Raw genomic sequence first — 72,089 nt, 5'->3', positions numbered from 1 at the left:
AACTTTATTCCCAACCCCACCTCTGGATTTATTTTACCCCAGATCTAAAACCAACTCAATTTTATCCTAAACTATTCCCAGTCCTACCTGGTATGGTTTCGAAACCCTGCTCTGAACTCAACCCCAAGAGTGTCTGCGAACCGAACTCACATTTTGCAACCCAGCCTCCAACCTGAAAGCCATACTTGATCGGAGTCCCCGCACGCCATATGTGAACGAATTGATAAATCGCGCAAAATTTTGGAACCTGGAAAAGCGGAGGGTGAAATGAGCACCGTTTGCTTCGAATAGGGCGAATTTCTTCCTTCATTTATCCCTTGAGTTGCAAATCCTTACGCTTCAGAGTCGTGGTCCGATGTCCCTTTCATCCTCATCTCAATATTCAGACACAGAAAGAAGCAGCGAATTGGAAAAGACGGATGAACAGGGAAATGAAAAAGCAATATCAATCCCGTTATCAATAGGACGACTCTCTTTCTCTCTCACTCTCTTTCTGATGTCTACTTCTCATTTTAAAAAAAATCACCCAGTACTGTTATCGCAGTACAAAGTTATATTTGTCCCTAATGAGCTGATATCACAGTGTCACCATCGCTTTCCAATTTTATATGAGTCTACAATATGCAATACTATTCGTTTTGTTTTCAGTTATTTCAAGCAATATCTCAGTATATATCCCTAAAAATTATTTATATTATCTATTAATTTAAAGGAAAAAATGAGTTATCACAGTTACTAATATCGAGTTATCAATCAAAAATTTCGAACTACTTCTGGTCCTGAACATTGTTATATTGGTTCCAACCATCTCGCTAAAATTATATCTCCAATACCAAGTCACAGCAATTCTCAGAAATTGTTAGATCGCTCCAGATATCTGGTTATTTTAATCAGTTAACTTCAGATTAATCAGACCCTAGTGTCTAATTACTGTTCCCATTTTGAATTTTATGGGTTTCTTATGTCTCATATGAGTTAATATTCAGCCATTTAAGCTCTTTTTAAACAATCAACCTCCAATAGTCCAATACTAGCTGTGAACGTCCAATGAGCACTGATCTTGTCAGAAATGTCCATATTTTGTAAATGAAGAAAAACAAAATCCAGTTAAGTCTTTCGCTTGTAACCGGAGTAAAAAAATCACAAACAACAGCAGTACATAATGATTAATATATTAGCCAATAACTAAATGAAAATATTGGGTTGAATTTATTCAAAAGATGCATTTATTATCTACAAATGTTAGTTACCTATTTCTAGCAGTGAGCTAAATTGTGTCTAATACATTGTCTTATCAGTCTCAATATCAGTTACAGTATAGCACATATTTGTTTGTAAAATCTATTTCAATGATTACTAATATCAGTGACAAAATCATATACATATGATTACATATATTTATTTTCAATAACTTTATTTATCTTCAGGTCCAGTTGCCAGTATTCAATATATCAGATCTAATATTTATTGATATCCATATCCCTCATTCTGTGTTTTTATATTCTATTATGTTGTTTATATTCTGTATTTTATGTTGCCCTGAAAGACACAATTAAATGCTTATTAATTCAATTATTATATTAATACCAAATATTCATCATGTTGTTAGTACACAACAGTTTTTAGTATTCAGGCATATTCTGATGAAAGGACTCTAACCCAAAATGCTAAACCTGTTTCTCTTTCCACAGATGCTGTTGGACTTGTTGAGTTTTCCCAGCATTTTCTGCTTTTGTTTCAGATTTTTGGCTTCTGCACTTTTTTTTAGAATTTGCATACTACCCCGATAACCAATTTATAATGTATCTGATATTGTGTGTGCTTGAATCAGTGGTCCAAAATGCATATATACAGTACCTGGTTTATCAAACTTGTAAAATTTGTTAATCCTCATTATCCAGTTTTATTATGTCCAATTACAACAGTCTCAACGTTCAGCAATATAACAGCTCAATATTCTGTCATTTTCAATGTTATTATGTATTTTATCCACTTAATACAACTGTCTTCAATCTGACAATAGGGAAGTGTCTCGGAATCCCCTGAACTCCAACTGTTATATCAACCCTGTCAGGAATAACATTCCTTACTGTTTTTTTCTGGCAGCACCCATATGTGGTTGCAGAGAGTTTGAGAAAAAATCCCTAGTTGTTTCCTTAGGTAGTTATGTGGGCCCCACACAGTCTTGCGTTGTCTGTAATCTTAGCAACAGGTGAAAGACGGAGTGTGAGCTGACCGCAAATCTAAAGCTGCCTCTGTTTCAAAAAACAGCAAAACCCAGACTCTGGTTTCAACACAGTTAATAAACCCAAGATCAAAGCGGAAGTTTCACTGTGACCTAAAATACGTACACGTACTTAAACTCATTAAAACTTCAATCGGCACGCACAGGTGCATTTGGGAGGAGAGATGCATCTCGGCAGTGTGAGTGGTTTGTTAATTATCAATGGGAGGGTATCAAGGGATGGGGGGGGGGTTGCATGTGAACATGAGAGCATAAGTGAACAGAAGCAGGAGTAGGCCACTCGGCCTCTCAAACTTGCCCCACCATTTAAAATGATCATGACTTATCTATCCCAGGCTTCAACTTTTCTTCTGCACTAGTTACAGCTGGCTCTCAATTCTTTGCTCTTTCAAACATTTATTTACTTTCTCATTAAATACATCCAATGATCTGGTCTCCGTGACCTTCTGTGGTGGATACTTCCACGGGTTCATCACTCTTTGTGGAAGGAGGGTCCTAACCTCGTGCACATTCAAGAGTTTTCCACTAGTGGAAACATTTCAACATCCACCTGTCCTGCACCCTCAGGACATTACATGTTTCAATAAGCTCTTCTGAACTGGAGAGAATATAGATCTCATTTCATTAGCCACTGTTGATAGGACAACACTTCCATTCCAGGAAAATCTAGTAGTGAACGCAGGGTGTGGAAAGGAGGCTGCCAAAGGAGAACCTCCCAAATTATTTCTCTTCCAGCCAGGGTGTAGCATAACATCACAGGAGAAAGGAGAAGGGAAAAAGTGGAAAAGGGGAAGAAAATCAAAAAAAGGAGACACAAAAAAGTGAGTAAAGTGTAATGAGAAAGTGATTGGAGAAAGTCAGAAGATAGGATAGACAGAATGTGTGAATGGGAGAAATTATATAGGAAAGGGGTTGCTTGCTGACACTGTAACCAAGTGATATTGTACCTTTCTTGTTTGATGGCAAAACAAAGATTTTAATTCTACAACTCATAAAGGAAGCAAATAAACTTTGGTGAATTTCATGGCAAAACTTTGTGATGAACAACAAGTTATCGGGAAAGTCTTTAACCAACATTCCCAATGAAATGAATTGTATCTGATATGATGGAGAGTCCGTCCAGCAGTCTAGGTGTGGGGCTGAACCTCACAAAGAAAGTCAGCTTCTCTTAGAGTCAGGTTTTGTAGTGCAGTAGTTAAGTTACTTGACTAACTGCTAGAATTCTGGACTATTAATCCAGGGACACAAATCCTAATACCATTATTGCAGCTAGGGAATTTAAATTTAAGCAATTAATTAATCTAGGATTTAATTAAAAAAACCCAGTTTCAGTATCTGTAACCTTGAAACAACTGGATTGCTGAAGAAAAGTTCATCTCTTTCTTTAATTATACTTTATGAAGAAAATCTGCTATCCTTATGCAGTCTGTCCTAGACTCTTAACTGTCTCCTCCATTCTGACTTGGGGTGTTGCGTAGACCATAAATACCATCATTGTGGACAATACTACATCCCGTGAATGTATGTAAAAACAGCTTCCCTTGAGGGAAAGAGTTTTTTCCTCTGAAACTTTTAAAAAGCAGTCTATTTGATGATCAATGAGGCATGACAATTAAAGAGACACTTGTGAAAAATTCACTCGGGCAAATCTTTTTACCAATATCCATCCCAATGTATTATTCCATGAATTCTGAGAGATGGAAGTATTCCAAGGCTCTTCCCATACAATTTAGGCAATGAGAAGGTTTCCCGAACACTATAGTGATTATTATAGCAGCTCTACATTGATTCACAATCCTAATTGTTAGGCTTAGCAAGTTGGTATTTTCTTGTTTAAGTGTCAGTGAGCCGAGAAATTTCATGCACTTGTGGACAAACAGATGTTCAGAATTGTTTTGGCCATAGTGGATGCTGGTTCCGTCCAGGACCTTTAATGCTGGATTCTCCAATAAGTATCATGGCAGATCTCAACGCAGCTGAGATTCACCAGTTTTAACATTGGCAATGGGGATTGAAGAGTTGTAATGAAGAAAGTCAAAGTGTAGATAATCCATTTATTGCAATTGTTTGAGCTTTTATTGATGTTTTTATTTTTTTGAGTATTTGGATAATTTTATTTTTTATCATTTCAGAAAAATCGAATTAAGTATTTAATTTCAAGAGTTTATAAATGGCTCTGAATAGCTGTCATTTAGAAATATCTGTAATTTTCATAGTTTTGACAGCCAGGAAAGCTGAAATATGGCTTTGCCAGCAGACAGTGGAGTTTTGGAGGCAATTCTCCTTCAATGCAGTGTTTGGCAGCTCTGTCATCATGTAGGAGATTCTTCTGGAGTCTGGGATGTTTCGGGTCATCAGGAAGAGTCCCTTCATATCTGGACCTGAGAAGTTTGGGAATTGGCGACATACAGGAAATAGTTGCAGCAGCTGCCTACATCAGCATCATTGAGCCCATGATAAACTATATTTTTGTTTAAAAGATAAGAATTTTATCCTGGCCCCTCCTGCAGTGCACACAGTAATTCACCTATCATTGTAGGTTAGGAGCTGAGAGCAGTGTGAGGGCGTAATTATTATTCATATACTAATTGATAAGAAACATTCCTTCAATTTGCCTGTCCTTAGAGGTAGAGCCAGTCCTTACTGAAATATTGTAGGGATGTTGTATAATTAGCCAGCATCTAGATAATGCCAAGTTGTGGGCCTATCTACACATGAGTTTGAGAAACAACTCAGAATGGCATTGAACTTTTGGTTACTTTGTATCTTTTTGATTATTCAGAATGTATGAAAAAGGGTTTTTGGATTGGACGGGGCAGTGGGAATCGGGAGCCATGTTATGTTGCTCTAAGAAAAAGTTCAAAGTGCAAAGTAAATTTTATTATCAGAATAAATACACATCACCACATATTCTTTTTCCTGCAGTTATACTCAGCAAATCAATAGATTGGTAACTATAAACAGGATCAATGAAAGAGTGAGTAGAACATAGTAGACTACAAAATGTGCAACTGCAAATATAAATAAATAACAATAAATAATGAGAGCATGAGATAACAAGATAAAGAGTCCTTAGTGTGAGATCATTCGTTGTGGGAACATCAATAGATGAATGTAGTTATCCTCTTCTGTTCAAGAGCCTGATGGTTGAGGGTAGTATGTGTTCTTGACCCTGGTGGTGCAATTCCTGAGGTTCCTGTACCTTCCACCTGATGGCAGCAGTGAGAAAAGATCTTTGATGATGGATGCAGCTTTCTTACAACAGTGATTCATGTAGATAGGAATGCATCCAACCAGAGTTAGTCAGCCCAATGAAGTCTGGAAATTTACCTACCTGTGTCAGCATGGAGCAGCCCAGTAAAAAGCATTCACTCAACTTCATCTCAACATAAGGAAGGTAAATTGGGGCAGGATATTCCCAATTTACCCAATACTGATTCCTACCCCACCTAGTGGCCAGCTGAAGTATTCTGGTATTGTGTACAATCCCCGACAGAGCTTGAAGGGAAAATTAGTTCAGCTTTGCAAAAACTTTTTCACCCAGAGAGTTGTGGGTCTGTGGAATGCTCTGCCTCAGAAAGCTGTGGAGGCCAATTCTCTGGATGCTTTCAAGAAAAAGTTAGGTAGAGCTCTTAAAGATAGTGGAGTCAAGGGATATGGGGAGAAGGCAGGAATGGGGAACTGATTGTGGATGATCAGCCATGATCACATTGAATGGCGGTGCTAGCTCGAAGGGCTGAATGGCCTCCTGCACCTATTGTCTATTTATTAAGTTCTGTCTTTGCCTTTGTGGCTGCAAAGGTGGAGGGCTGGGAGGAAGTTCAGTTAATCTTGTTTTGTACTTGTGATCTGGAACCAGCTCAATGGACAAATTCTCCCTTCCTTTTCCATCTGATCCATACAGACCCTTTTCCTTTATTGGTGTCAGGAAGATTAGTGCACCTAATCTCATCTGCTGGCTTGGAGTTGGTTATCCAGGAATGAGAAATCTGTATGAGTGGCCATCGGCTTAGTTGTGATGCCCCAAAGAACTGAAGGTTATCAGCCCCACATGAAGAATGGCCGTGGGACAAAGTGATTTATTGTAACAGCGTGTGACCATGGGTCAGCACGGACATTGCTGGCCTCAGGCCATGCAACTCTAGAGAGCATGCCTGGCTAATTTGCTACTGAACTTATGCTACATCTTCACGTGAACCTTCCAGTGGGCCGTCCAGACCGATGTATCTCTAGCTGAGGAACACTGGGAAGAATTGTATCCATCCTATTTCTTCAGCTGGGATCAGATGATTGATTCAGTGGAGGATAATTATATACATGACACTATTCTTAGTCTCCAAACCCTTTTTATTCACACAGATACAAATCATTCTTCTGTCAGTGACTTCAGAGTCTTGTGTGTTTAGTGGTGATGGCAGTGGAGGGGGGGGGGGCATGTGGAAGGGGAGATCATGACATATTGCCACTGAGGAACAGTGCAAAGCTGAACTTGAAGAACATGTTTGGACAATGAGGTAATTAAACAGGAATTAATCTTTCATTCTTCTTTTCATTGAACTTCAGTCTGATGTATAATTTATGTAGATTTTTAATAATTGGCTAGGATTACATTAGCTCAATCGTTTATAAAGCTGTGTGAGAATACCAGAATTGAGTCACATATCAGGAAAGAATAAATACGCTGGAATTCTTTTCTCTGCAGAAGGATGAGGACTGACCTGATTATGGTTGGGTTTCAATAGGTTAGACATATGGAGGATGTTTCCTTCAGCATGAAATTCCAGAATAACAAGAATGACAGTCCCTGCTAAACCCAATAAAGAAATCTGTAAGAACTCCTTTCCTTATTATCCCCAAAAGTGATGAGAATGTGAAACTCACTGAAGCAAAGTGAATTTCACAGCTGTGTTTTCGGAAGAGGGAAAAAGGACTCGAGACGATACAAGCAGGGTTTGAGAAAATAGAGTGAAAGGAGGTCACAGTAAAACCTAAACACTGTTATAAAATTGTAGGGACAACTGCCTATTTCTATGCCATAAAATATACGTAATTCTATCTGTTCAAACAGCCTAAGAAACGTTTGTATTGCCTCCTATTACATACAACCCAGAAAAAATTAGGAAGTTGACACATACTATTCAACTTCAAGAATTTCACTCTATGTATTAGCCAAGACAGTTCCAAATCTTGCTCAATAATTGTCCTATTGAGATCTTTCACCATTTAATTGAAATTTCTATCAACATAAATTGATATTTTGGTTTTGGTAATTTCTGTCAAAGCTAAGCATCATCGACATTTCTCAGTCATCTTTAAATATCGAACTGTTAATACAGGGACTCCTTTCTCCAACTGTTTCAATTTGTTACATTTATTTCTTCATTTGCAAAGGGCTTTTACAGTCAAACTATTATCTTTTCATTCTTTCCTGGAAAGAATGTTGCTTTTCTGGAAATGTAAACATTCATTCCTCATTCTTGTTTGTCCTGGGCCAGATGGTGATGAACTGCCTCAGTAATTCTACATTGCACAGTTGTCCAGCACTTCACCTGCTACTAATCTTGATATTTCCAAGTCAGAATGAATTGTAGAGATGATTTTGAAGGAGTGGCTTCCTCAAGCACCTCTTGTCTTTATTTTTTGGAGAAAATGGTAAGCTCAGGGTAGCATATCCTAAGAACATTGCTGAGCACCTCCAGTACATTTTTTGTATAAAAATATGCTGTAGCCATGGTGTGCCTGTGGAATGAATTGGTAGTTAAAGAGGTAGATGGACCGCCAGTCAAGTAGACTTTGTTTTCCATGATTGTGTTGTGCCTCTTGAATGTTTTTATTGGGGTTGCCCTCTTAAAGAGATTGGCTTTGTCACACGTACATTGAAGTGAAATGCGTTGTTTGTGTCAAATCAGATCAGTGCGGATTATGCTGGGTGACCCACAAGTGTTATCACAATCGTCACACTTCCAGCGCCAAACAACTTACTAGCCCTAGCTGTTCACTTACGGAAACTGGAGTGCCCAGGGAAAACTCACACAGTTACAGGGAGAGCATGCAAACTCCTCACAGACAGCAGCGGGAATTGAACCTCGATCTTACAGCTGGCTCTGTGAAGCCTTGCACTAATCGGGACCGCTCTTCTGCGGTACAACCCTGCTTCCAGGCTCTTGCCTTTTGAGATGAAGCATAGCGTAGAGCCGAGAGCAACAGTACGGGAGAAATGTTAAGTTACGGTGCGCCAAAGCTGACTTTTGTTTCCTGCAACTGGAAGTGGGGACTACAAATATGGCTGCCATCCAAGGCATTGAAATCTATTACCTTTTCCTAACCTATACCTCGCAAGTGATGGAAATGCTTTGAGGGGGATAGGAGATCCCACTCTCAGCAAGTCCCTTAGGCTTTGACCTGCTCCCATGGCCACTTATACTTACAATGTGTACATATAATGCCTAGTGCAGCAGAATGTTTAGTTAATAGTAATTCTGAGTAGTTGGTAGTAAGGGACTCAACAATGTCACTGCCACTGAAGGGAATGGGTCAAGAATATCATCAGCTTTCAGGAAAGGAGAGAACATAAATTACAATAAGTACTCCTGTTTGATTACTATTGGGGGGGGGAATGGCCTACATAGGGGAAGCAATACTGGATGAACCTCTGGCACTGAGTCTGACCCTGTGGCTCAGAAGGGTAGGGAAAGGAAGAAGGCAGCAGGGATAGGGGACTCTGCGGACCCCCTCTGTTAGGGGGTCAGACAGGCGATTCTGTGGAAACGTGGATGGTAGTTTGCCTCACAGGTGCCAGGGTCCAGGATGTTTCTGATCGTGTCCACGGCACCCTGAAGGTGAACAGCCAGAGGTCGTGGTACATATTGGTACCAACGACATAGGTAGGAAAAGGGAGGAGGTCCTGAAAACAGATTACAGGGAGTTAGGAAGGAAGTTGAGAAGCAGGACCTCAAAGGTAGTAATCTCAGGATTACTGCCTGTGCCACGCGACAGTGAGAATAGGAATAGAATGAGGTGGAGGATAAATGCGTGGCTGAGGGATTGGAGTAGGGGGAAGGGATTCAGATTTTTGGATCATTGGGACCTCTTTTGGGGTAGGCATGACCTGTACAAAAAGGATGGGTTGCACTTGAATCCAAGGGGGACCAATATCCTGGTGGGGAGGTTTGCTAAAGCTACTGGGGCGAGTTTAAACTCGAAATGCTGCAGGGTGGAAACTGAACTGAAGAGACGGAGGAAGGGGCAGTTGGCTCACAAATAGAGAAAGCTTGGAGACAGTACGAGAGGGAGGATAGGCAGGTGATAGAGAAGTGATATACTCAGACCAATAGTTTGAGATGTGTCTATTTTAATGCAAGAAGTATCATGAACAAAGCAGATGAGCTTAGAGCGTAGATCAGTACTTGGAGCTATAATGTTGTGGCCATTACAGAGACTTGGATGACTCAGGGACAGGAATGGTTACTTCAAGTGCTAGGCTTTAGATGTTTCAGAAAGGACAGGGAAGGAGGCAAAAGAGGTGGGGGAGTGGCACTGCTGATCAGAGATAGTGTCACGGCTGCAGAAAAGGAGGAAGTCATGGAGGGATTGTCTACAGAATCTCTGTGGGTGGAAGTTAGAAACAGGAAGGGGTCAATAACTCTACTGGGTGTTTTTTAAAAAAATATAGACCACCCAATAGTAACAGAGACACCGAAGAGTAGATAGGGAGACAGGTTCTGGAAAGGTGAAATAATAGCTAGGTTGCCGTGGTGGGAGATTTTAATTTCCCAAATATTGATTGGATCTCCCTAGAGTGAGGGATTTAGTTGGGGTGGTGTTTGGTGTGTTCAGGAAGATTTCTTGACACAATATGTAGATAAGCCTACAAGAGGAGAGGCTGTACTTGATCTGGTATTGGGAAATGAACCTGGTCAGGTGTCAGATCTCTCAGTGGGAGAGCATTTTGGAGATAGTGATCACAATTCTATCTCCTTTACCATAGCATTGGAGAGGGGTAGGAACAGACAAGTTAGGAAAAGTGTTTAATTGGAGTAAGGGAAATAATGAAGATATTAGGCAGGAACTTGGAAGCATAAATTGTGAACAGACGTTCTCAGGGAAATGTATGGCAGCAATGTGGCAAATTGTTCAGGGGATATTTGTGCGCCGGTCTGCATAGGTACAGGGAAAGGATGATAGGGTACAGGAACTGTGGTGTACAAAAGCTGTTAAAAATCTGGACAAGAAGAAAAGAAAAGCTTACAAAAAGTTCAAAAAACTACAAACGTTTGTAGGTATTGACAGAGATCTAGAAAATTATAAGGCAAGCAGGAAGGAGCTTAAGAATGAAGTTAGGAAAGTCAGAAGGGGCCGTGAGAAGGCCTTGGTGAGCAGGATTAAAGAAATCCCCAATCATAGGTTTCAATATGTGAAGAGCAAGAGGGTAAGACATGAGAGAATAGGGCCAATCAAGTGTGACAGTAGAAAAGTGCATATGGAACCGGAGGTGATAGCAGAGGTACTTATTGAATCCTTTGCTTCAGTACATTACAGAAAGGATCTTGGCGATTGTATGGATGACATACAGCGGACTGAAAAGCTTGAGCATATAGACATTAAGAAAGAGGATGTGCTGGAGCTTTTGGAAAGCATCAAGTTGAATAAATCTCTGGGGGCTGACGAGATGTACCCGAGGCTACTGTGGGAGGCGAGGGAGGAGATTGCTGAGCCTCTGGCGATGATCTTTGCATCATCAATGGGGACAGAAAAGATTCCGGAGGATTGATTGGAGGGTTGCGAATGTTGTTCCATTAGTCAAGAAAGTGAGTAGTGATAGCCAAGGAAATTATAGACAAGTGAGTCTTACTTCAGTGGTTGGTAAGTTGATGGAGAAGATCCTGAGAGACAGGATTTATGAACATTTGGAGAGGCATAATATGATTAGGAATAGTCAGCATTGCTTTGTCAAAGGCAGGTTGTGCCTTATGAGCCTGACTGAATTTTTTGAGGATGTGAGTAAACACATTGATGAAGGAAGAGCAGTAGATGCAGTGTATATGGATTTCAGCAAGGCATTTGATAAGGTATCCCATGCAAGACTTTTTGAGAAAGTAAGGAGGCATGGGATCCAAGGGGAGCTTGCTTTGTGGATCTAGAATTGGCTTGCCCACAGAAGGCAAAGAGTGGTTGTAGATCATAGGTGTCAAACTCAAGGCCCGCGAGATCATTTCAGATAGATCTATTATTTTAATTATTAATGGCCCGGCGATATGAAGCCTATGATTGTAAGTTAATACCAATCATAAAAATAATGCTTGCTCAGCAGTCTTCTTCATAAGAAACGGAATTTGTGAAGTGAAATACTTTGTAGTTATAGCAGAGACTGAGACACATGAGAACAGGCTGAAAAAACGGAGCCAATGAAAGCTGCGTTCGCACGCGCCCGACTGATCCGGCCCGCATGAAGCTGCATTTTGCCCAATCCGGCCCGTGACCTAAAATGAGTTTGACACCCCTGTTGTAGATGGTCATATTCTGTATGGAGGTCAGTGACCAGTGGTGTACCTCAGGGATCTGTTTTGGGACCCCTTCTCTTCATGATTTTTATAAATGACCTGGATGAGGAAGTGGAGGGATGGGTTAGTAAATTTGCTGATGACACAATGGTTGGGGGTGTTATGGATAGTGTGGAGGGTTGTCAGAGGTTACAGCAGGACATTGATGGGATGCAAACCTGGGCTGAGAAATGGCAGATGGAGTTTAACCCAGATAAGTGAGGTAGTTCATTTTGGTAGGTCAAATATGATGGCAGAATATAGTATTAATGGTAAGACTCTTAACAGTGTGGAGTATCAGAGGGATCCCAAGATCCATAGGAGACTCAAAGCTGCTGCACAGGTTGACTCAGTGGTTAAGGTGGCATTGACCTTCATCAACTGTGGGATTGAGTTTAATAGCTGAGAGGTAATGTTACAGCTATATAGGACCCTGGTCAGACCCCACTTGGAGTACTGTGCTCAGTTCTGGTCACCTCACTACAGGAAGGATGTGGAAACCATAGAAAGGGTGCAGAGGAGATTTACAAGGATGTTGCCTGGATTGGGGAGCATGCATTATGAGAATAGGTTGAGTGAACTCGGCCTTTTCTCCTTGGAGCGACAGAGGATGAGAGGTGACCTGATAGAGGTATACAAGATGATGAGAGGCATTGATCATGTGGATAGTCAGAGGCTTTTTCCCTCAGGGCTGAAATGACTGTCATGAGAGGGCACAGTTTTAAGGTGTTTGGAAGTAGGTACAGAGGAGCAGAGGAGATGTCATGGGTAAGTTTTTTTAAAAAATTAAACGCAGAGTGATGAGTGCGTGGAATGGGCTGCTGGCGATGGTGGTGGAGGCGGATACAATAGGGTATTTTAAGAGACTCCTGGATAGGTACATGGAACTTAGAAAAATCGAGGGCTATGGGTAACCCTAGGTAATTTCTAAAGTACGTGTTCAGCAGAACATTGTGGACTGAAGGGTCTGTATTGTGCTGTAGGTTTTCTGTGTTTCTATAAAATTATAACAGGATGAAGGAAACCCCAAGCAACATGCTTGGGTTTGCGAATGCATGCAGCATGGTGTAAATCCAAGTTAACGGGTGACTATAACTCGAGAGACTGAGTATATTGTGCTGGTTGCAGTCGTTAATGAAGGAACCAAACTGAGCTAAGGCAAAGGGCAAAGCTACAAGAGTGAGAGTCAATGCCAGGCTTTGAGAGTGATAAATTATGTTATTTTCTCAATGGGATTGGGGAGTTGAGGCACTTAAAAACACTAAGTTAAGGCAGAAGAATTGGACATGGGACTTTATGTCAAAGCTACTTCTATCACCACACTAGATAAATCTTAAATACGAGAAATCCTGCAGATGCTGGAAGTCTCAAAGCAACACACACACAGAATGCTGGAGGAACTCAGCAGGTCAGGCAGCATCCTAGGAGATGAACAAACAGTTGACATTTTGGGCCGAGACCCTTCTTCAGGGATTGAACCCGGGTCACTGGTACTGTTACAGTGTCGAGCTAACCTCCACACAATTTGCAAAAGAATTGCTCGTTTCCCAAATGGCAACTGTTTATTAAGTTCCATGGATACCGACTAGCCTGCTGTGTTCCTCCAGAATTTCTAAGTGTTGCACAGGATAAATCTATAGGCTTTGGAGGAACACAGATGTAGATACTGACATAACATTTGATGGGTCAAATTAGCACAATCTGCATAACTGTGGTCCCTTTGAGTGTAGGGTTGCGGTGTTTGACATGAAAGTATATGTGAGCATCGGAACTAAGTTAATCGGGAGTGAAATCAGAAAGATGTGCTTACACAAATCATGATGGAAGGCCAGAGCCTTCTCATAGAACTCCCAGAGATGTTTGGAAACAAACAGTACTTTGCAAATTGTGTGGAGGTTAGCGTAACACTATTACAGTGCCAGTGCCCCGAGTTCAATTCTGCTGCTGTCTGTAAGGAGTTTGTACGTTCTCCCTGTGACCGCATGGGTTTCCTCCAACATTCTAAAGATGTACAGGTCACTAGGCTAGTTGGTCACAGTGGGTGTAATTAGGTGGTTTGGGCTTGTTGGGCTGAAAGGGCTTGTTAATCTTTAAAACGAATTAAATAAATTAACAACTGTAAATAAAAGAACTGCAGATCCTGCAAATCTGAAATAAAATGCAGGAGCAGTAAGAAACCAAGTCAGTGGTCAAAAATGAAACAGGACCTGTTTCTCATTCCACAGATCTTTCTCTGCACCGAGTGAATCTTGTTGGCTGTGTGTTGTGGAAAAGGTACCAGGGTCAGGTAATTCAATCCAAGGTAAGTTTTGGTCATGATCTAATAGAACGGCAGAGCAGGCACAAGAGGCTAAAAGGCCTACCCAATTTATTCTATTTACAATTACGGAGCGTCTGCAATGGAGGAGTGTTTGGTGGACTGTGAACACACTTGGGAAGATGTTTGATAGATGTTCTATATTTGCCTGAGCCTTAGAGGAATTTCACAAAATTTCATTAAAAAAAATCATGAAAATGATTTAAGTGCTGGCCCTGAATGTGAAGAACAAATCTTGAAAATAGCTTTAACTGTTCAGAGGCCTCTGAAGGTGTAGCGAGTGCTCATGGGTTGAGGGTAGAATTGGTTGGGATGGAACAGTAATGGCTGCAGGTGTGACAGACAGATGGCGCTGTGGTCCCAGTGAGATCCAGTAAACAGAAAACTTACAGGGGAAAGGGTCCTGGTACAGGAAACCTGAGACCCATAAACCAATTCTATTTATAGTCACAGTTCCTTTGTATTCTTACAAAAACACGTTTCATTTTTTTTCTGATTGCTTTTGCAAGCTCACCACCACCACAAAATGCACCAACCTACCTTCTCCTACCTCTGCCTCAGCTATCATTCCCCACCCTCAGCCACAGCCCATACCGCCACCTTTCTCTGCCCCTGCCATTCCTGCCTCTTCTGAAAAGTGAATTCTGGGGTACGGGGTCATCTAGTGATGAGATAAACTGTAAGGATGGAAAAATGTATAAAACACTGCAATTTAAAAGTGCAAGACCATCTCAAAGCCCATAGCCCATAAATAACATCTCTTTACCAATTTATGAACATGCTTCCAAGAGGGAGAAAATTGCACAGAATTGTGTGAGAGCTTTTTTGTGTATGTTTACTTTGATATGTAATTATTAAAGTTGCAGAATGTGGGAATGCTAGTTTATTGTGCTTGAGAGTCTGTCACCAAATCTTCATCCAGAAATAACCCTTTCCTATTCACCCCCAATAAACTTTCCATAATATTACACATGGAAATCTTTCAGATTCCCTAGCTTCACTGCACTTTCCCATCCTGGGCACCGTCTGTGGCTTTAATTTTCTTTCTAGTATTAAGATCTCCAACCTCCAACGTCTTTACTGAGGCTCAAGCAGTGTTGCAGTTTCATTTCAAAGTTCAAAATATATTTATTATCAAAGTAAGTATATGTCACCATATACTACTCAGATTCATTTTCTTGCAGTAGAATGTAAAAGTATAAGATAATCAGTGAAAAAAAAATCACACGCAAAGACTGACAAACGACCAATGTGCAAAATGCGCAAAAAAGTAAGTAAGGAAATAAACAAACAAATAAATAAATAGTATTGAGAACATGAGTTGCAGAGTCCACAGGCTGTGTTCAGTGATCAGATCAGTGATGAGTTGAATGAAGTGATCCACGCTGATTCAGGAGCCTTACTTCTCTGACTGTGGTGTCTAAAAAGAGGATGCTGTCCAAGTTGCATGCCATCTTGGACAATGACTCCCATCCACTCCATAATGTACTGGTTAGGCACAGGAGTACGTTCAGCCAGAGACTCATTCCACCGAGATGTAACACTGAGCGTCATAGGAAGTCATTCCTGCCTGTGGCCATCAAACTTTACAACTCCTCCCTCAGAGTGTCAGACACCCTGAGCCAATAGGCTGGTCCTGGACTTATTTCCACTTGGCATAATTTACTTATTATTTAATTATTTATGGTTTATATTGCTATATTTCTACACTATTCTTGGTTGATGTGGCTGTAACGAAACCCAATTTCCCTCGGGATCAATAAAGTATGCCTGTCTGTCTTATGATTAAAGGGTAATAACTGTTCCTGAACCTGGTGGTGTGGGACCCAAGGATCTTGTACCTCCTTTCTGATGGCAGCAGTGAGAAGAGAACGTGGTCTGGATGGTGGGTGATGGGTGCTGCTTTCTTGCGGCAGTGCTCCTTGTAGATGTTCTCAATGGTGGGGAGGGCTTTTCCTGGGACGAACTGGGCTGTATCCTCTACTTTTTGAAGGCTTTTCTGTTAAATTTATTCTAGTAACCTATAGTCCTATTTTCTAAGCTCTACATTTCATGATAGTAATAGGTTCAGTTATTTTGCCACTGTTAAAACTCTGCACAGGAAAACAGAGCATCCTGACTGGCCGCATCACTGCCCGGTATGGGAACTGTACCTCCCTCAATTGCAGGACTCTGCAGAGAGTGGTGCAGACAGCCCAGCACATCTGTAGATGTGAACATCCCACTATCCAGGACGTTTACAGGACAGGTGTGTAAAAAGGGCCCGAAGGATCGTTGGGGTCCGGTGTCATCCCAGTCACAATCTCTTCCAGCAGCATAAAAACCAGGACCAACAGGCTCTGGGACAGCTTCTTCCAGCAGGCCAACAGACTGATTGATTCACGATGATACAATTGCATTTCTATGTTATGTTGACCATCCTGTTGTACATACTATTTATTACAGATTACTATAAACTGTACATTGCACATTTAGATGGACATATAATGTGAAGATTTTTACTCTTGCAAGTAATAAAGTCAATTCAATTTGTAATGCCAAACAAAAAGAGGCAAACAACAGCTTCTATCACACCCAGCAGTTGGTGACAAGAAGCTGTTAGATCTGGCCAGTTTGCTAACATATGGTGTCACCGCTTCCAGAACCCAGTTAACAACTCAGCATATCAGCCAGTGTGTAGACCAGAAATCAACCTCTCCTGACTGAGCAATGAACCCCCTCATTCTAGCCTGCTGAACCCCAGTCTCATGGGCAGTATCTCCACAGCAAGGTGCAAGGGCAACTGCTGCTGGATTTGCTCCTGGTTCCTGGAGCAGTGGGAAGGACAGGACTCTGAGCTGGCTGACAGGGCAGCACCGTGCACCTCACTATTTCCAATGCCTTAAGAACCCATGTCAGTGTAGTCCATTAGCATTCCCATTCTGAGGAGCTGAGTGTGTATAGCACATAACAGACGAGACTACTCCTTCTGGGATCCAGGTCAAAAATCAGAATAGTTATAGAATTCAGCAGCTCAAGCAACATCTGTTTATTTAATGAGATACAGTGAAGAATAGCCCTTCGATCCTCACCGTCCAGCCAACCTCGGCCCAATCATGAGACAATTTCCAATTAACCTACCAACCAATACATCTTTGGACTGTGGGAGGAAACCTACACAGTCATGGGCAGAACGTGCAAACTCCTTACAGGCAGCGGTGGGACATAAACCTGGGTCATATGGTACTATCATGCCATGGAGGCAAAAGTCAACATTTTGGGTCAAGAGACTATCAGGACTCAGGGCAACAAACATATGAGAAGTTGTTGGGGGCAAGGACAAGTTCTGCCAAACAGATGAGAATATTAGTGGAGTGGAACTGGTTGGCTCTTTGTTAATGGAAGAAACCGAAGACCTGAAGACCCCCTTGATGGGAGATGGAAGTGTGTTCAGACTGGTTGTCCAGGGTGACAATGACCGTCTTGGCACATGGGAATTGGAATTGACGAAAATGCGTGAGAGGTAGTTGGGAAGGGACTGGACAAGGGGAGATATAATTGTCCAGATATTAAGAAATGAGTTTAGTGGGGCAAGAGCAGGCAGAAACAATGGGCCTCCAGGCTAGACCTGCTTTTGGAGTTCAGGCAAGAGAGAGAAATTAGCAGTATGGGGTTGGGGGGCTGTGAAAAGATCCCCTGATGCAATGAGATCTGGAATGGCCCAATGGATGGTGAGCTGGTGTTCACTTGTGTGGTTATGGTTCAGAGGGAGTTGTGAGAGTCTCTGCAAAGTAGCGGACTGTATTCAGACTAGTATGACAAACCTCTAGTCTGCTGGATTAAGAATGGAATGAGTGATGGAGTGCTGTGTATTTGAAGGGGTTGAGGGTGAAGTTGTGATGGAACTAGAGAAATCAAGTTGGATCAATGCAATATGGAAATCAAAAGAGCCAGAGAGGGTATAAGATCGGTGGGGGGGGGGGGGGTAGTTTCAACTTGAAGTGCTGGGGATAGGAAGGGTGGTCAGTGGGGAGGAGGTAATGAAGATTCATTGCTGAAGTAAGGACAGAGCTCAGATGGTGGAAGAGGAGCTCAATATCACTTTGGGCCCAGTGTCATAAGGTGGGCGTGGAGAGCAGACCCAAATGCAAGACACAGACACTGAAGTGCCATACGAAGGAAAGTGGGACCTGGTGTGTCAGAAAGCAAGAGAAGTGGGGAAGAAACAACAGTGGACAAGACACAGGCCCTAGATGAGACTAGGATATAGGGCTTAGGCTAAGGCTAGACTAGGAAAGTGGGACCTGGACGAGGAACTGGGAACTGGGAACTAGAAACCTGGACAAGGACTCCGAGCCAGAGACTGGACAGGGACCCAGAACCTGGGTCTTGACTCGGGCTCGGACTAGGCATGGCAAGGCAACAGGACGCGGGACTCCAGGGCTGGACAAGGACATGAAGCTCAGACTTGGTCTTGATCGAGGGAGAGCAGTAATGCAGAGCCTAGGTCGAGGGAGAGCAAAGCAGAAGCGGGAAAAGGCATAGCTAGACACAGACACTAGCCCTGGATGAGACCACGTCTTAGGGTCTAGGCTACAACTTGGACATGGAATGGAACCTCCTCAGAGCCTTGGACTGGAGCACAGGAACACAGAGCATAGAGCCAGGACACCTCCTTGGGAACAGGACATAGGGCCAGGGGCACAAAGAGACAGTTCCAAGCTCAACAATAGATAGTTCCTTCTGTTGGTGTGTCAAGGCTCCGGCCGGTCTCACTCCTGTAGCTGAACTTGATGGCAGTACAGATAAGGACACAGGTAAGGCTTCTGGTGTGGGTCACCAAAAGAAGGGAAAGGGAAGGGAACAATCCAACCACAGGGTAACAGCAAAGATAGGCTGACTTACCCCACAGACACAAGAACAGGATACTGACAAAACAAACCGGCCACCACACTCAACCCCAGGGCTGCTTATATTCCAGCCCCACCATGAGAATCAGGTGCCTGTGATTAAGCCCAACTGAAACAACGGACAGCCAAAAGACCCGGAGTTTGGAGTTCATGGACCGGACCATGAACCGGAACGCAGACTTCACGGACCGGACCGTGACACCCAGAGCTCGCTGCGATGTCAGCACAGGAATACAAAGCTAAGTCCTTTGTTGAGGACTGACTGCTGTGTTTTTTTTGGAGGGGGGGGTTGGTGTGAAGGTTAGGAGGGATTGCAAAGACATGGCAGGAATTGGAGCTGTGGTCAGACAGAGGTTCAGAGGATGGGGAATGATGTAACATGGGATTATTGGGTGTTTTGGGTCTTTCAACAACAGACTCTCTCACCCAGGGGACCCAGCCAGGCTGATCTGGCCCCTGCTGTGTCAAAGCAGGATTGGTCCATGGGTCACCCCTCTTGATTCATAGCCACCTGGGGTCTTGCTCATTAGCCTCTGAGATGGTGCTGATGGTTATTTTTTCTTTGCAGCCCCCATAGTGCCAAAGAGAGAGTAGGTTCTGTACAACAATCAGCCAGCAAAACCTCTAAATCCACCTCTGTAGGCTCGCTTTGTGCCGCCTACCCCTGTCTCTGGCACTGTTCTGGCTTTCTTATGCTCAAATGCCTCCTCAATCCGGTCTTTCCAAGGAACGGTCAGCTCTACCATGACCGCCTGCTTCAATGTTTCTGACAGAATGACCATGTCAGGGCTCAAATTCCAGCTTATAACCCCTCTTTGTATCAAACTATTTCTTCTTAATTCTCTATAGCTTTTGACCATCTCTCTCCCCCGTACTTGAATAGGAAGTTAGTTTATCCTATCCTACCCAAACCCTTGAATCCAATCTCCGCTCAACTTTCTCGTTGCAAAGAGAACAACCATTTTTTCTCCCTCCTTTAACCATGTCACTGAAATTTTTCATCTCTGCAGTCAATCAAGTGAATCTTTATCCGTCTTTTCTAAAGTGTGTTGATCAGAAAGGAAGCAAAGTTCAAAGCAATTTTTATTATCAAAGTATGTACTTTGATATGTCACCAGAATCAGTTCCTTGTGTGCATACTCAACAAATCTATAGAATATTGACTAAAACAGGATCAAGGCCAGACCACCCAACCAGGGCATTCAACCAGAGTGCAGAGAACAACAAACTGTGCAAATGCAAATATAAATAAATAGCAACAAATATCGAGAACATGAGGTGAAGAGTCCTTGAAAGTGAGTCCACTGGTTATGGAAACATTTCAATGATGGGGCAAGTGAAGTTGAGTGAAGCTATCCCCTTGTGGTCTAGACAGTGTTCAGCAGAGCTAAAATCCAACATTATCGACGCACGAACCCTTTACTACCTATTCTCTGGATGTGACCTGCCACTTTCAAAGATTAGTACACATATTATATATACACTTCCTCCTGTTCCATAGTCCGTTTGAAACTCTGCCGTTTACATCTCTTCCGGAAAGTATCGCTTCATCGACTCCGCATATCTCACAGGAACAACACCGCTTGACCCCGATCCATGCAAATTTCCTCGTTCAATTATTTATCAAACTTCCTTCAGAAGCCCACTGTTAAATCTGTATCAATCAATTTTATTAAATGGTGCACTCCGAATCCTGAAGAACGCTGTGAGGTATAATTACACATAATAACATAGCTTATAAAGCATTACGCCAGGGAGAATCATTATGAGGGATGGGTGTCAGTGTCACTGTAGGGACTAATGCCACAATGTCGAAGCTGTATCAACGGTTGTGTTAACTATTAACCAAGCATTATGATGTGTTCCCATCTAAACCCTCTTTAGCATAGAGGTACCTCACAATAATCTGAAACATGCCTTTTATTGATTGATTTATTTGTTTTTTGACCGGACCTTGTTTCTCAAAGTGACCCTAATGCCGTTGACCCCGAGTGCCGACTTCTCACTCCGCGGGAGTTGCGGCGCCCTCGCTGTCAATCACGTTGCCGTCACCGCCCACACACCGCCGGAGCACCAATCGCAGGCGCCAGAGGGCCGCCCACGTGACGCGCAGGTGAGCGGAGGATTTTGCAGGTGAAACAGCGGGTGGCCGAAGCGGCTCCTGGTTCCCCTCGCTCTGTCCCCGGCGGCCGCCGACATGGACCGTCTGCTGAGCCGGCTGCGAGGGCCGGAGCTGGTGGCTCACTTTCAGTGGCGCTGCGGGCTCCGTCCGCTCCCGGGAGCCGAGCTGGCGGGGCGACGCCTCCCTGAAACTGGCGAACGGACAACACGAGTCTCCGCAGCCGGCTCCTGGAGGGAACAGGGCAGAACCGAAAGCAACGGCGCGCTGAGCGGCACTGTGGTGAGTGCAATGCCAATGCATTCGCCCTGTCCCTTGCAACTCCGGGAATGGACCCAGCTTGGACTTCAGAATCCATAAAAGTCTATTAAATAATAACGTTGTCAGGGAGGAGACTGTGGGCGGATCTCACCGCCGTCCTTTAACACATTTGACAACTGATCTGGCGTTAGGTGGCCCGCGGTTTTGGGAAGGAAGGAATGGGCGGGCTTCTGTGGACGGAAGCTGCAATGCCTACTATGCTCGAAGAGCAGAATTGGGAACATGTCATAGCTCCGTGAACGCTGATGTGACCCGGGGATTATTTCTTTCTGAACTTTCTAATTGGTGTTTGCCGTCGTGTGGTGGGAACCCCACCCCCTACCCCTACAGAGTTCAGATCACACCGACTCTGGGACCTGGTTTATGTCACTCCAAACTGTGCCTGTACTTGTAGTACTGGCGTAGCTCAGCTGTGTTTAGTGCCTGCGTATCTCTGATCTTGGGCGCGAGGCTTTCCATTCTTTTAAACCTGATCTAATTTCGTGATGAGGAAATTACAAGATGCTCACTGCACTGAAATTTGAGGATCTTTCACATTTCCTCGTTGTACATTGCTCAGTAAATTACAAGTTATGCCATTTGCCTAGGCGTATATTCACTAGAGTGTAGAGGAGATCTCAGAGGAGCCTATAAAATTCCAACAACATTAAACAACTAGATCTAGAGATGGCTGAAGTCCGTGCCACAGACTGCTTCAGGACAAGGGATATGTCATTGGATCTGAAAGAATTGTCATCACGCAGAATGGTGAAATTGTGGATCCTTCAAAAGTAGTGGAGTCCAAATTTTTAAGTTTATTCAAGGAGGAGAGAGATAATATTCAGAATCGGGTTTATTATCACTGGCTTGTGTCATGAAATTTGTTAGCCTAGCAGCAGCTGTTCAATACAATACATAGTATAAAAGAAGAAACATAAAATAATAATCAAATCAGTAAATCAATTACAGTATACATATATTGAATAGATTAAAATTTGTGCAAAAACAGATGTGGAGGCCTGAATGGCCTAACCTGCTCCCTTTTAATGTTTCTACAATCAGATCTTTAAATATTGTCCATCCACTTAGAAAGACGATCACTCAGCTCCTTGGGCTTATACTGTCTCTTATTCCTGTTGTCCTGTGTCAGTCCATGCTGATTATTCTTTCCTTTTTGTATGTAAAGATATAAAACCGCTTGGTCTGTAATGACAGACAGTGTATCTGAGTGACAGCTCTTCACCGTAAGTGTAAACCACAGGCTATTCGATTTCTAAAGCCAACAAAATCCACACTTTACAGCAAGAACGCTGAGTTCCATTTAGCAGACTGCATGTTGAACTTCAGGGTGCTGGTAACAGGTTTGTTTGTGTAACTGCAGATGCCTTCTGCAGAGATCTAAAGTGAGCTGTGAGAGACATTCAGTACAGATACTTCACTCTTCCCATTTATCCTGCTACAGAGTAATGACCTATTCGCAACTGAATTTGAGCCTGACTCTGCCCCAGAAATGAGATATCACTTTAATTGACACCAACTCCAGGTGGAACTAAAGTCAAGTCAGGTCACTTTTTATTGTCATTTCGACCGTTACTGCTGGTACAGTACATAGTAAAAACGAGACAATGTTTTTCAGGACCATGGTGTTACATGAAACAACACAAACTAGACTGAACTACATAAAAAAAAACAACACAGAAAAAAAACTACACTAGACTACAGACCTGCCCAGGACTGCATAAAGTGCACAAAACAGTAGGCATTACAATACAAGACAATAGGCACAGTAGAGGGCAGTAAGTTGGTGTCAGTCCAGGCTCTGGGTATTGACGAGTCTGATGGCTTCGGGGAAGAAACTGTTACATAGTCTGGTCATGAGAGCCCGAATGCTTTGGAGCCTTTTCCCAGATGGCAGGAGGGAGAAGAGTTTGTATGAGGGGTGCATGGGGTCCTTCATAATGCTGTTTGCTTTGCGGATGCAGCGTGTAGTGTAAATGTAGCTTGTATTTATGCATTAGGTTAGCATCAGCTCAGGTAGAAACCTGTTTTATCAATACATTTCAGATTCAGATTCATTTACTTATCAAACGTCAGTACGTTGAAACGTACAGTGGAATGCATTGTTTGTGCTAAGAATGAACACAACCTACGGATGTGCTGGGGACAGACCGCAAGTTAAAGTGTGGTCACTGTTGTAATATAGTAAATTTGGCAGATAATTTGCACACAGCAAGATGTCGCAAAATATCCTGTGATAATAATTTTTTCTAGCGATGTTGGCTGCTGGATAAATGTTGTCTAGGACTCAGCACAAACTCTGCGCAATGGAATCTTTTGCATTCAGCTGAGAGGCTAGAAACAACTTCAGCTTAACATCTGACAGGACGGCAGTACCTCGGTACAGCGCTAAAGGATTGTTGTGAATTATGGATGAGAAACTCCAGAGTGGGACTTGAATCTACAATTTTCTGAGACTGAGGTGAGAGGGCAATCCAGTGAGACGCAGAGTCACAGTCGCGTTGTTCTCGGATTTCTGCTCACACTGCAGATTTAATTCTTGAAACTTAATTTAGTTTGCTGCGTTGGTAGAGGAACCCCAGGCACTCCAGGTTATGTTAAACTCAACAACAAATGAGCAAGTACTTTCAGTGCTGATTCCTTCCTTGTTGGTAGGTTGGGTGATGCACTAGGGTAAGAATGGCAACAGATTCCTCTTCACAAACTCAAACATATGCATGTTGTATCGACCTTTAACTGGTATAAAGGCATAGCACTGAGGTATTGTAATCAGGGCAGAGGCAGGTGAGTTCAGAATTAGGTTTAATATCACTGGCCTGTGGTGTGAAATTTGTTGTCTTGCAGCAGCAGTGCAATGCATAATAGAAAAAAATCTGTGAATGACAGTAAAGGCATACATAAAATAGTGCAAAAATAGAAATAAAAAGAAGTAGTGTTCATGGTTTCAAGGTCCATTCAGAAATTGGATGGCAGAGGGGGAAAAGCTGTTCCTAAATCATTGTGTGTGCCTTCAGTTGACTAATCTTGAGCTGAGCTGACACTTCAATAGGTACATTTAATGTCAGGGAAATGTATACAATATACATCCTGGAATTCTTTTTCTTCGCAAACACCCATGGAAACAGAGGAGTGCCCCAGAGAATGAACTACAGTTAAATGTTAGCACCCCAAAGCCCCCCCCAGCTCCCCCTCCCAAGCATGAGCGGCAGCAAAACAACATTTGGTTGAGATCTTTAAATTATCCAATATTTTGCAACAGTTTCTAAGGTGACACTTGGCACCAAGATCCATTTATGTTGTTTCTCCTTCTTGGATTGATGTCCACTCAGAGTTTGATGACTGACTAAAGTAATTTAAAGATGTTACATTAATTATTGGCCGTGGCAGCTATGGCTCAGAAAGTTGAACTATTGTGTTCATTTAGAAGGTCATGGGCATTTCAATGACTTTGTCATATAGTTCAAACAGTATTAGACAAAGGCTGCACTGCCTGGGGTGGCATACTGTGCATGCAACAGGGCAGTTGAAGCCTATCTTTCCTTGTACGTAAACAGAAATTATCCCATTGGAAGGATAGTATATAAGAAATTGAACCAGGAGTTTGCCATGTGACTCCTCAAGGATATCGTGCCTTTATATAACCAGCCATAGCTGGTTTGATCTTTGGACTTGAATCTAATTTCCTCCCTGATTCTCCTAACACTCGCTTCTCCTGTATTCCAAAATCTATCTAAACCTGTTTTGAGTATACTTAATATCTCAACCTTGATTGATGAACTCCCCCTCCACAAAGTTTAAATTCCTCTTACTTCACGTAATATACCCTATTAAGTTCCTTTCAGAATTTTGTTTCAATGAGGTCACCTCTCATTCTTCTAAACTTCAGAGAATACAGGTCCATTCTGTTTAACCTTTCACCATTAAGATGGCAGCCACAGTGTTTTGGAGTCTGATTCTGTTTGTGATTTTTTTTGTTCAATAATAGTGTCTGGTGATCCTCACCAGATGACATATTACTCTTTATAATTGTTGAATGTTGTTGCGTTATTTATTGGTTACACAGTCATGACCGAACAAACACACCACAGAGAATTCCTAATACATATAAATGTATATGGTGAATAACACTAATCAGACAACTGTTCTTATTCCAGGAGTCAACTTAGTTAACCTTCACTGCAGCACCTAGAAGGCAATATGTCCTTCATGAATTAATGTATGTTGTGTGCCAGCTGTGATCTGACGAAAGACTTGTATATTTGCAGAAAGATTTCTTTATTTTTGTATTCTGTCCCCAACATCCTGCTTCTCTATTACTCACTGCATGTCCATGCAATTCTAAATTTCACTGAACATTAACATTTAGTGATATTACGTGATGAAAATAATTTCTTTTCTGTGGGCCACCTTGTACTTCTCTGCGTTTATGATTCACTTAATTCTCTAAATCTCTTTATAGACACTAATACTGCCACACCTTACTTTGCTAACTGTCTTTGTATTATTAACAAGCCTGGATACATTACACTACACTGCTTCATCTACTGTTAATACATAATGAAAATAGCTGAGGCCCAAGCAATTTACATTGAAGCACTCCACTGGTTAAAACTTAACAACTGAAAAGAAATCACCTGTTTGTCCTTGCCCTTTGTTTTCTGTTGGTTAGCCAGCCCTCTATAATAGTATAATGTGCTAGACTTAATCCCATGAATTTTTCTGTTGTATGGTAACCTTTATTGCAGCAATTGAATCCTTTTTCTAAATCCAAATGTTCTATATCCAGGGACTTCCAGAAAGCTTTTGATAAAGTCCCACATAGGAGATTAGTGGGCAAAATTAGGGCACATGGGGGGCAGAGTACTGACATGGATTGAAAATTGGCTGGCTGACAAGAAACAAAGAGTAGCGATTAACGGGTCCCTTTCAGAATGGCAGGCTGTGACCAGTGGGGTACTGCAAGGTTTGGTGCGGGGACCGCAGCTGTTTACAATATACATTAATGATTTAGATGAAGGGATTAAAAGTAACATTAGCAGTTTTGCTGATGACACAAAGCTGGGTGGCAGTGTGAAAGGTCAGGAGGATCTTATGAGAATGCAGGGTGACTTGGACAGGTTGGGTAAGTGGGCAAATGTATGGCAGATGCAGTTTAATGTGGATAAATGTAAGGTTATCCACTTTGGTGGCAAGAACAGGAAGGCAGATTACTATCTAAATGGAGTCAAGTTAGGAAAAGGGGAAGTACAATGAGATCTAGGTGTTCTTGTACATCAGTCAATGAAAGCAAGCATGCAGGTACAGCAGGCAGTGAAGAAAGCTAATGGCATGCTGGCCTTTATAACAAGAGGAATTGAGTATAGGAGTAAAGAGGTCCTTCTGCAGCTGTACAGGGCCCTAGTGAGACCCCACCTGGAGTATTGTGTGCAGTTTTGGTCTCCAAATTTGAGGAAGGACATTCCTGCTATTGAGGGAGTGCAGCGTAGGTTCACAAGGTTAATTCCTGGAATGGTGGGACTGTCATATGTTGAAAGATTGGAGTGACTGGGCTTGTATACACTGGAATTTAGAAAGATGAGAGGGGATCTGATTGAAACATGTAAGATTATTAAGGGATTGGACACACTGGAAGCATGTTCCTGCTGATGGGTAAGTCCAGAACTAGAGGCCACAGTTTAAGAATAAGGGGTAGGCCATTTAGAACAGAGATGTGGAAAAACTTTTTCACCCAGAGAGTCGTGGATATGTGGAATGCTCTGCCCCAGAAGGCAGTGGAGGCCAAGTCTCTGGATGCATTCAAGAGAGAGTTAGATAGAGCTCTTACAGATAGTGGGGTCAAGGGATATGGGGAGAGGGCAGGAATGGGGTACTGATTGTGTATGATCAGCCATGATCACAGTGAATGGCGGTGCTGGCTAGAAGGGCCGAATGGCCTACTCCTGCACCTACTGTCTATTGTATATTGACTATATATCCTGCAAGTTACTTCCTCAAGGAACTCAAATGCTTTTGTTAAATGTGATCTTCCTCTTTCTCTTCAGCCTATTACTTACGGATTCCAGTATTTACCCAACAGTTAATGTTAGGCTAACAAGCCTGTAGTTCTCATTATACTCTGTTCTTCCTTTTTTTTTTGAATTGAAGTGTTATCTTTGCTCCAAACTGCTGGAAACAAGAGTTCTTCACGGTATTGTTCCCATGACTATTGGAAAGTGAACAGACCATTTAGTTGTCCAAACCAGTCCCACTATTCAATGTGATATTGGCCAAGTTTTATAGACATTTTCTCCATTTTCCTTACTAATAAGGGCCAATCTCAATCCATATGACAATAACATTTCCCAAATACTGTTGGGCCCACTAATTTATGCATTTATATGTTAATACTTACAAACCTGGGTGTTTCGAGCAGGTGAGCTGGACAAGCTCCACTGGAAGCCCCTGCATCAACTTCTTCTACACACTTTCCTTACATGGGTTACCTCGCTGCAGCTAACACTTTGCCTGCTGAATACTGAATAGACCGAACCTGGACAGGAAGTTTTCATCAGTGGAAGAGTCTAGGATTGAGAGCACAGCCTCAGAGTAAAAAGATGTCCCTTTGAAACTGTGACAACTAGGAACCTCTTCAGCCGGAGGATAGTGAATCTGTGGAATTTGTTGCCTTAGAGGGCCATGGAGGCCAAATTATTGGGTACATATAAGTCAGAGATTTTAAAGTTCTTGATTGATAAGGCTTTAAGGGTTATGAGGAGAAGGCAGAAGAATGGGTTTGGAAACAAAAAAAAACAGCCATGACTGAATATGGAGCATTCAATGGGCCAAATGGCCTAATTCTGCTCCTTTGTCTTGTAGTCTTTATATGACAGAAGTGATATACTTTACTATCATTTAGGGAACTTATTTCAATGTAGACTTCCTAGATAGTTTTATTTTGTTCCAAGTCCTGAATGTGTTGCAGTTTGTTATAGTTTTGGTGGTTCAAGCTGAATGTTGTGCCTTTAATTCATTTCGCTGTTTCTCCATGCATGTGGTTTTATATATGAGCATTTATTCAGATTTGTTCTTCTGATCAATTGTTTTATTCATACATTTCTTGTTCCTTTATCCTGGTTAATTACTTTATACATTAGTAACTTTTCCTTTCTTTCTTTCTAAATCTTTTTATTATTATTAGTAATATGGACAGAATACAAATGATATATTGATAAAGAAATTACTAACATACAAATTCCATTACATATGAAAAAAAAACATACATAATAGTTACAATATAAATGAGTTTACCAAGATATAAGCCATAAAATATATGTATGAACATGGTAAGTCTAAATATTTCATAATATATGATATAAAAAAACAGAAAAAAGAAAGAAAATATATAATGCAAAACTAGCTAATCTACTAATCTAATAACTAATAACTAATATAGAAGAAAAAAGAAGCAAAAAAAAGAGAGAAAAAAAAGGGGGCTGTTTATAATATCTCACAAAAATAAATATTCATCAATGCCGTCACTTCCGGTCCTCTCAACATACATAAGCTAAAAGCTGGGAAATCAAATGAACTTGGCACAAGGTCATATTACATCATATGAAAATGTTGAATAAATGGTCTTCATAACTTTTCAAATTTAATAGAAGTCTCAAAAGCACTACTTCTAATTTTTTCTAAATTTAAACATAACATAGTTTGAGAGAACCAATTAAATACAGTGGGAGGATTAATTTCCTTCCAATTCAACAATATAGATCTTCTAGCCATCAGAGTTAGAAATGCAATCATTCGACGGGCAGAAGAAGATAAATGCAGTTGAGTCTAACATTGGTAAACCAAAAATTGCGGTAATAGGGTGAGGTTGTAAATCAATATTCAAAACTGCAGAAATAATATCAAAAATATCTTTCCAATATTTCTCCAAAAATGAACAAGACCAAAACATATGAGTTAAAGACGCAATTTCAGATTGACATCTATCACAAATAAGACTAATATGAGAGTAAGAATGAGCTAATTTATCCTTGGACATATGGGCCCTAGTAACTTTTCCTTTCCAGCTGTCAGCCCATATGCACTTCCAGACTATTGCTCTACACTTTTCCCTTTCACTTGCCTTTGAGCTGCTCTTCTGGGTCAACATGACTGGCCAAAGCTGGACCCTACACTTTGATTAATTTATGAAGCTGTGATTGCTTTAGCATCCAATATATAAAGTACATTAAAAACATTTGTTGTATAGTGGAAAGTCAAATTAAATTTTGGGACAGTATTTTACTATACAGTATAATTTTATTGTTGTGCCATATTACTACATTATATTGGTAACCTTGTTCTGCTCATGGTAATTCCTTCAAGGGTATTATCCATTAACTCTGGGTGAGATTCTTGGAGGTCAGTTAAGAGGCTACAGGCATCCTGGCTGCAATTCTTAGTGTACTGGAGAGAGAGAATTTTTTTCCTTTTGTAACACAGAATGTTGACTTAATAGCTTAGGCCATTCTTATAGTATTATTGATGGATTGACATAATGTACATTGTGTTTTACATAGTTCAACAGTCTATCACCATCTCAGCTCTTGACTGCTGCAGGATCTACTGGCTTGCTCCTCAAAGCCCAATGACCATGTTGTGTGTATGATTCCTCTAGATTCCTCTGAAGAAATACAAGATTGAGAATTATTTCCTCTACTACCTCTTCCTGTTTGCTGCTACATTGGGCCAGGAGGTTTTTTACATCACCTTCCTTCCCTTCTGCTACTGGAATATTGACCCACATGTTGCTCGGAGAGTGATCAATGTTTGGGCAGTGAGTTCTTTCTTTTGTTAATGTTACATGGGAGGGTAATCTCTTAAATGACAAAGCACTGGGATGAAAACAATCCCTTACAGTGGTTAATACAGCAATGGCAATATACAAACTTGATTTATTTTCCTTCTCCCTGCCTCTGTCATATTCAGTGTGGTCCTGTTTAATATGTTATAATACAGTGAAACTCCTTGGGATATTATGTCAGCATTGCAATTAAATGTTGACATCATCATATCCTGCTGGTACCTCATTGAAGCAGCTACTGCTCGTGTGTGTGTGTGTGTGATCGGACTGATCTGCTTATTCCTACATTTGCCAATAAAGAGCTTGACCCAAAATGCTCATATACCCTAGCTTCACTTAATGGCTCGTTCCACCTCTTCAGCCTGGAGAACAAATGTGGGGACTTCCCTAATTTGAATAACAAGTGTAACATTTAACAATTCAAGCCCAAAGACACCTTTCTTTAGGATTATTCCTCAAATGCTAGTTGATTGTGTCTGATACTTGGGCATGAACATCTGATGTCAGACCCAGCACGTGTTTCTGGATTGAAGAGTTTATAGTGTTTAAACTGGTGTCCAAATACCTGAACCCAACACTTACCAATGGATGTCCTGTCAATTATAGAATAACTTGAAGAGAATAATCTCATCTGTCAGTAACTCATTGCTAAACATCCCAACTGACAATTGATATCAGTGGTGGGACATTAGGGGAAGGATGAGATGGTGTTACAAAAGACTAAGACTGGTGATTTTTAGTTAAGGCCTCCACCCACTATTCCTTCCTGATCAAAAGCTGCTTTCAGGATGATTGTGTTGGTGCTTGCCTTACATAGTTACGTCATCACATGGTAATTTATCTCGTGCAGAACTAGTTTACCAAGATGTTTTGTGAGTGGCTCATCATCACCATCAGCTAAAATGGAAACAAAAGTCCCAGCTCAAAGCACAAAGAAGCAGTTAATCATTCAGGTTATATCCAGGTTAAAATACAAAACAAAATACAGCTGTTCGTTTTCTCATTCAATTAATTCCTTATACCATGATTTTTGTTTGACATAATGAACACTTTTGAAAAGCCACTGACTCAAATCACCAAATGCTTCTGTTTTCACTGATGTTGCCAAACTTACTGAGTATTTCCAGCAGTTTTTATTATAAAAGTTGTTGTATGTGATGCAGGTCAATGAGTGGAATATAATGCTGAACTTTCAGAAAGTCGAATGGTCAGAAGGAAGAAGTGATCTAATACTCCAAATACCCAAATCACAAACCCTAAGAACAGTGGAAGACAAATCATGGCTCTTCAGCTGTTCACTCAATGTTTCACCAGTATCTTGTTTTTATCCATTTATATTGATTCAATATCCCTTAAGATCTTACAATTTGCTACTGCAGATGCTGGAAATGTGAAATATAGAAATACTCTGGTAAGTCACCATTTACTATCCATAGCTTGAAAATTTTTGTCATTCATTTTCTCAGTAGTCACTTTAGAGCAGATAATATCAAAATCTGGTGACAGGGAAACAGGAGAGAGCTGGAGACATTGCAGAGGGAGGAACCATGAGGCTGATCATTAGATAACAGACTTGAGAAAAGATCAGGGCTTGGTTATAAGGTAACTTTTAAAAAGGTACATGTAGTGTTTAGGAAAAGCAAAAGATAATTCCAGAACATTACAACAAGTTGCACAGGAGAGTGGGATAATGATAGTAAAAGGAAATTTACAGCCTGAGCACAGCAATTTTTTTTTCACATGCTGGGATTAATAAACTCATGGCCGAAACTTTAAGGTAGGGTGTTGAAGCCCCATCAAAATGACAGATCAGTCATAACATTCGGTCTCAATGCTGGAATGAGTGCAGCATTGGTTGCACTGGTTGCAGAGCACCTAACCCCCCAGAGTGCTAGGTGGCCATCTTACTGGTTTGCAAGAAAAAAATAAGTTGTGACTCTGAAAGTGATTAAAGCATCATCGCTGATGAGGATAGCAGAGTTTGTCATTAAAACGTTGGTTAAAATTGATACCTGTAGCCAGCTGGAAGCTCAAGAAGAGTTTATTCATTTGATCAAAGATGTTCAATAAACAATAGAAAGTCATAAGATAGTTATGAAAGGGAACCACATTCTCAACACCTATCTCTTTTATCCCCAACTCTGTCAGCTTCACTGTAGTATTCAGTTGGTTTTTCTTCTGTCCCTCTCTTTGGGTTGCAAACTTGCGTCGAATGAGTTCCTGAAGGTTTCACCCACTACTCCCAACTCCAAGTGAACAGTTTGCATAGCATGCTTGTTTGATTAGCAATCCACCTTCTCACAGTCATCTGAAAAATAAAAGGTCTTCTCATTGCCCGATTGGATGATTCTTAGCTGTCCATTAAATTTTTAATCTCTAGTGCCTTAATTACTATTACTTTGGGAAAAAATGATCTAAAAAATGTACTATAATTTCTTTGTAGTTTTACTTGAAGTAGTGGCTGGGAGGTTAATCTTCAGTTCCTGGAGGTTTGGCTGACCCCACTTGTATCCCAGCCAGGGAACTGTTTAGTGATGCATCCACATAAGCAGGGTTCTTTTCCAAGGTCACATTAGAGAGTAAATAGCAGGAAGATACAGTTTGGTGTGTTGCTTTGTGCAGAAGGGAAAGGAGAAGAAGGGCTCGTTTGAGGATTGCTGTCATTATTTATTTAAATTGAACTCTAAAGGCTAAAGTGAGAAATTTAAATTTATCAAAGCCTCCAGTGAGACCAAGGGTTTGACAGTAATTTTCATCATGAGATTAAGGTTGGGTCAAGCCATTACTCTAAAGGACTTGGTAAATATCCGGTTTGGAGCAAAAGCTATGGTTGTAAGTTAGAAGAGTTAATTAAAAAGTTTCCAGACACACAGATTGTGATGGGTCCTGACATCTTGGGAATGCAGAAGGTCAAGGATAGGAAATGTTTATAGTGGATTAATGTTTCTCTCCTTGCCTTCACAATACTCCAGGTTGTGATGTACATTGGGCAGGCTTCAAAAGATGTCTTAAGATGGCCGAGACCCCCATCACCTCCAGTAATCAAGCTTGAGGTGCGGGTGGACGCAGAGTATGGCATGCCTTCCACTCATGCCATGGCGGCCACTGCCATTCCCTTCACCTTCCTCTTGGCCACAATGAACAGGTACAAGGTGAGGCATAATTGTTTTCTTCCTTAATCTTTCAGAGTTAAGAATTCAGTGGGAAATTCAAAATGTTTGCATCTGTTCTATTTAATTGCTAGTTCTCAGAATGATAAATCAATTTTTCTACAAAAAAAATTAGACCTGTTTGATTTTTCTTTCCCATTTCTGACTTGCTGTCATCCCTTGCCATGCAAGGATGACATGCAAATCCTTGTCTGATTTGGATTTCATTATTTTGCTTGTTGGTAAATCCCAACCGGGGTGAATGGAAGTTTTGGTAGATCCCACATATCCATACAGATAGACATTCGCAGATGTGTGCAACACACACACACGTCACTTACCCCCGTCTCAAGTTTTCATTGTTCACAAACTCTCAAAAAGTACTGTGGAAATGGGCGGTTTGAGGGAGAGATTGCTATGTTCCAACCTCTCACTGTCTGTTGACCAGAGTAGAGGAAGCTAAATGAGGAAGAACATGTTTTAAAAGCAAGGTAACTAGAACCAGGTGTTCCCTATTTGGAGCTGCCAAGAAGCCTTTAAAATAACTGGCAAGGTCATCTCCAAGCTCAATAAAACCTAATTACTGTGAAAATGACTCTCTATCTGGTTAATCAGTTACTATTGAGTGTCAGAAAAGGAATTTCTGCATTTCTGCATCCACATATGATGAGTTCACAAACTGATATGCTCTGCTATGTGAGTTTGTTTCAAGTGAGACTGAGGCTATGTCCACACTAGACTGGATAATTTTGAAAACGCTGGTTTCGCATAAAAACGATAGGTGTCCACACTAAGTGTTTTTAAAAATATCTCTGTCCACATGAAAAAGGATATTTCAGCGAATCTCCTCCTGCACATGCGCAGGACACATCTACCAAAAACAAGCGACATGTTTGATGTCGAATCTCGCTGTGAAAGACTTGCTGCGTGTTTGTTCAGTTACAGACTAGAGAAACTTAAACCGACAGACAGCTGTTGGTTCTTGCGCAGGAGGACTTAAAAGTAAAAAAAAACAAATACTGGAGCATACGGAGGCAATCGACAGCGAGTTCACGGGCAATATGACCCTGCTGACGACGAACATTGAAAAGGTGACAAACTCTGCTGCATTAATAAAGCCCCTTGTTAAATGTATAAAACATGTCTGCATCGGTATTATCTTGTATTTACACACAACGTTACATTAGGCTGTTACACATCTATTGTCAGAGAAGTACTTGCATAAATAGATAAACCACCTTCATACGAGCAAGGACAGAAAACAGGGCAAAGTGAGTATACTTATTTATTCAGTAAGTTATGGGTCAAAGTACTTGGTGAGTACATTTCTAACTCTTCTGGCTTGTGTCTCGTTGCCGTTAGTTCTGAAATTGTTAGGTTTCGTTCAAGAAACCAATGAAATAGTGTGCTGCCGTCACCATCTGTTCTGGCACGTCATGACAGCGTTTTCAGATTTCTCCGGTTACCCTGTCCACACTGCTCCGGCCAATCCGGCGTTTTCAAAATTACACACCCTGGAGAGCATTTCTAAAAAGCTCTGTTTTCGGGGGACGAAAACACCGTTTTAGTATGGAGGGAGGGTAAAAACGAAGCGAAAAAGCTTCAGTTATGGATTTATCCGGTCTAGTGTGGACATAGCCTAAGTGAGGCAAAAAAAGGATTAACAAAACAATTAACCTGTAACCCATAGTACAGGTTAGTTTCTGGTCACAGAATCTTTTCCTGTGGTATTGGTTTTATCGGACACTCCCTTTCTGCTCAGAGATGTGTGTATTGTCACAAATGTGGGAGCCAATTTGCACAGAAACAATAATAGACAATAGGTGCAGAAGTAGACCATTCGGCCCTTCGAGCCTGCACCGCCATTTTGAGATCATGGCTGATCATCTGCTATCAATACCCGGTTCCTGCCTTGTCCCCATATCCCTTGATTCCTCTATCCATAAGATACCTATCTAGCTCCTTCTTGAAAGCATCCAGAGAATTGGCCTCCACTACCTTCCGAGGCAGTGCATTCCAGACCCCCACAACTCTCTAGGAGAAGAAGTTTTTCCTTAACTCTGTCTTAAATGACCTACCCCTTATTCTCAAACCATGCCCTCTGGTACTGGACTCTCCCAGCATCTGGAACATATTTCCTGTCTCTATCTTGTCCAATCCCTTAATAATCTTATATGTTTCAATCAGATCCCCTTTCAATCTCCTTAATTCCAGCGTGTACAAGCCCAGTCTCTCTAACCTCTCTGCGTAAGACAGTCCAGACATCCCAGGAATTAACCTCGTGAATCTACGCTGTACTTCCTCTACAGCCAGGATGTCCTTCCTTAACCCTGGAGACCAAAACTGTACACAACACTCCAGGTGTGGTCTCACCAGGGCTCTGTACAAATGCAAAAGGATTTCCTTGCTCTTGTACTGAATTCCCTTTGTAATAAAGGCCAACATTCCATTAGCCTTCTTCACTGCCTGCTGCACTTGCTCATTCACCTTCAGTGACTGATGAACAAGGACTCTGAGATCTCTTTGTATTTCTTCCTTACCCAACTCTACATGGTTCAGATAATAATCTGCCTTCCTGTTCTTACTCCCAAAGTGGATAACCTCACACTTATTCACATTAAACGCCATCTGCCAAGTATCTGCCCACTCACCCTGAAGTCACCCTGAATTCTCCTAACATCCTCATCACGTCATACTGCCGCCCAGCTTAGTATCATCAGCAAATTTACTGATGTTATTTTTTATGCCTTCATCCAAATCATTAACGTAAATGGTAAACAGCTGTGGTCCCAATACCGGGCCCTGTGGCACCCCACTAGTCACCACCTGTCATTCCGAGAAACACCCATTCACTGCTACCCTTTGCTTTCTATCTGCCAGCCAATTTTCTATCCATGTCAATGCCTTCCCCCCGATGCCCTGAGCTTTGATTTTACCCACCAATCTTCTATGTGGGACCTTATCAAATGCCTTCTGAAAATCGAAAATCAAGGTTCACTACATCCACTGGATCTCCCCCGTCTAACTTCCTGGTTACATCCTCGAAAAACTCCAACAGATTAGTCAAGCATGATTTGCCCTTGGTAAATCCATGCTGGCTCGGCCCAATCCTATCACTGCTATCTAGATATGCCACTATTTCATCCTTAATAATGGACTCTTGCATCTTTCCCACCACTGATGTCAGGCTGACAGGTCGATCGTTCTCTGTTTTCTCCCTCCTTTTTTAAAAAGTGGGATAACATTAGCCATTCTCCAATCCTCAGGAACTGATCCTGAATCTAAAGAACATTGGAAAATGATTACCAATGCATCGGCAATTTCCAGGGCCACCTCCTTTAATTTAGTACCCTAGGGTGCAGACCATCTGGACCTGGGGATTTCTCAACCTTCAGTCCCATCAGTCTTCTCATCACCGTTTTCTTCCGAATGTCAATCTGTTTCATTTCCTCTGTTACCCTATGTCCTTGGCCCATCCATACACCTGGGAGATTGCTTGCGTCTTCCTTAGTGAAAACAGATCTAAAGTACTCATTAAATTCTTCTGCCATTTCTCTGTTTCCCATAATAATTTCACCCAATTCATTCTTCAAGGGCCCAACATTGTTCTTAACTATCTTCTTTCTCTTCACATACCTAAAAAATCTTTTGCTATCTTCCTTTATATTCCTGGCTAGCTTGCGTTCATACCTCATTTTTTCTCCCCGTATTGTCTTTTTAGCTAAGCTCTGTTGTTCCTTAAAAACTTCCCAATCATCTGTCCTCCCACTCACCTTAGCTCTATCATATTTCCTTTTTTATAATGCTATGCAATCTCTGACTTCCTTTGTCAACCACTGTGGCCCCTTTCCCCCCTTTGAATCCTTCCTTCTCTGGGGGATGAACTGATTTTGCACCTTGTGCATTATTCCCAAGAATACCTGCCATTGCTGTACCACTGTCTTTTCTGCAAGGTTATCCGTCCAGTCAACTTTGGCCAGCTCCTCCCTCATGGCTCCATAGTTTCCCCTGTTCATCTGCAACACTGACACCTCCGAGCTGCCCTTATCCTTCTCAAATTGCAGATAAAAGCTTGTCATACTGTGATCACTACCTCCTAATGGCTCCTTTACTGCGAGATAGCTTATCAAATCCTGTTCATTACATAACACTAAATCCAGAATAGTCTTGTACCTGGTCGGCTCTCGTACAAGCTGTTCCAAGAATGCATCCCATAGGCACTCTACAAACTCCCTATCCTGTGGTCCAGCACCAACCTGATTCTCCCGGTTCACCTGCATGTTGAAATCCCCCATAACTACTGCGACGTTACCTTTGCCACATGCCAATGTTAACTCCCTATTCAACTTGCACCCAATATCCATGGTACTGTTTGGTGGCCTGTAGACAACACCCATTTGGGTCCTTTTGCCCTTACTGTTCCTCAGTTCTATCCACACAGACTCTACTTCTCCTGACCCTATGTCCCTCCTTGCAAAGGACTGAATCTCATTCCTCACCAACAGGGCCATCCCACCCCCTCTGCCCACATTTCTGTCCCTACGATAGCACGTATACCCTTGTACATTCATTTCCCAGGTCTGATCTCCCTGCAGCCATGTCTCCGTTATCCCAACAACATCATAGTTACCCCTTTGCACCTGGGCTTCAAGCTCATCTGCCTTATTTCTGACACTTCGTGCATTCAGATATAGAATTTTTAACCCATTTCTCCTCTCTCTGTTTGAATCACTACCTATTGTGCTTAACCCAGCTCCCCAAACTCCCATCGGGCTATATGCCCCTAGAATTTTGTTGTCCTTCCTAAATTTACTTATTCTTTCAACACATTTAACTCCATGTTCCGTCAGACCATCCCTCTGTACATGAGTCCTCCTTATCACTTGTTCGCCCCACCTTCCTCTACTACACACTTAATATTCCGGAATGTGATAAATGACCAGGTAATCTATCTTAATAATGTTCAGGGATAAACAATGACATGAAAAGCAGGAGCAGCTTCCTGCTTTTCCCTTGATGAAGACCTTTTTCATCAGTGTCATTTTCTTCATACTGCTCTAGCAAGGTCAAGTCTGATTTTACTTTGAAAGTATGATATTCTGATCCATGACTTGAAGTGCTATCCATGACCTGAAGCTGACAGGCAAAACAAGTTTACAGCAAGTTGAAGATGCATCTGTGGAATGATCCTTCATTGAATTTTGATTCTCTCAAGACCTGTAGTCCTGTACACTCAGGGCTTGCAAAGTGATGTGGTTTCATTTCTTGGGGAAGTGGACAGTCCCGAGTGTTAAAAGAGTAGCTTGCATCGTAAATGATCAGATAGTTTGGGTTTTATTCCAAACTTCATTTGGGCTACATTTTTCTGGGATTAAAGTTCATTGAACCCTAGTTCCAGTCTTGCCTTTTGGTTGAGATTGCCTGGGGATTTTATTTGAGTTATTCTCGATGCAATACATTCTCTTGTTCAAAGGTCACAAGCGCAGTTCGTGGCAAAGAACTGTGTGCATGGCTTATGAAATGGATTTGATAGCCTTGGGGCATTGCAAAGCAGAAAGCTGTGTCTGTATTGAAATCTTTATTTTACGCAAGAAGATGCAAGGAGTAGGATTAAGCTGTGACATTGACTGGGGACTATGGGAGACACACTGCACAGCTAGAATTAGAACATGTACAACTGAACATTTGAAGTTCAGTCCCAAAGTGTATAATGAAATGTGGGTTCATGGTTTTGGATGTCAAGGATTATATTTATACTTATCTCAAGCAACCCCATCTCATCACATTTACTTAGATTCAGAGAGTATATTGAAAATGCTCCCACCTGTGTTAGCACTGACTTCAGAGAAAAATAGAATTCGATAGGTATTAAATATGTGCTGAGTCTAATCAGTGTGGTTCCTGCTCTTGGATTGTTTGATGGGGTAGTGCAGACAGAACCTTGCACTGTATCTAACCCATTAAGTGCATCTGTGTTTGTGTGTCTCTCTCTCTCTATTTTCCAGTACCCGTTCCCGTTTGAGCTGGGTTTGCTGATTGCGGTAACCATTTGTACCTTGGTCTCCCTCAGCCGTATTTATACAGGAATGCATACAGTTTTGGTAAGACAAACACAGCAATTTATGCACAAAGGATTCTGTTGCAGAAGGTTTGCTTTATGACCTTCTTTGTTCAACATGTTTTAAAACAAAAATTAATTGCCAAAATATAACAAAAAGTGAATAAATTAGCATAAAAAGTGACTGAGGTATTTGTAAGTTTGCATCTTTGAGAAGCAATGGAAGGTTATGTTCTGAAGCACAGAATTTTAACACTAGTTCAAAGAATAATTACATCAGACTGTTGATAAAAGATGAGCTTAACAAATCCCATGCTTTGACTTTGTTATTAAGCCACTTTTGCATTAATCCTCATCTCCCTACTGTACCCCATTCACTTTCCCACTGTTTCCTATTAATCCTCATATCCTTATTTTACCCAATTCACCTTCCTACTATTTCTCATTAATCCTCATCTCCCTACTCTTCCCCACTCACTTTCCCACTGTCTCCCATTAATTCTCTTCTCCCTACTCTTCCCCATTCACTTTCCCACTGTCTCCCATTAATTATCTTCTCCCTACTCTTCCCCATTCACTTTCCCACTGTCTCCCATTAATTCTCTTCTCCCTACTCTTCCCCATTCACTTTCCCACTGTCTCCCATTAATTCTCTTCTCCCTACTCTTCCCCATTCACTTTCCCACTGTCTCCCATTAATTCTCTTCTCCCTACTCTTCCCCATTCACTTTCCCACTCTCCCATTAATTCTCATCTCCCCATTCTACCTCATTCACCTTCCCAATGTATCCTGCAGCCGTACCTCCATTCCCCGCCTCGCCACTCTACATCTGCCTTCCATCCCAATCCCACCTACCTACCAAGCCACTGTATTGTCGAACCCCCATCCCATCCAGAGCACCCACTTAATTCAGTCGATCTAATGTTTCATCATGTTAACCTAATGGTTGTGGAATTAGACTAGGATCTCATTGGACGTGAGTTCAAATCACACGGTGATAATATGATTTTAATTAATTGGTCAATTTGTGATGCCAGGTTCTTATAAAACTGTCAGGAATGGGACCTGTCATTGCACAGATTTGTGGCTCATGGCGACAATACAAAGTTAATCCTGATTGCCCCTGGGCCATTGGGGAATGGGAAATAAGTGCTGCCTTGCCAGCGTTTCATTCTCAAAGGGTTTTAAAAATGGTAACCAAAGTGTCACAGAGCAGGTGGCATACTTCTAAAGTCAATCTTCATTCTGAAAAAAATGACTGTGGTATTTTTGGTTTCTAACAGTGAGCCTGCTCACTACCCTGGGGGTTGCAGGAGCAACTGCATATACTTCAGACGATTCACCCTCTCTATTATTGCAGTCACCCTCGGGTTTGTTGACTTACTGCAGTCAAAACTGCCAAACAGTGCCTAGCCCTAAGTATTAACAGCTGAAAGCAGTGTTCCTTTCAAAGTTCCCTATTCACTAAAAGCTTCTGCTGTTATCTCAGTCCAAGAACCACACTTCTTTAGCTGGAAGACAAACAACAAAAAAAGAAGACTATCTCTCTACAGATTCTGGATTGTTAATGAATAGTTAGGTATTGTAGAGCTTTCCACTGGAATATCTTCCATCCTGGAGAGTGTGTGCTCGTAATATGGTATGAGAGCTAACGTTAGGATTTCTTTTACAGTCAGATAAACTGCCAATTATCTTATATAACTCATTCATTCTCCAACTAGGGCCAAATACTTTTGGGAGGTAAAGGTTAAGCATGAAGTAAGATAATGTTTTGCATTCAGGACTGCTTGCCATGCTCCCAAATAATGTTTGTGCTAAATCTTAATACTTCAGTATTCTTTTCGTTCAGTCCTTATCAGGTGATGTTTTAGTTCCTCACACTGTAAGTGGTCAGGCCTGAAAAGCCAGCTTGGTGAGAAATTGATGATTTGAATTTTATTCCCATGGCTCGCTCCAATTAATGGTCCTTTCTTTCCCTCAGGATGTGCTCTGTGGAATTGCAATCACTGCTGTGCTGGTAACTGTTTCCTACCCATTCTGGGATGCCATTGAGACTTTCCAGATGAAGAATCACTTTGCTCCTGTATTAGCATTGACACTGTCCTTCCTGCTATCTATAAACTATCCTGAGCTGGACCACTGGAGCACAGCAAGAGGTGACACCACTAATATAGCTAGTGCAGGTGGAGGAGCTGCCTTGGCCACTTGGATTAATTATCAGTGGGGGCTTATCCCAGAGCCCTTGTCAACTCCGCCCTATGAGATGCCTTCAGTGACACCTGAACTCCTCGGCAGGATGGTTGCCCGATTTACCATTGGCATTGTGATTGTGTTTTTTGCACGGCAGGCTATAAAATCACTGGCCTTGGCCTTCGTTTGCAGACTGGCAGGAGTCTCCCCCAGTGACCAGGAAGCTCGGAAGATGCTTTGGGTGGAAGTCCCCTACAAGTACATTACGTATAGTTGCCTTGGAGTTGTTGGACTTGCTTTGTGCCCAGCAGTGCATAGATATTTATCACTTTGATCAGGTTACTGATATACTTTGCTGCATGCTGGGAAGCTGTAAGAGCTGCTGGTGCATGTAGTACTAAAGGCTGCACCAATTTGTCTTTTGGACTTTGGATTCAGCCTGAGTTTAGTCAGAGATCTGAGGGATAGCAGTCCAAAGCTCGATAGTCACTCAACCGACTGAGTTACAAATTCTGTGGCAGAGGATTGACATTCCTGTCTTGTTATGACCCTGTTTGTTGCTTTGCAGATGTTTGTATTTGGGATTTTTGTTTTACACTGCCTTTCAGCGGGTAGGCAGACAGGTTGGAGTATAGGAACAATTGAATCATCTCCATGCCTTACGGCTCTTTCAAAGATGACAACCCATTCCCACCCAAATCAGGCTTGGAATCAGTTTGTTTGCTTGCAGTATCTTCAGTGGAGGTTCTATCACGGGCCAGCTGATGAGCTGAATAGTATTGCTGATATTGTTCTGGCTGCTGCGTTCGCTGGGGGTCATTATGCAAGGGCTTGTCTCCAGTGTACTCCTGGCCAAAGGCTAGTCACTGGGAAGGTTTGGGAGGTTGCCCTGGCCTTGCTCTACACAGTTGCGCATGGCCCATTCAAGTTGAGGTTAGACAGTAAAATTAAATAAAAAGCTTTGTTTTTCAGAGTTCCAACCACTTTTCTGATCTAAGCTCAACCAATGAGGACTAAATTAATTCACCAAGCCCATACTACTCAATAGACTGAGCATATAGAGCTACAAAGATAGATGTGTGAGCCGCTCTCCACGTGTAAACAGGGCCCAGTCTGTGATCATGCAAGATGTTGAGTATGTTCACGTGTTTCTGTAGATTGGATCTTGACTGAGCCAGCAATGTTGGAACTTCAGGCAGAGGAAGTTGCTGCACACAGACAGACACACCTCCTTGGTATTAATTAGGTTGCGGGCAGGTTCCAGCTCTATCAAAGGCAGTAAGAAACACCTTGGATTTGTGCAGGCCTGTTGCTGTTGAGCCTGCCTTGCACTCTGGGGGCACTCAGTAGGAGTCTTCGAGTCCACAGTGAATTTCTGCAAAAGTGTCCAACGTGATTAAATACAAAAAGGAAATGCTGGAACTACTCATCTGGTCAGGATATTTTAACTCTTAGAAAACTGGGGTAAAGGGCTTGAGTGATAGTGTGCTTAGTGACAAAACCTCGCAACTAAATCATAAGAAAACTGAGGCGTTCAGTTCTGTCTCGGTTACTTTGCACTACAGAGTTCATAAGGGTGAAGATTTTACAGAGCAGGAATATTCACACATTCCACACATGAGCCATTATGTTAAGATGATCTCTTGTAATCTCATTTTTTTTGTGCCCTGGTGTGAATGGTAAATGCAGAACACACCTAGACTGTTATAATCCGAGTTAGGCCGTTAAAGGATTCAAACTCTGCTTTAAAGGTAGAGTAACCAAAATGCCTCATTGTTCAGTGTACAGCCAGCTTTACCTATGTACCTCAAAATGTGAGGATGTTCCCTCATGCTGTATATTTTAAATATAATTACAATATGGAATTCAAACCAGTTCCAGTTAATGCCTATTGCACACGCCCAATTTCCTTCAAACTTGCTCCCTTCAGTCTCATTGTAGGGAAACCTGATGGACTAACCTCCGCCCCTTCAGACAGATTGCATGGGTTTGGAAATGAATTAACCCTTTCCTATCTGTGTCACTTGTTTGAAACTACTGAACTAAATCTATTCCCTTGTATACCTGTTATACGGAATCCCACTGAATTAATTGCTTCCCATTCTCTCTAACTCTAACCCATTTTAGACTCGCATTCTCAAATATCTTTCCCTACTCCTTCCAACTTGTAGAAATGCTGTGTTTCGGATTGAACCTAGTTATTATAAAGACTGGATTTACTGATTGTTTCCTGGCTTGGTTAAATTAATGAAGAAAAGGCTTTGTGATTTTTTTTTACTGTTATTTTGTTGCAGAATCAGCAATGTATAAAATTTGTAAAGAACGTTGTAGTTACTTTGTGTGCTTTCAACTTTTAGAACTTGTCTAAATGATGTATGTTGTTATCTTTTTGTACCTTCAGTTTGGCTGCACTTGGTCCATTAGGGGTATTTTCACTGGCTATGATTATACCTGTTTGTAGGGCAAAATAAGAGGGAGGAGGAAGAATTGTTTTCTCCCCAAATGTCTGACATTTCAGTCTAGGGCACTCCCTCAAGCCCGCCTAGTATAAATTATGTGGATTCTATCATTGCCCATGGTGCAGTATCACATCTAGTTGAACCGAATGCCATTTGACCTGTTCCCTGCCCTTGCTGTAATGCACTGATCTCAGGCCATGTGTGTCAGTGATTTTTCTGAGCTAGAGTTCCTTGTTGAAAGCTGGCATTGTCAGTCTGATGGTTCCTCTACTCCATTTCAGTACGTTATTGAAAAACAAACTTCTTTGCATTCTTGAATCAAATATTTCCAGGTCAGGTACTGTACAGATTAGGAACGGACTAAAGCAACCTCTTCACTTCCTGTTGAGCACACTTGGGAAGGAGCACCATATGATAATATTAACAACCCCCTATCCCCACCAGATGGACAGGTATAAATCACTTTCAATAGTATAAGATTGATTTCCCAAAAGTGGCAAAGTTGCTGGAGTGAGAGACGATTAAACATTTTGACACACCACATTCGATATGTTTTGTATAATTTTAAAAAAAAGTCCTGCTCCACGGGGATGATTCCTGCAATATGTTGTCTAAAATCAGGGGTCACAGTTGCAAAGTAACAAGCCAGCCATTCAGGACTGAGAATGCAGAGAAATCTCTTCAGCAAACAGGCAGAAAGTCTTTTAAATTCTCTCTATCGTAGCTATTGAGCCTCAGTTACTCAGTAGATTCAACTCAGCTAACCTCAGATTTGTTGATATTAAGATATATACGGGACTAGTACAGGAAAGTACTGGGGTAAAAATTACCCATGACTTTTGAATGGAGGAGGAGCTGTGCTGGGTTGAATAGCTCACTCCTCATTCAATTTCGGTCCATCAACAGAAGGTGCTTGAAATCTTCACAGGCATAAAGATGGATAAATTCCCCAGGGCCATATGAGCTTTAACTGAGGCTGCAATGCATGCCAAAGAAAGAGATCACTGGGGCTCCGGCTGAGATTTGCTTATCTTTGCTGGCCGCAAGTGAGCTACCAAAAGATGACATAAACATGGTCCTTCTTTTCAAGAAGAGCAGAAGGGAAAAGCCTGGCAAATATACCCCCGTGAACCTAACGTCAGTGGTTATGAGACAGGATTAATAATTACTTGGTAAGGCAGGGGCTAATAGAAGATATCTGGTTTTGTTAAGGCCAGCATTTCCCTTACCAATCTTTTGAGGAAGCAATAGAAAGTGTATTGATGAGAGTAGTGCAGTAGATGTGGTTTACGTAGATTTCAGTAAGACTAATTAATCCAAAAGATTAGGGCCAGTGGGATCTAGGGCAAGTTGGCTTGGCACTAGGAGACAGAAGTGACAGTGGAAGGGTGATTTGGTTTCCTATAACCAGTGGTTTTCCACAGGGTTCAGTACTAGAACCCTTGCTGTTGAAATGCCCAAGCCACAGTCATTGTCCCAAGACAAGGGGAATAGTGGCAAGTTGCAATATTGGTGTCCTGTACATTGGGATTATGTCAGCATAGTGTGCGAGGCAAGGAATGTGTTAGAGCAATGTTCCCTCTGAGCAGGTCCTGTTTCTTCAGAGACTGAAACCCAGGTAACCAGTCACCAGAGGATACCGAGATTGCAGGCAGTTGTACTTGTCCACACAAATAAAAATCCATTATGAGAGGAGTTTTAGTTACGCAGTCATTTACAATTGTGGAGGCAGGATATTGGCCTGAATGTAAGGCCAGGCTGCTCAGTGCCGGTACGGCAGTGAGTTTCCAAGTCATGTTTTGAAGGCTGTGCTGGAAATTATTTAGCCTTTAACTGCAATTCTTGGTTCCACAGGGAGTCAAACACTGATGCACACAGCGGAGAGCTTAATACTGGCAGGCTCAGACAGGAGATAAAGATGTTTTCAGTTTAGAAAAATGCTTGTGTAACATCGTTACTGCTTTCTTATGCTCTGTCTACCAGACAGGGTGAGGGATATAGGTGTTGAAATTGGAATTTACCCCAGTTTTGGCACTGACTCAAACACTCCTGCACCAATATTCAAGAAGCACACAGGTAGGATGCAGCATACAATTCCCCCTCTGTTCAACAGTGGCTCAATGTTTTAATGCATTTCACAAGCTCAAAATATCCTAAAGCTTGACAGACAAATATAGTAAACCTGGAAAACAGTCTCTGCTTTTACTAAGCCCTGGTGTACACCGGGTATTTAGCCACAGGTAAGTGACAGCAATCTGCACAATGCTTATGGGTTGCTTCTGAAATTGTGTCACATTTGGCTGATTACAAAACATTCTGGGTCAATTCACAGAGGGGCAGTTTTCACAACACTGATTCATAGTAGAGGCAGTGATGTTACATATGGGAGCCATGATCTGCAGAGTTTGGGAGGGAATCCAAGCTGCAAAAGAGACTTTGGATGAATTGAATCAAAATTAGGTTTATTATCACTGACCTGCAGTATATTGCGAATTCTGTTTTGTGGCAGCAGTACAGTGTTACCATAAATTACAATAAGAAAAGTATTTAAAAAATAGTGTGAAAAGAGAGCAAAAATACTGAGGTAGTGTTGATGGACCATTCAGAAAATTGACTGCAGAGCGGTAGAAGGTGGTCCTGGAACTTTGCATGGCTACTACCATCTTCAGCTACTAACTTCAGCTACTACCATCCTGATATGGGTGCTGCATTTGTGACCCACAGGGCATATTGTACAAAGGAAGGCAGACAAGAGAGGTTAATGGCAAAGCAGAAATGCCCCAGGGCATACCAAAGAAGGGTTCACGCCTGCATACACTATCCATCAGTATAAAATGAACTGCACTCCCACCCCCAACTGCTGAGGGGCAAAATAACCAATGACTAGGTTTTCAAAGTTAATGTTGAGAGAGATCTGCACCTAGAGCTGATTGCGGATTAAGCCACTGAGGTAGGCAAGGGTTAAAATTTATCCACAGTTAATGTTATGTGCCCTCTTCTAATCTCTGCACTGCTTATATCTGAGGGCTTTCACTAAAGCTACTGATAGTTATCATGTGCAATAAAGATGAGATGACACACTTTCCTTCAGTGACCTTGTGAGAGCATGGCCAAATAAGGATTGCTGACTGTGAAATGGGATATTGCCTGCTACTCACTGAACTGCAGGAGTTACCTAGACTGACAGCAGAGGATGATGCTGAGGGAGGATGCACATTCAGAGATATCAACTTTTTTTAAGCCCCAGTTTCTTTGGCTGATGTGAGATCCCATATTATAATTGAAGAAAATCCGGGCCATTCTTCCCAGTATTCTGGCCAATATTTATCCCACAAGCAACATCACAGAAGAATTTACTGAACATTCTTTGGGTGGTGTGCTCATCTTACTGGGTGCAGATTAGATTTGGATTTCCAACGTTTCAGATATGTACTGAAAAGTACTTCATGTGCTCTGAAGAGCTTTGGAATATCCTGAGATTATAAAATCTCAAATGAAAGATTTTGTCTAGATAAACAGATCAAAATCTTTACACGATAAGTAACTATCAAAGGAATTTATTGTACTTCAGCAAGTCTGGGTACCTCAGGCTCTCTCATTGAGTTAATTACAACAAAGCCACAGTCTGTCAGAGAGTTAAAGTAGGATCCAGAAAGTATACATTTACCATCAGCCAGTTTGATGCTTTGTTTCAATAAGGGCTAGCTTTCAACTTGGCAGATGGTAATTTCAAATGACCTGCCTCCCAAATGGAAAAGAGGCTATTGAGATGAAGACAGGATACAACAGTCCAAAAGCAGGAATGGTTGTAGTCAAAGCAGGGAACTCTCTGTACCAGGCCTGATAATGAGTCTCAGCCCAAAACGTCAACTGCTTATTCCTTTCCGTAGATGCTGCCTGGCCTGCTGAGTTCCTCCAGCGTTTTGTGTGTGTTGCTTTGGATTTCCAGCATCTGCAGAACCTCTTGCATTTAGAACTTCCTGCTCCTCCTCATCATCAGAAGCTGGAATTGATCAACATCCTGTCAGATCATCAGTACTGCACAGGACTGAGAACTGATTTGGTGGTTGTGTCCTGGAATAAAGGAGTAAAATCAATCATACCACCTTCAACCTTTGTATCTCACAAACCACTTATAACCAAGTCACTGCCATAAGGAAACGTGCCAGCTCTTTGTACAAGAAATGGTCCCACAAGTGGTGATATTTACCAGATAATCTAAATTATTAGACTGAGGGACAGATATTGACTGGGATACTACAAAGAATTCATTGGCTCTTTTTCAAATGGGATCTTTTCCATTGTTCTAAAGGGGAAGGTGGAAGCTAATATAACTTGTCATCAGAAATTCTGCATCTTTGATAGGGTAGCTCTTTTCATTGGTGTCAGCTTGAGTCCTGGCAGTAAAGGCTGAAACCTTTGCCTTTTGATTCCAAAGAATGCCTGTATATTTGAACTACTGCTTAAAGAAATGAATTAACTTTAAAAAAAACATGAGAAACCAAAGTCAGAAATCAAGCATGGTAAAAGCTGCCAAAGCTCTTTCCAGGAATGTAAGGAACAAAATTTGACATAAAGTGTCATTAGGACAATTGACTAAAGTTCAGATTCTTATCTGTACAAAGATTTGGGAAGTGAATTTTTGTCCCATACAGGAGCCCCTCAGGGCTGTGTACTGAGTCCCTTCCTTTACTCCCTGTTTACCCATGACTGTGTCACCACCCACAACTCCAATCTGCTAATTAAATTTGCCGATGACACTACACTGATTGGCCTTATCTCAAACAATAACGAGGTGGCCTATAGGGAAGAAGTCATCTCTCTGACACAGTGGTGTCAAGAAAACAACCTCTCCCTCAATGTTGCAAAAACAAAGGAGCTGGTTGTGGATGACGGGAGGAATGGAGATGGGCTAACCCCTATTGGCATCAATAGATCTGGGTAAACAGCTTCAAGTTCCTTAGCATCCACATCACCAAGGACCTCATGTGGTCTGTACACACCAGCTGTGTGGTGAAAAAGGCACAACAGTGCCTCTTTCACATCAGACAGTTGAGGAAGTTTGGTATGGGCCCCCAAATCTCAAGACCTTTCTACAAGGGCACAATTGAGAGCGTCCTGACTGTCTGCATCATGGCCTGGTATGGGAACTATACTTCCCTCAGTCTCAGGACCCTGAAGAGAGTGGTGCGGACAGCCCAGCGCATCTGTAGTTGTGAACTTCCCATGATTCAGGACATTTACAAGGACAGTTGTGTAAAGGGCCTGTAGGATCAAATCACCCCAACCACAATCTATTCCAGCTGCTACCATCCGGGAAGTGGTACTGCAGCATAAAAGCCGGGACAGTTTCTTCCACCAGTCCATAAGACTGATGAACTTGTGCTGATTTGAGTGTACTCTGTATTACACTGACTGTTCTATTTATTATAAATTGCTATGATTGCCCATTGCAAATTTAGATGGAGACATAATGTAAAGATTTTTACTCATGTGGGAAGGATGTAAGATTCAATGTACTGTAAATCTAGCACTGGAACAGGCCTAATGGCTCAATAGGTTCTTGTAAGTGCTTGAAACCAGCACAAGCTTCCCCTCACTGTTCCCCTCCCGATGAAGGGTTTCGGCCTGAAACGTCGTCACTACCTCCTCCCATAGATGCTGACTGGCCTGCTGAGTTCTGCCAGCATTTTGTGTTTTTATTTATTTCCAGCATCTGCAGATTCACTCGTGTCCCCTCACTGTTCTTTATTTCACCTGATCAACATGTACTTTGAATTTTCTTTCTTGTGTTTTGTGCTAAATCCATCCAGGCTAAGTGTCTTAGTTGTTCTGTGTGATAGTAATTTCCTCATCCATACCATTCCCTGCATAAGTACATTTTTGCTTGTCAGATTTAGTGGATTTATTGTCAATAACTACTTAGAATTCAGTGGGGATCCCGTTCAAATGGTTGAATATTTCACTAAGAACTACACCTACGAGTCCAAGCCCACTCAAAAGGTCACAAAGTGTTTAACATTGATTAAAACATATAATTGATTATAACATATGAACATTTGCAGATTTTAAAAAAATGAAGTTGGTTTGGGCATAAATGAATTGACTTCAGTTTCCCAATAGACCTCTTTACTCAGAAAGACCAGACTGGAAATGAACAAATAATGATAAAATTCAATTTGTCTATAAATTAAAAATTGCCTATAATATCACAGTCACAGTATTCATATTACAAGAGGCCATATTGATATCTTTGGACAACGGCTACCTACATAACTGATCAGCTCCCAGTCAGCTTAATCTTTGTGCCTACAGAGGCTTGGTAAAGATGACCAGCAAATACTCCTGCAAGTTGCTGATCCTTGAAGTGGGCCAGTGTCAGATTTGGTGATATGGAAGAAATTAGGCACATTTAAAGACTTGCTGTTTCCCAGAGTCTGTCTTTTCCCAGAGTTAAGCTGCTATTGGATGGCATTGCAGGGCTGGTCAAAGTCTCACTATTGCTCTGCTGCTGGACTGGAATCAGAAAATCTACAACACAGAAGGGGGACACCCAGGCCAATTTTACCTGTGCTGGCAGGACTGGTCAGAGGGAATTGTTGTCTTGTGGACTCTGGCAGATGTTGTGGGATGCAGGAAAGACAATGTTCCTGTTGTCAGCTTCAAGAAAAAAATTGAGACAGGCTGGAACCATACAGCACAGAAACAGGCCATTCGTGGCTGTGCCGAACGATTTTTCTGCCTAGCCCCACTGACCTGCACCTGGACCATATCCCTCCATACACCTCTCATCCATGTACCTGTCCAAGTTTTTCCTAAATGTTAGAAGTGAGCCCGCATTTACCACTTCATCTGGCAGCTCATTCCACACCCCCACCAATCTCTGTGAAGAGGCCCCCCTAATATTCCCTTTAAACTTTTCTCCCTTCACCCTTAACCCATGTCCTCTGGTTATTTTCTTCCCTAGCCTCAGTGGGAGAAAGCCTACTTGCATTCACTCTATCTATATCCATTATAATTTTATATACCTCTATCAAATCTCCCCTCATTCTTCTACGCTCCATGGAATAAAGTCCTAGCCTATTCAACCTTTCTCTGTAACTCAGTTTCTTAAGTCCTGGCAACATCCTTGTAACCTTCTCTGCACTCGTTCAATCTTATTAATATCCTTTCTGTAGTTAGGTGACCAAAACTGCTCACAACACTCCAAATTTGGCCTCACCACGGTTCTGATGTTTATTTAACAGTAAAAGATGAAAGGCCATGTATCTGCCCCATTTGTTGATAATTAATTGTATACAGGGATTTGTCAATGGACTTTAGGTCCTCCTTTAAAGAAATGCAGGAGGGAGGAGATGGAATTGAAAGCTTGTTTTTGGCATCTGCTTAAGACTGCAGAGATTGGGCAGAGGCAATGCTGCTGTTTCCAAGTCATTCTTCTCCCATTTTCGTCATGGGATAAAGTAGGGAAGGATGACATAAAACAATTCATGCCACAATATGTCTTTGTGTATGTTTTTAACCTGCAACTGGGTTATGGGGTTGACATTCCATAAACAAGTAAGGCAGGAACTCTCTAACTGAATATGCAGCTTTCCAACTATCAATGGCGGGGTGGAAGAACATATTAAAAAAAAAGGAATTTTAGAGTCTGTGACCTGTTTCAGAATAAAAAACTTAACATATAAGCTTTCTGGGTCTCTGGGGGACAATGTGAAGTGTGAGAAAGTCTAAAAGCTGTCCAGCTATAAGTTGTGGGCCATGGAAATTCCAAAAATCCCACAAGGACTATTGGCTAGGTGATGACATCATCACCTGGACTTGCCAACTTGCAAATCATATTCTAAACATGGACCTGCTGTCTGATTAATTCTTTGTTAAATTATATTTCCAGGATCACACACACAAAAACTTAATTCTGTTCAGGATTTTAATGAGGTCTGTACCAGTTCTTATATTTGCAACACTTTGAAGTTGAGTCTCCGGATTAATGTAACATCCTTTTAACAGTCTCTGAGAGAATGAAGCAAATCTTTTCTTTTAAGACCTCGCAAAAAGATTAAGCAGCAATATGCAGCTTCCCATTAAGCAAAGGCCAGGCAATCTGGTTTCTGTTAATGACAATCACCTCTTGTCCCACTGGTCAGTCAGGGACAAAATCAGCCATGTCGGTTTGGTTCAAGGGTTAGTGCCCTGTCCACACTGGATCAGCTAGTTACAACTGGACACATGACTGCTGGTCTACCAAATCCTCCACATTTTTAGCATTGGCAAAAAGGTGGGTTAATTGATGCCCCACACCGTCGGCTGTTATTATCAGGGAAACAACATTTGGTCATTCTGTAAAATGAATTAATCAACAGTGAGATGCCGGTTGAGAAAAGTAAACACTCCCACTGGCCTAAGCCTCTCTTGTCCACATTGCTTCTGGATGTTTCTTTCCCAGGGTGAAGCAACAATGGTGTACACGATACGTATGGAAATGTCACCTAGTGTAAGGCACTTCATGAGAGAAGGGTACTTGAGATTTTCAGAGAGAGGATGGTCTGACTGATCCCCAGTGAGAGTCAGCACATTCAAGGGAGGGGACTGAACCCCAGTGAGGGTCAGCACCATCGGGGGAGGGGTCTGAACCCAGTGAGAGTCAGCATCTTCAGGGGAGGGGACTGAACCCCCGGGAAGGTCAGCACCTTCAGGGGAGGGGTCTGAACCCAGTGAGAGTCAGCACCTTCAGGGGAGGGGTCTGAACCCCAGTGAGAGTCAGCATCTTCAGGGGAGGAGACTGAACCCAGTGAGAGTCAGCACCTTCAGGGGAGGGGTCTGAACCCAGTGAGGGTCAGCACCTTCAGGGGAGGAGACTGAACCCAGTGAGAGTCAGCACCTTCAGGGGAGGGGTCTGAACCCAGTGAGGGTCAGCACCTTCAGGGGAGGGGTCTGAACCCCAGTGAGGGTTAGCACCTTCAGGGGAGGGGACTGAACCCAGTGAGGGTCAGCACCTTCAGGGGAGGGGTCTGAACCCCAGTGAGAGTCAGCACCTTCAGGGGAGGGGTCTGAACCCAGTGAGGGTCAGCACCTTCAGGGGAGGGGTCTGAACCCAGTGAGGGTCAGCATCTTCAGGGGAGGGGTCTGAACCCAGTGAGAGTCAGGACCTTCAGGGGAGGGGTCTGAACCCCAGGGAGGGGACTGAACCCAGTGAGGGTCAGCACCTTCAGGGGAGGGGTCTGAACCCAGTGAGGGTCAGCATCTTCAGGGGAGGGGTCTGAACCCCAGGGAGAGTCAGCACCTTCAGGCGAGGGGACTGAACCCAGTGAGGGTCAGCATCTTCAGGGGAGGGGTCTGAACCCAGTGAGAGTCAGCATCTTCAGGGGAGGGGTTTGAACCCGGTGAGGGTCAGCACCTTCAGGGGAGGGGACTGAACCCAGTGAGGGTCAGCACCTTCAGGGGAGGGGACTGAACCCCAGGGAGGGTCAGCACCTTCAGGGGAGGGGTCTGAACCCCAGGGAGGGTCAGCACCTTCAGGGGAGGGGACTGAACCCCAGTGAGGGTCAGCACCTTCAGGGGAGGGGACTGAACCCCAGTCAGAATCAGCACCTTCAGGGGAGGGGACTGAACCCAGTGAGAGTCAGCACCTTCAGGGGAGGGGACTGAACCCAGTGAGAGTCAGCACCTTCAGGGGAGGGGTCTGAACCCCAGGGAGGGTCAGCACCTTCAGGGGAGGGGACTGAACCCCAGGGAGGGTCAGCACCTTCAGGGGAGGGGACTGAACCTCAGTGAGAATCAGCACCTTAAGGGGAGGGGACTGATCCCCAGTGAGGGTCAGCACCTTCAGGGGAGGGGTCTGAACCCAGTGAGTCAGCACCTTCAGGGGAGGGGACTGAACCCCAGTGAGGGTCAGCACCTTCAGGGGAGGGGTCTGAACCCAGTGAGTCAGCACCTTCAGGGGAGGGGTCTGAACTCAGTGAGGGTCAGGACCTTCAGGGGAGGGGTCTGAACCCTGAGAGGGTTAGCACCTTCAGGGGAGGGGTCTGATCCCCAGGGAGGGTCAGCACCTTCAGGGGAGGGGTCTGAACCCAGTGAGAGTCAGCACCTTTGGGGGAGGGGTCTGAACCCAGTGAGGGTCAGCACCTTCAGGGGTGGGGTCTGAACCCAGTGAGAGTCAGCACCTTCAGGGGAGGGGTCTGATCCCCAGTGAGGGTCAGCACCTTCAGGGGAGGGGTCTGAACCCAGTGAGAGTCAGCACCTTCAGGGGAGGGGTCTGAACCCAGTGAGAGTCAGCACCTTCAGGGGAGGGGACTGAACCCCAGTGAGGGTCAGCACCTTCAGGGGAGGGGACTGAACCCCAGTGAGGGTCAGCACCTTCAGGGGAGGGGACTGAATCCCAGTGAGAGTCAGCACCTTCAGGGGAGGGGACTGAACCCAGTGAGGGTCAGCACCTTCAGGGGAGGGGACTGAACCCCAGTGAGGGTCAGCACCTTCAGGGGAGGGGACTGAATCCCAGTGAGAGTCAGCACCTTCAGGGGAGGGGACTGAACCCCAGTGAGGGTCAGCACCTTCAGGGGAGGGGACTGAACCCCAGTGAGGGTCAGCACCTTCAGGGGAGGGGACTGAATCCCAGTGAGAGTCAGCACCTTCGGGGAGGGGTCTGATCACCAGGGAGAGTCAGCACCTTCAGGGGAGGGGTCTGAACCCCAGTGAGGGTCAGCACCTTCAGGGGAGGGGTCTGAACCCCAGTGAGGGTCAGCACCTTCAGGGGAGGGGTCTGAACCCAGTGAGGGTCAGCACCTTCAGGGGAGGGGACTGAACCCCAGTGAGGGTCAGCACCTTCAGGGGAGGGGTCTGAACCCCAGTGAGGGTCAGCACCTTCAGGGGAGGGGTCTGAACCCAGTGAGAGTCAGCAGCTTCAGGGGAGGGGTCCGAACCCAGTGAGAGTCAGCACCTTCAGGGGAGGGGACTGAACCCCAGTGAGGGTCAGCACCTTCAGGGGAGGGGACTGAACCCCAGTGAGGGTCAGCACCTTCAGGGGAGGGGACTGAACCCCAGTGAGAGTCAGCACCTTCAGGGGAGGGGACTGAACCCCAGTCAGAATCAGCAGCTTCAGGGGAGGGGACTGAACCCCAGGGAGGGTCAGCACCTTCAGGGGAGGGGACTGAACCTCAGTGAGAATCAGCACCTTCAGGGGAGGGGACTGATCCCCAGGGAGGGTCAGCACCTTCAAGGGAGGGGTCTGAATCCAGTGAGAGTCAGCACCTTCAGTGGAGGGGACTGAACCCGGTGAGGGTCAGCACCTTCAGGGGAGGGGTCTGAACCCAGTGAGTCAGCACCTTCAGGGGAGGGGACTGAACCCCAGTGAGGGTCAGCATCTTCAGGGGAGGGGCATGATCCCCAGGGAGGGTCAGCACCTTCAGGGGAGGGGTCTGATCCCCAGTGAGAGTCAGCTCCTTCAGGGGAGGGGCATGATCCCCAGTGAGGGTCAGCACCTTCAGGGGAGGGGTCTGAACCCAGAGAGGGTCAGCACCTTCAGGGGAGGGGTCTGAATCCAGTGAGGATCAGCACCTTCAGGGGAGGGGTCTGAACCCAGTGAGGATCAGCACCTTCAGGGGAGGGGTCTGAACCCAGTGAGGGTCAGCACCTCCAGGGGAGGGGTCTGAACCCAGTGAGGGTCAGCACCTCCAGGGGAGCAGGCTGAACTAGTGAGGGTCAACACCTTCAAGGGAGGGGACTGATCCCCAGTGAGGGTCAGCACCTTCGAGGGTGGGGGGGGGGGGAGAGGAATTGTTCCCTAGTGACAGGCAGCACCTTCCTGAGAAGATAGGACCTGAATTAAACAATTGTAAGCTCTTTCAAGATCAGAAGGACATTCTAAATAAAAATAAATAACCATTGTAAATATATATTTTTGTTGAAACATGTGCATTAAAGTGAAGAATGTGATGAATTGCATACTGTTATCCCAGGCTACCAGAACAGTTATGGATTAGCCTCAGAATGAAGGTTTGTAAAGAGAGGTACTATGCAGACACCAGAAAGTTGCTCCATAATACTGAAGTATCCTGAGAGTATGTCCTATATTTTTCTATTTTTTAAGCTTATTTACTGGGTCACTACATATTTTAATATGGGCCTTTAGTGTATCTTGAACTCGTGTTTCTCATGAACAAACAATCTTCAAATGTCATCAAGATAACTCAACATCACTCAGCACGAGCAACTACTTACAGGAAAGAAACAAAACGTTGCTTCTAACAAAAATAATAGAAACAGCAAATTCCATTCATTGGTTTAATCTCTGAGTCTTTGCTCAAACCATTGACTGTTCACTCTTCTCCATAGATGCTGCCTGGCCTGCTGAGTTCCTCCAGCATTTTGTGTGTTCCCTGAAATTCCTGCTATTTCATAGGTTTATCTTATCGTTCAAGTATGCACGTTCTCCCCGGTCTGATAGCAGAGCAACCCCCCAGCGATCAAAAGGGAGTCTCCCCTCTCTGATGATAGAGTGATACCCTAGCGATCAAAAAGCAGGCAGCTGGCACTCACCTTTTGCATTGGCCTCAATGCTTCAATCTCCCTCGTCACTTTAATTGGTAAACAATGGAAGCTTTAATCGGCGAAATGGAGTCAAGCATCAGCTTGTGCCCTGTCCCGCAGCCTTCTCACCACAAGGTTCGCACACGTTGCCCCTGCCTCTCGGAGACCGCAGAGCGTCACAACAACCAAATGATCTCCAAGTTGCAAATCCCAGGCTCCAACAGTTTCAGAATCACATTAAAGATGGAAAACAAACGTTAAAGACATAAACGAAGTGAAATATATGGTTTCATGATCTATCCAGCAGATGTCGACCGAAGGTGCATTTTATGCAGGCACCAATTCAAACTGTAGCCCTAGAAGTTATCCCACAACACACGACATTAAGTTTGGAATCCTTTATATGTAGAAACAATAATCATGAGCTGAGCTCGGTGAGGATTTATTACCCATCCCTAGTTACACTGGAATTTAGAAGGATGAGAAGGGATCTGATTGAAACATATAAGATCATTAAGGGATTGGACACACTGGAGGCGGGAAGCATGTTCCTGCTGATGGGTGAGTCCAGAACTAGAGGCCACAGTTTAATAATAAGGGGTAGGCCATTTAGAACAGAGATGCGGAAAAACTTTTTCACCCAGAGAGTGGTTTATAAGTGGAATGCTCTGCCCCAGAAGGCAGTGGAGGCCAAGTCTCTGGATGCATTCAAGAGAGAGTTAGATAGAGCTCTTATAGATAGCGGAGTCAAGGGATATGGGGAGAGGGCAGGAACGGGGTACTGATTGTGTATGATCAGCCATGATCACAGTGAATGGTGGTGCTGGCTAGAAGGGCCGAATGGACACTACTCCTGCACCTACTGTCTATTGTCTATTACCCTGGAAAGCAGGTGATGTCTTTTCCTTGACGTTACACCAGAGGACAGTTAACCACATTAGCAGAACGGTGGGATGTGCTTGGTCAGGACAATAAATGTCCCTTTGTTTACATGTCAGAATACAAACAGCAGGCCCAGAATGTTGTGAATCTAGACCTTTAATCTGTTTCAAATACCTCAAATGGTTTCCACACAAATGCCCGGAGGGTCAGGAATTGGATGAGAGGGCTTCAGCCTTTTCTCTCTGCAGAGGAAATCACTAGTCGAAAATGTTGAATTAAGTCTAAATTTAACCTGGTGAAAGGTCACTTAGGACCTTGACTCTATGACTAACACCATCATGTTCCAGATATTCCATTTCACTCCAAGACTGTGATCAATGAACTAGGAGAACTGAGGCCTTTGAAATAATTGAATTGTGCATTAGGGGAGTGCAGGGTCATTCTGCAAGTGGTCGGGGGTGAGACTGGAAAATAATGTTGGATCTTGCTGTGTTGTGCAGGCTGCATAACAACAACCAGTAAGCAACAACAAAATAAATAACCCATCAATTGTCTAAAACCAGTGCTCCCTCTGCTTTATCTTTGGTGGGTGTCACAAAAGCAGTGTGGTTGGAGGATTTGTGGATTGGAACTGGGCTGTACTCAGAGAAGAGGTGTCTTTTTAATGAGAGAAAGTGGGGACAGGTGAGGACTAAGCCTACCTGTCCTGCAGCCTGCCAATCACAGGGGAACGTAGACGAATGCAAGAGAGCATTGTGATCTTCTGGTTTGTCTGTACCAAGTCCTCTTACTTCACTTCCTTCCTTGCCCCCTCACCATCCCCCATGTCCTAAGGGTGCTGATTTCTCATCGGGACTGTGCGCACCCTCTAAACCCTCATCCACGTTCCTCCCTTCATGTACGATATCAGACGTGTGTCAGATGGCTAATGCAGCACATCGGACATCGCAGCCAAGCCCTGACCATCACTAAATGCTCACCAGGTCACAAAGGCACATATTGGCAGCAGGAGCCTTAGCTGACTCTTTCTCCCTCTTTGCCAATCCGTAGTGTGGGAGCCCACAGGCCATGTTCGTGAATGGTGGGTCAGAGGCCTGGACAGTTTTTGAGTTTGTTCTCAGGTTTTAACAAAAAACCTGTCAAACTGTATCTGTCAAACTTAATTTAAATCTCATTGGAGGAACCCTCCCTTTCTTACCCTGTCCGAATCTTTATGCGATTCTAGTCCCAAAAGCAATATGACTGATTTCTAAACTAGCCATGTACAGTAGGTTAGTCGAGGAGTATTGCACAGAGTACAAGTAGGCAGCCTACTGCTTTCCTAGATCAAATGAGGAAAGGAATAAATCTTAAGTCTTTCATGGACAGCCTAGGAATGAACAGAGAAGAAGCCAGAGATGGCAACTATTTATAAGGCTCCTGCCACCATCCAGGTTAAGATGAGTATATCTGATTCTCCATTGTCTATCTCTGGTCCACACGATTCAAGATTTCTTAAAGTAATTTCCTTTAAGGAGTACGAAATAATTGTTACTTTGGATCCAGTGCAGCTATATTTCATTATGAGTTTGATGGAGAATTGGTTTGTCACCTAAAACACTCGAAAACTTCTACAGATGTACCACGGAGAGCATTCTGACTGGCTGCATCATCATCTGGCATTGGGGGCTACTGCACAGGATTGAAAGAAACTACAGAAAATTGTAAAATTAGTCAGCTCCATCATGGGTACTGGCCTCCGTTGAATCGAAGACATCATCAAGGAGTGATGCCTCAGAAAGGCAGCGTCCATTATTAAGGAACTGATTGCCCAGGACATGCCCTTTTCTCACTGTTTCCATCAGGAAGGAAGTACAGAAGCCTGAAGGCACACACTCAGTGATTCAGGAACAGCATCTTCTCCCATCTGCCATCCAATTTCTAAATGGACAATGACCCCCATGAACACTGCCTTACTACTTTATATCATTTCTGTTTTTGCACTACTACTTTTAATTTAACTATGTACTCTAGGTATGTATACTAATTTATATATAAATTGATTTATTTTTCTATATTTCTATATTTATCATGTATTGCATTGTACTGCTGCCACTAAGTTAACAAATTTCACGACATATGCCGGTGATATTAAACCTGATTCTGATTCTGATAAAAGACACAAAAGATAAAGAGCAGAATAATAATAAAAAACACAATTAATATAAATACATGAGCTAGCTTATACACATACTGTAGATTGATTGTATGTCCATAAAGTGACTCTAGGCTGTACATAAGTTGACTGGCAGGAAATAATCAAATAGCGGTGGATTAGTGGGTGGAGGTGTTGTTCAGCCTTACTTCTTAGGGAAAGTATCTGTTTTAGAGTCAGGTGGCATGGATGCTATGAATAAATATGATTCCTTACATCATTAGACAAAATAAATTCAACTTACAAGGAATAACAGGTGAATTTTAAGAAGCTTCCTTACTTACACAAGTGGACAAAAGTTTATTGCAGAGAGATCCGGGTTTCTGGAGGTCTGAGTTCATAGTTTATTGCATATTTTATAGCTATTAAAATATAGTTAAAGCACTGTTTAAACCACGAGAAGACTAATAGAACATTTCCATGTCTGTTCAGACAGACGAATGAAAGCCAAATGTAAAATCTGGAATCATCTCCAAATGGTTTTCATCTCCCACCTAAACTTGGCAGCTCCAGTACTCAGCTGAATGTGATTAGTGGTGTAAATTAAAGATGGTGATAAATGGACCTTGGTCCCATCCATCATACTCGCTCAAGGTGAAAGGGTTTGCATGATATACAAATAGATCTGACAGTGATGACTGCCTGATAATGATTACAAATAGCTTAATAATTAAAACCAGGTCCTCCCCTGCTCTCTCCCAGAAATCAGTGTACTGCTGTCAAGTCGTAGAATACTGTCAGGAAAATTATACAACAGCCCGTGAGAATTACATTGGGGACATTTTTTTTTGTAAGCCATTTCTTTGCAGAGAGATTGAAAGAATTAAGTTTTTCTGAACTCAAGTGCTGATAAGTATGATTATTTAAAATTAATTACCTCAAGGAGAAGCCAGATAAAAGTGAGGGAAAAAAGGAAGAGAAGGAAGTGTTAATTAGGTGAGCTGAAAGTGAGCAGAATGATTCGTTTAGCAAAAATTAGTTAGGCCAAATGGTTTGTCCTGGTATAGACCCAATGCATTTACCTGAGTCATTGTATTCATTCTTTAGAGATGATCAAGCCAACCACTTAATGTTCAGACCTCAGTACCCTGTGGAGGCTGCATTGTAGCTGAGGTTATCACAGAGACCTCATCCACCACATTGACCTGGAACTGAAGACATGTATCAGCCCAGACTGGTCATGGATGGCAGTTTTCTTTCCTTTGAGGTCATTGGTGAGCTACGTGACTATCTGACAGCTTCACAGTCAGTTAACAAAATGTCCCTTCCACCTGAATAATGCTCTGTGGTCAGCAGCTGTTGCTAGGTTCCTCTCAATGGCTCGCCAACAGGTCAATCCATTTATATCAGTTTGCTGAGTGTGTTAATTTAACTCTCATTAGCCAGTATAATTGTGTATACCTCTGTCAAATCTCCCATCATTCTGCTATGCTCCAGGGAATAAAGTCCTGATCTATTCAACTTTCCCCTACAACTCAGGTCCTCAAGTCACAGCAAGATCCTTGTAAGTTTTCTCTGCACTCTTTCAATCTTATTTCTATCTTTCCTGTATTATACAATACTCCAAATTAGGCCTTGCCAATGTCTTATACACTTCAACATAACATTCCAACTCCCGTACTCAATAGTTTGGTATATGAAGGCCAACGTGCTGAAAGCTCTCTTTATGACCCTTTCTACCTGTGACACTACTTTCACGGAATTATGGATCTGTATTCCCAGATCCCTCCATTCTCCTGCACACCTCAGTTTTCTACTGCTCACCCTGTAGTCCTACTCTAGCTTGTCCTTCCAAAGTACACTTGTCTGCATTAAATTCCATCTGCCATTTTTCATCTCATTTTTCCAGCTAGTCCAGATCCTGCTGCAAGCTCCGATAGCCTTTCTTGTTGTTCACTGCACCCCTAGTCTTGGTGTCGTATATGAATTTGTTGGTCCAGTTTACTACATTATCATCCGGTCATTGATGTAGATGACACACAACATTGGACCCAGCATCGATCCCTGCAGCACACCACTAGTCCCAGGCCTTCAATCTGAGAGGCAACCATCTACTACCACAGTCTGGCTTCTCCTGTAAAGCCAATCTCTCAGCCGATTTACTATCTCATCCTGAAAGCCAAGCGAGTGAGCTGTCTTGACCAACCTCCCATGGCGGGACCTTGTCAGATGCCTTGGGAAGTCCATGTAGACAACACCCTTGCTGGTTCTTCTTTGAAAAATTCTATAAGACCATGCACAATGTCATGAGTGAAGCAAAAATAAACATTGAAGTGGTCCCAAATTTCACGGAAAATGATCATTTTCTGCATATATAAAAGTTGGTCCTTAAATTCTTGGGCTCGATGACAATGATTTGGTTTGAGTCCAGGTACTTTAAGAGGATTGTTGTTACTGTGATAACTCAGCAGGGGATAGAAGCATGACTGAACTCTTGGGCTAGTAGAATTTCCCATGGTAATTGCTCCCGATCACTATCCATCACCACGGCAGTGCACCCCGGCAATTAACTGTAAACCATAAATTAGTTAAGTTAACCTTAAGAACTAGAGTGCAGTCCAACAGTGCAGTTAGACGAGAAGCTAGACTGGACTGCCAACACAGATGCCCTGTGCAGGAAAGCACAGAGTCGACTGTACTTCCTCAGAAGACTGGAGTCATTCAATGTTTGTAGTGAGATGCTGAAGATGTTTTATCGGTCAGTTGTGGAGAGCACCCTCTTCTTTGTGGTGGCGTGCTGGGGAGGCAGCATTAAGAAGAGGGACGCCTCACGTCTTAATAAGCTGGTAAGGAAGGTGGGCTCTGTTGTGGGCACAGAACTGGAGAGTATGACATCGGTGGCAGAGCGGAGGGTGCTGAGTAGGCTACGGTCAATCATGGAAAACCCTGAACATCCCTGCACAGCATCATCCAGAGACGGAGAAGCAGCTTCAGCGGCAGGTTGCTGTCAATGCAATGCTCCTCAGACAGGATGAAGAGATCATTACTCCCCAACACCACTCGGCTCGACAATTCAACCACCAGGGGCAAGACATGTTAAAGTGCCGGGGTTAGGACTGAGCTTAAGTTACCACTCAATGCACTTTAGTAAACTATTTAAGAACTTTTTAAAAGCTATTTATTAATGCTTTTTGGGAGGGTGATTTTAGATGCATATCATATTTATACTGAGTTAAATACTGTATGTAATTAGGTTTGCTACAATAAGTGTATGGGACACTGGAAAAATGTTGAATTTCCCCTTGGGGATGAATAAAGTATCTATCTATCTAATGGTGATTTGTTTAGACCTGCCACAATTGTGCTATTTCTTACTGAATAGCCTATTCTGTTGGCAGCTTTATTCAATAATTTTAGTCACATTACTGCAATACTAAAAGGGCATCTAATCCCCAAACCAATGCAATGCAATCCACCACCTCCATCGACTGGGGATAGAATATATTCTACTTTGGGAAGTCCACCGAGATCTGAGTATCGGCTCCAAATCCCAATCCCAAGTGGTGCTAATCAGTTAATTCTGTCAAAGAAATGTGATGTTGATTAACTCTAGCCCCTATCCCCAGCAAAATGTCTTTGGGAAATTGGGAATATCAAAGCACAGAAAGAAACCATTTGCCTCCTAGTATCTGCCTGCACTGGCTCCAGCCATGGAGCAGGAATAATAAATGAAATACTTTACAAACTTTAACAGTTGTTGAAGAGAGCCAGATATGAGATAAGGAGATGTGATAGGGACCCCATTTAAGTAGTGTAATTAACATGATATTTATCAAGAGATATATCGATGAAAAAAAATTATTAAATATACAGTGGGAGCAGATTGATTTTGGCCTGACCTTTAAAATTTGTGAATTCAGAGGGTATACAGGACATCATGTGCATGGTCTGAAGATTTGGTATAAGTAAAACCATGTGATGGACAATTAAATCCCCCTCCCAGCCCTCTATTCCTGTCTCCCTTAAGGATTTTTAACTGAAACCAACCAACTCAGCTGCCGCTACAGTGAAGGACATTCTTGTCTCTTCCCTGATTAACACTCTTCTGTCCTATTTTAAACAGTCTGACTTTTGTTTGATATTTAATAAGCAATGCTGATCAAATGACTGGCATTACGTGTGGCCCTGCAGTCATGCGTGCAGTTATTTCATCAATGGATGCATTTAGTTTTTAGCGATAAACAAGTGGTTAGAAGGCTTCATTGCTTGTGAGGGCCTGACAAGGTGCTGCAGGGGATGAGCTTTGAAGACATACAAAGCGGAAAGTATCTTAACCACAGTATCCTCTCTTCTCTTGGGAGTGACTAGGATAGCTGTGAGGCTTTTCTTTTGACACATAAGTTACATCTTTGTAAGCTCTTATCATCGTTCCATAATAATGTTTTTTTTCCTCAAAATTCAACTTCATCCAAGCCTGAACGTAGATTCAAATTCTCACTAGACTGATTTAAAGCTTTACCTCTTAAGTAGTTAGTAGCCCTGGCTCAGTTACATTTTATCCCATTTCTCTATACGTTTAAAATTATAAAATCACGGTCCAGTGACTCTTGTTACCATGTAGCCTCCTTCTCGGACGATGCAGCCACCTTACGCTCTTTCCCAAGCAAGAGGTTGCAAGGGACAGCAAGGAAACTGAAAATGGGGTCAACCTGAATGCACTTCCATTTTTAAGCAGAGTTTATGGCACAGTGACATGATCAGAAATCTTGCCTAATTTCCCCTCACTCTGACTCAGGGTCACACTGTGGTGATTAGGAGTTGGTTTTACTCTCTGCTTTGGTGTCCTTGAGAGTAATCAAGTTCCAGATCCCAGACTGGTTTCTTCCCTCCCTGGCTCAAGGTCTCTGGACAGTGATCAGGATTACGTACCCCTTTACTATTCCAGGATTACATACAGTGACCTGAACCAATAATCTGATGTCCTTCGCTGTCCACCCAGGAGTTACTGGACTACATTCACAAAACGTTCCTTAGCAAATTGCTTTTTTCTCAGTGGACAAGTGCAACACACTGTAAGGTTTCACTGCTAATGTAATGGCTTCTTTGTAACGTTCCACTGCTGAGGTAATGGTTTCTCTGTAGCAGCGATGTTTGGGTTATGGCTGGAGACAATAGGATGCATGTTAACCAATAAGAGATTATTGCTGTTTCTTGTGAGTCTGGAAAGATGTTTTACTCATGGTATTTTGTCGAGGAGAGATGAAGAGGGAGGACGCGTGTGGAGAGAGCTGTTGGACCACCGGACGGAGTGGACTGGGTCTGAGTGTCCAAAGGTCAGCGACATTTGGAGGAGACTGATGGTGGAAGAATGACTACTGAGTGAGCTCCAACGTGACTTTGACTTGACATTGGGCCCTTTTTTTGTTTATTTTCATTATTAACCCTATATTCAGATTAAGATTCATAAAGTTCAATCATTAATTGCATATGGTGTACTGTCTGATATTTTGTGTTGTGGGTTTGTAACTGGGGGTACATTACACAGCATCCACACAAACGCGATTACCCAGTTTGGCGGGCCGAAAGCTGATTCCCCTAGACAAACACGAGTTGGGTGAGCCTGAGGGTTACAAGGTGGGAGTTACGTCCTGGATTGATTCCATTGGTTGCTGTGTGATTGCCTTGTTTAAATTAGTGCTGGTATGGAAGCTGCTGGTGTGCCTCTGTGGGATTGCTGGTAACTAGTGCGTGAGTGTTGAGTGGGGTGGATATTCGTACCCCGGATGAACTGTTAATTCGATTTTTGAGTATGGTTAAAGCTGTTGGCAAAGTTGAAATTGTAGCACGAAAGTTTGATAAAATGGCAAGCTCAGACCTTGTTTTAGTTCAGACTAGCGCTGACGTGACGGTGGTGGGTCTGCCAGCATCTATCGGTGCCCCAGGTGAGGTGGGTCCATATGTCAGGGAGTTGGAGAAGGGAGCCCAGCAGGCTGGGTCACAAGCTGAGTTGCCCGCAGTTGGAGGCGGAGATTTCAGAGACAGGGTTCTAACATTTCTGAGGAATGAGGGGAAAGAGTGGTCGGATTTGGAAAGTTTAATTAGTCCCCATCCCCCATTGAAGAGTGAGAGTTCTGAGTTGGCATCAGCCCTTACCTCCCTGGCGAATAAGTGGCCCGGTGCACAGGCAGCGGGTCCCCGCCGGAAGTTAAGAGTTTTCTCTAGAATAACGCCCACCCTGGAGGGGGAAGGTGAGTCCAAGACATGGGCGGAGCAGACCCCTCAGTTGTTAGACGAGTGGTAGTGCTCGGATGACGAAAAGTGACAGAGATTGGTTGAAAGTTTGAGGGGTTGGCGGCTGAGGTAGTAAGAGGCGTGAAATTTAACCAGCCCTCTGCTTCCCTTGCTGAGTGTCTAGATCAGGGGTGGGCAAACTTTTCGACGTGGGCCACAAAGTGTTCTAAAATTTGACAAGGGGGCCGGACCAGGAGCAGATGGACGGAGTGTTTTGGTAATACACCTCATAAGAGAAAATAAAATATCATGGGATATGTAGAAAACATGTGCTTTAATTTCAATTGAAAATGAACAAATGCATTACAACAAAATACCTGTCTTTGAAGTCCCATGGTATTTAGCTATTTATTGAAATGACTTTTAAAACACTGAAAATTAAATGAATAAAATACAGCTTTTTTAATAGTAACAGTTATTATTTTAAAGCACTGAAAATTCTGTTATCCTTCAAGATATTATCATCATCACTCTCCACCTGACTGTCTTTATTTAAAAAACGGTAGGAGATGCAGGTCTACTTGTCCTGCTCCTTCTTATTCAATTGTCCCCTGTGCCAAAACTCAACAACGACCAGCACAAGGACAGAACAGTGACAGCGCGGCAGTATGCGGAGCGCGTTATTTGATCTGGAGCGCATTTTTTATTTTGAGAACGTATGTGCACCTGCGCACTACTCATGTCCATCACTTAACAAAAAAAACATGTAACATGTAAGGCTTATTGAAAAAAATATTTTCAATTGCATTTTTTACATAACACAATGAAGAAACTTATTTTTAATTTCAGTGGGAACAGTGTTGTTGGTCTCCCTTTTTAGCCAGCGCATCAAAGTCTGGATTTAGTTTTGTTGTGGCGATTCTCAGGATGGATCTGAGGTGTTGGTCAGTTAACTTGGATCTGTGGCTGGCTTTGTTGATGTTCATGACGCTGAACGCCTGTTCACACAAATAGGTCGAGCCGAACAAAGAGTAAAGCGCAAATGTGGAGTAATACGCTGCACCTCAACAAAGATCAATGTATATAGAGTGCGTCATCTATTGGGAAAACGCCAGAATTGCGGGGAAAAAACGTTAACAAGGTTTATTAATATAATTTCATCAAGTTCTGCGGGCCGGATTAAAAAGCTTAACGGGCCGCTTATGGCCCCCGGGCCGTAGTTTGCTCATGCCTGGTCTAGATGCATTAGAGAGCACTTTTGGTCTGACCGGGAGCACACTGGAGCTCCTGGGGGTGGTGGGGGGGGGGGGGGGGTTCAAAACATGTGTCAGAAGAAGGGGAGGAGCTTTCCGAGTATCTTTTCCAGCTAGAGAGGGAGTTAAATTGTTTGCGGTGCCAGGGGGTCAGGCGGCTGAGGTGAATAAGTTTAGGATGGACTAGATAGCCAAGGGCGCCCAGCCCACGACATGATTGCTTGGGGTCTCCGACAGTCCCGTAAAATGCGCACCCCTCCCTCATTTGTTCAGCTGATCAGAGAGGAGAAAGTGTTGGGGCGGCGAGAGGACTCTATCAGCAAGGTGCAGTCCTCGGTAGTAGCCCCTTATGGCCAGCCCAACCTGGGAGATGGTGGCAGAGCTGACAACTGAGACGTTCTGGGTGTTAACAGCGGGTGTGGACCCTCCATATGATAGGACCAGTCGAGAGGCCCCCCCCCCCCCCAGGGGACGGACTACGCAGAGGGCTGTGGGTGGCCAGGGCTCCGCGAGAAGGCCTGTAGCATGTGCTATAACTGTGGGGAAGAGGGACGTTTCCGGAGGGAATGTGAGCAGCAGGAAGCCCCTCGGAGAGTGAGCCCCCAGGTATCCAGGCAGGGAGAGGTGTCGGGAAACTTAGAGGAGACCCAGTGAGGAAATGGCCTGGTGTCTCTGGGGGTGTACGTTCCGAGCAATGTACCAAGGAACTCCCGAAAGCAAAAGACCCTATTCCCGAAGGCTTAGTGGGACCACGCTCCAGTGTGTTGCTACGGATAATATACACCAAAGCCATACTCGACACTGGGTCGCAAGTCACATTACTGTACCGTTTGTTTTATGACCAGTATCTGAAGCACTTACCCTTGACACCATTCAGTGCACTGCAGATTTGGGGTATCAGTGCTGCTGATTACCCGCATGACGGTTATTTGTCAGTGAGACTGGAGTTCTCGGAGGCCGATGTGGGAGTGTCTCAGGTTCTTGATACACTGGTTCTGGTTTGTCCAGACCCTGTTGAGATGGGCAGCGTTTCAATTCTGGTGGGGGGGCCAACACCCCTCTGGTAAGGAGGCTCATGGGGGCCTGCAAGGAGAGGGCTGGCGAGAACTTTCTTGGAACATTGTCTGTGCACCCGGGGTTTCGAGCTGCTTTTGAGGAAGTGTGTGGCAGCATTGGGCCGGATACCGGATTTAGACGAGGGGCTGTGTGGTTCACCCAGTCGAAGTCACTGATGGTACAGCTCGGGGAAGTAGCGAGAGTGATGGGGACCCCCAAATTTCCCAGAGTGAGGGCAAAGTCCCCGTGAGGCACGCCGGGGAGAAACTATTGGAAAAGGGGGGAAAGTTGACCGCTGAGTCATTCAGCTTCGGGGACTCCCCGGTGCTGCCGAGTTGGAAGAGGAGGCTGATAGAGGAGATGTTGAAGCTGGAGGGGGTCTTTTCCATTAGTGAGTTTGATGTGGGTTATTTCAAGAGCACTCGTCACACTGTCCGGGTGACCGAGGACACCCTGTTTAGAGAGAGGTTTCGGTGACTGGCCCCTGCAGACAGGGAATATGTGCGGCAGCATTTGTGTAAGTTGAGGGAAGCTGGGATCATCGCTGAGTCCCAAAGCCCCAATAGTAGTGACCTGGAAGGAGAACAGGAAGGTACGGATGTGTGTGGACTATAAGACCCTGAACAGGCCAGTATACTGTCCCTGACCAGTATACTGTCCCGAGGGTCGAAGACACACTGGCCTGTCTGAGCGGTGTGAAGTGGTTCAGTGTGCTGGATTTGAGGAGTGGATATTACCAGATCCCCATGAGTGAGGCTGACAAAGAGAAGACGGCATTTATATGTCCCCTTGGGATTTTTCCAGTTTGAAAGGATGCCCCAGGGCATATCGGGAGCCCCTGCAACCTTCATGGAGGTCATGGAGAAGACGGTGGGGGACATGAACTTGCTTGAGGTGTTGGTGTATTTGGATGACCTCATAGTATTTGGACCCACCTTGCAAGAACATGAAGCGAGACTGCTGAAGGTGCTGGGCTGCCTGAAAGCTGAAAGGTTAAAACTTTCCCTGGACAAGTGCTAGTTCTGCAAAACATCTGTTAGCTATGTCGGACATGTAATCTCACGGCATGGAGTAGCTTCAGACACGACTAAGATAGAAGTGGTGACCTCTTGGCCGAGGCCCCAGAACAAGCCCTGCGCTCATTCCTTGGATCTGTGGTTACTATCGGAGACTCGTGAAGGGCTGTGCTGGAGTGTCACCCCTTGAATCAGCTTCTGTGTGGTTACCCTTCTTGGGGAAGAAAGGGAGGGGGAGAAAAGAACAGGGGTGGAGAATACCTAAACCTGTCGGAACCCTTTGGACAGAGGTGGGATGTAAAATGTGAGGAGGCTTTTCAGTCATGAAGGAGTTGCTGACCCAGGCACCGGTGCTGGCTTTTGCGGACCCACAATTGCCATATGTACTGCACACAGATGTCAGCCGAGAGGGGTAAGGGGGTTGTCCCTTATCAGGATCAGGGCACCGGGTTGAGGCCTGTGGCGTTTGTCAGCCGGAGTTTGTCACCCTCCGAGAGAAACTATCCCACACACAAGTTGGAATTCCTGGTGTTGAAATGGGCGGTGGTGGATAAGCTGAGTGACTACCTCTATGGGGCCAAGTTTGAGGTGAGGATGGACAACAACCCTTAACTTACAAACGTATATCCTGACCTCAGCAAAACTGGATGCCACAGGCCATCAGTGGTTGGCAGCATTGTCTGCCTATGATTTCAGCCTGAAGTACCGGCTGGGGAGCTGGAACATTGATGTCCTGATGAGTGAATGAGGGACTGGACATGGATGAGGAGTAGAAGATTGTTCTTGCCCCTGGGGTGAAGGCCATGTGTCAGTTTGCCATCACCGTGAAGGCAGTGGGAAAGGAGGGGCAGCATCCAGCGGTGGATCAACTGGGGGCTTCTGATGACGACATTCCATAAGTTTACTGCTCTGAAGACAAATCAGCTGCCGCAATTGAGTTCTGGGGAAGTGGCAGCTGCTCAGCGAGATGATCTGGGATTGGCACCATTTGGTCCGCGGTTGGAAAGGGAGACAGGGCTCAGGCGGAGAGGACGAATCGCGCTTCGGTGCCTCCAACTCTGAGAGAATGGCCTCGGCTGGAGTTGAAGAACCAGATCTTACACCGGGTCACCTCGCCCCTGGACTGACCCCGGCGTTGCCAGCTGGTTCTGCCCGAGAAGAATCGGAGGATTATGTTGAAGTCACTTCATGATGGTTCTGGACATTTGGGGGTGGAAAAGACCTGTGGGTTGCTCAGAGATCGGTTTTACTGGCCCCGGATGAAATCACAGGTCGATGAATACTGCAAGTCGTGCATTCGCTGCATACGGCAGAAGACACTGCCTATGCGGGCAGCTCCCTTGTCCCACTTGCAGAGTGCAGGCCCCCTGGACCTGGTGTGTGTGGATTTCCTGTCCATAGAATCTGAAGGCAGTAACACGGCAAATGTCTTAGTCATCACGGACCACTACACCAGATATGCTCAGGCTTTTCCTACCAAGGACCAGAGGGCGACTATGGTGGCAAAAGTGTTATGGGAGAAGTATTTCGTTTATTATGGCCTTCCCAGGATACATAGTGACCAGGGACGGGACTTCGAGAGCAGACTCATCTATGCTTGGTTTGAGAAGTCAAGGAACACGCCCTATCACCCGCAGGGTGATCCCCAGTCTGAGAGGTTTAATCGGACCTTGCTTGACATGCTCAGGACCCTGGAGATCAGCAAGAAGAGCAGGTGAAGTCAACATGTTGGACATCTGGTTCACTGTTACAACTTTACACGAAATGAAGCTACTGGGTCCTCGCCATATTATCTGATGTTTGGGCGTGAGGCAAGGTTGCCCATTGACTTTTGTTTTGGGACTGACGAGGGTGACTTACCACCGAAGCCTTATCTGAAGTATGTGTCTGATATGAAGAGAGAGCTGAAAAGGGCTTATGAATTGGCTGGGGTCGCGGCCGCCAAGCAGAATCGAGGAAGTGAAGAGGAGGTATGATCAGAAAGTGAGGTTCTCCCATCTCCTGCTGGGAGACCGAGTCCTCATAAGGAATTTACAGTTACCTGGAAAGCACAAGATGGCTGACAGCTGGGCGGCTGTACCCGACGTGGTGGAGAGTCTGATGCCAAACCCACCAGTGGACCCAGAAGAGGGGAATGGGCCTGTCAAGATTCTCCTCTTGCCCCTGGGACAAGAGGTGCAGGTAGACCCAGAGCCCAACTTGGAGACTACACCTAGTAAGAGGCATGAGTGGTAGATTGGGGGAGGAATCGCCAAGTGGACCTGAAGTGTCCCCAGTAGTGCCTGAGCCTGAAGAGTCAGGTGAGGAGGTACGGAGGTCTCGGAGAATCAGGAGACCACTGGATAGGTTGGCCTATGTAGCGCCTGGGGAACAGGGCATGATCTCGTGATCTCTACTGTTTTGGGGAGCTATGTCACTACCTTTTGCACCTGGATTGGGCTTTGTTTTTTGCAGGAAGGTTTGGCGAGTTATCTCAACATCATGAGGACATGACAAAATTTGGTGGGGGAAGAGTGTAATGTGCTGTAAGGATTCACTGCTAATGTAATGGCTTCTTTGTAATGTTCACCACTGTGGTAACGGGTTTCTCTGTAGCAGTGATGTTTGGGTTATGACTGGAGATAACAGGATGATATTAGCCAATAAGAGATTGTTGTTGTGTCTTGTGAGTCTGGAAAGATGTTCTTTTTGCAGTCTTTTGTTGAGGACAGATGAAGAGGGAGGATGCGTGTGGAGAGAGCTGCTAGACCACCGGATGGAGTGGACTGGGATCTGAGGGTCCGAAGGTCGGCGATGCTTGGAGGAGACCAGTGGTGGAAGAATGACTACTGAGTGAGCTACAACTTGACTTTGACTTGACCTTGGACCCTTTTCT

At 43.5% G+C, this 72,089-nt stretch overlaps 1 protein-coding gene across 2 annotated transcripts; it reads left to right on the top strand.

Annotated features, from left to right (window-relative positions):
- Window positions 1-21,080: 21,080 nt before the first annotated feature.
- On the top strand, window positions 21,081-44,658 carry LOC132382167 (sphingosine-1-phosphate phosphatase 2-like). Of its 2 annotated transcripts, XM_059952099.1 has the most exons (5): window positions 21,081-21,391; window positions 30,075-30,233; window positions 33,233-33,412; window positions 39,415-39,510; window positions 41,450-44,658. In XM_059952099.1, exons 1-5 carry the CDS (start codon window positions 21,188-21,190, stop codon window positions 41,990-41,992), a joined length of 1,182 nt encoding a protein of 393 aa, XP_059808082.1. In that variant the 5' UTR covers window positions 21,081-21,187; the 3' UTR covers window positions 41,993-44,658. The 2 variants fall into 2 exon arrangements, with proteins under 2 accessions (XP_059808082.1, XP_059808083.1); XM_059952100.1 differs by lacking the exon at window positions 30,075-30,233 and having other exon boundaries at window positions 21,084-21,391.
- Window positions 44,659-72,089: the final 27,431 nt, after the last annotated feature.

Source organism: Hypanus sabinus, chromosome 27 (assembly GCF_030144855.1).
Source record: "Hypanus sabinus isolate sHypSab1 chromosome 27, sHypSab1.hap1, whole genome shotgun sequence".
NCBI lineage: Eukaryota > Metazoa > Chordata > Chondrichthyes > Myliobatiformes > Dasyatidae > Hypanus > Hypanus sabinus.
The sequence above is the reverse complement of the archived record's forward strand: the minus strand, read 5'-3'. Positions and strand labels throughout refer to the sequence as shown.

Coding starts and splice junctions, on each gene's coding strand:
- LOC132382167 (XM_059952099.1), top strand. CDS start 21,188: ATGGACCGTCTGCTGAGCCGGCTGCGAGGGCCGGAGCTGGTGGCTCAC. Junction 21,392..30,074: donor GCGCGCTGAGCGGCACTGTG/GTGAGTGCAATG, acceptor TGATTCCTCTAG/ATTCCTCTGAAGAAATACAA. Junction 33,413..39,414: donor CCACAATGAACAGGTACAAG/GTGAGGCATAAT, acceptor TCTATTTTCCAG/TACCCGTTCCCGTTTGAGCT.